We start from the raw sequence: 72,089 nt of genomic DNA, 5'->3' as shown, positions 1-72,089 counted from the left end.
AGTTTGAAAGCCCAAGTATTGCTTTGTGTCTCAAAGAACTGTAAAAAATTTTACTACAAATTTGTGTTTTCTTTCTCTTCTATTCCAGCTTGTTCTGTGTGTAAACACATACACACACACCTATTAGTTTTTTGTGTAACATAATATTCTTTACTCACTTTTACATGACATTTTTGACAAAGCTACTCAGCCCTCCTCCTACTACATCTTTTTCACTTTTTATTTTGAAATAATTAAAATTTACATAAAAATTGAAAAATAGTACAGAGAGTTCCCATATACCTTTCATCCAACTCCCGCCAATATTAACATCTTATATAACAATAGTATAATTATCAAAACCAGGAAATTAACAATATTAACTAGATTACAGACTAATTCAAATTTTATCAGTGTTCCCACTAATGTTTTTCTTCTCTTCCAGGATCTAAGCCAAGACCCCGTATTGTATTACTTGTCATGTCTGCTCAGTCTCCTCTAATTTGTGACAATTTTTAACTTTTTATTTTTCTTTCATGACCTTGACACTTTTGAAGAGTACTGTCAGGTGTTTTGTACATGTTTCTTAACTTGGGTTTGTCTGATGTTTTCTCATGATTAGATTGAAGGTATTCATTTTTGGCAAGAATATCACAGAAGTATTATTCATAGTTATTTTTTGAGATCTCTCTCTCTCCCTTTCTTAACTGTGGCACATTGTTGGAACAGTTTGTTTCCATGTCTGTCACCTAGTCCTAAAGCTAATGCCTCATATTTGAGGCTTTTGTTATAGCAGTACCCCGTTTCTGGGAATCAACTTTGTGTCAGTCATAACAGACAGGTTATGTTAAAGAAAGTACAACTTGCATATCTCAATGCTTAAAGAAACACACGCTTATTTCTCACTCACACTACATGGCAATCACCGGTTGCTAGAGAGGCTTTCTTTGCTCATGGTCGTGTCTCAGGTATTCAGGCTCATGAAGCAGCCACTATTTTCACTGTTTCTGGTCATAGCAGGCAGTATGTTACCTCAACAATTAAATGCCCCAGCCTGAAAGTGACACATCATGCTTCTGCTCTCAATTCAATGTTTTGATCTAGTCAGAGGTCACCAGGAAGTATATTCCTACCATGTGCTTAGAAGGGGGAGGCCAGAAATATTTGACAAACAGCATCAATGATGATCACATTCCTACTATAATACTTTATGAAATTTTAAATGATTTTATAAAATTATTTTCTGATTTTGCATATTATGTGTAATGGAAAAATCTGAAAAGAGCAAAAAAGCATGAAGGATAAACATCACATTATTCCTAATTCAGCCCTCAAGAAATTATGCATAAGTGTTTATGCTTGTTTCCTTGCATTTGCTTTTCTCTGTGTGTGTGTGTGTGTGTGTGTGTGGTATGTGTGTAACCAGGATCACACTTCAGAAACAGATTTATATACTGCTAAATTTGACTTACTGTAAAAATTTTACTATTTCAGCACAAATTTTTTGAAATGATGGTTTTATTAAATAACTATACTATTTCATCACATATATACAATGACATTTTCATTTATATTTTTCTTTGTTAGATATATTGCTGTTTTTAATATTTTACTATTCTAAAACTGCTATGATATAATCTATTGAAAATACATTCTCTCTGTTTTTCTACTTATTAGCATGGCAGATGAAAGCTGGACAGATTGTCATGAGATTTTGGAGGCTTATATATGGTGCTTGGTTTATTATTATTATTCCTGGATATTAGCTATCATGAATAAATAAAGCTCTTGCTGCACCATACCTTAAAGCACAGCACATGGAGTGTTCTCACTTACCTGCAAAGCAATTTTATCCTAATTCCAGAACATCACCAGCCCCGCATATGAATTTTAAACTGTCTTTTAAATAAGAAATGTTTTGCTGTTAATCTTCTTGGGGTTTCCAAGCATATCTACAAATTCTCGTGGTTTTCTCTTATTTAAAAACTACACTGTGGCAGCCATGAGAATGAGCCTCTTAGATCTATGATTGCAGGGAGCATAATTGACAGAGGTCCCCAGTTATTGCCCTCTGAAATCCGTCATGGTATTGGCAAGGAGGTCACACTTCCCATGAGCTGCTCTCAGCCAGTGACTGAGCATGGCAGGGATACTAAGACAGACAGACAGACCCGTCCTGGGAAACAGAACTCCTCTGACTCTTGATCTTGGCTCAAGGACTCCCCGTCAGCTTTGCTGAAACTTTTTTAGAACGGCACTGCATTTTTTTCTTTTCTCTCTCTCCCACCTTTCCACTAAGAAGCATGCCAGGGACGCTGGCTTGCTTTTGCTTTTCCTTGTTAGGGGGCAACTATGAGAAGAAACTCATCAGTGTTTGAACAGTGTGGAAACCAGAGCATCAAGGTTGTCTGAGAAAGCTAGCTGCCCTGCCTCTGGAGACACTGAGGTTCATAACAGGTGTGTTGCCCCTCCTTTCAGTAAAAGGAGCTCATCCAGCCTTGGAGAACTCATCCATCCATCTCCTCCTGCTGAGAGAAGATTGTACTCAGGTCTCAGGCAGCTCATTGTCTAACAAGCTGAAGTAAGTTCCTAGGGTCACATTTGGACACTTTTGCTCATTGCCCCTACCACACATTAAAATGTTTGCTGGTAGTTCAAGATACTATTTTTCATAATACAAAAGTTTCCTTCTTTTATATTCATAGAATTATTAATATTAAGCTATCTTTTCAATCCTGAGATAGCCCTATTTTTTTTCTCAGCAGTTAAATCACTTAATGAACAATTGAATTTGTTTTCATGAAATCAGGTATTCTCATTTGAATTTACTGGAGATTGGACTATTGTGGAACCATGGTTTAATGTAGATGTGTGCGTGTGTGTGTGTCCACAATGAGCTTATGTGTGTCCATTACATTTGCCAATTATTGCCAGCCTAGGTGTGTTCCATTCAAATACAAATTGCTTGGCTTTCCATTATTTTCTGTAAGACCAAATGGTTTACTTAGCATGGAAATTATCGTAACAGAAAACAACACATCATCTTTACTTAGAACCTATTTGAAAACTTTGGTATATTTTTCCATTTCTTCCATGTTAATTTGTTGGTTCAGGTTTTGTCTACTTATATCAATTTAGATAATTTATGTTTCCATAAATATTTATTTTCTCAGATTGACAGAATGTATGTATTCTGTCTCTATATTTTTAAACAGCTCTGTAGGTTTTTCTTTCCTTTTGCTTCAAATTTTATTTATCAGTGTTTTCTATATTTAACTTGCCAATATTTATTTATGAAACACTTTAAGAAAACAAGTATTCTATTTGTTGTATTGTAATTGATTGTCTATATTCTTATTTATTAATTTATGTTTTAAGTGTTCTGATTTTTTTCTTGCTTTTCTTTGGTTAATTTTTTCTTTCTAAAATTGAATTAATTATTTACTTAATTAATTAAAATTATTTTTTCTCTAAGGAACATATTTAAACCTATGAATCTTTTTTCAATGAGTAGGGCTTCCAGCAAACTTCCTATGTTTTGGTAAGTAATATTCTCACTATTTTATGGATTATTTGCAATGACATTTTCTTATGCTTTTGTAATTTACATATTTTAAATGTAAAGAATAATGCATGCTTGCCGTAACAAACTGAGCAATACAAAGATTTATAAAGAAATTTGATATCTTCTCTACTCCGGATGACCAATGTTATAATTTTCTCTAATATCTCTTTGCACCTTTCTTCGTGCTTCCTTCTATAGATACTTTCAAATATCCATAAATGCATAGTTCCTCCCCCTCATCTATATGTTTACAAAGATGGGATCATTCTCTATATATTACTTAGCTATTTAAAATTTTTGTTTGTTTTTTCTTAGTCATATACCATACTTAGCCTTCCATGATAACACATGTAGAGCTAGCTCATTATTTTTCAATAATCGCTTAATATTCTGTGTTGAAGGATTTAGGCTCAGGCTACGGATTATTTCTCTATTGAGCTTCATTACCCTTTGTAACTAGTGAGATTCAGTACAGGTTCTACCAGTTAGTTTTAGTTCATTTAATTTGGAGTATGTTGGAGTTTTTTGTGTTTTTTTTTCCTTTTTCCTTTGTCTTTGGCTCAGAAGACATTATTTGGAAAAATATGAGAGAAGATATGTTAGCAATTTCAAGTCAGATCCAGCTTTAAGTTAGTAGTCTTTCTAACTTTTGTGTTATTCTTTTCAACAAGCCTTGCCCCTCCATCCTCTTCATTTATGACTGTTCGTTCTTTCTCAAATGGAAGTTAAAGCTAGAAATTAAATTTCTCATCAAGATATACAAAGACTTCCATGACATCTCCTCTCCTCTTTCCAGCCTCATCATCAGCCATTCCCCATCTCCAAACAGACACTACACAATCATTTTCAATCCTAGGTTATTCTTTGCTTTTCTGGACCTCCTTATCTAAATTCATGTTTTTCCTTCTGCCTTGAATATCCTTTCTCCTTTTCCATTTCTGACTAATTCTTATACATCCTCAACAGTCAGTTTAGAAAGCACCACTTCTGTAAACCTCACCCCATCTCCACCCCATCCAATTTTAGGCCCATTTCTTTCTTTTGCACTGTCTATAATAGCACCTATCATCCTGTTGCTGCTGTATCTGACAGCCCTAAAAGTGTTTCCTGAGCTTCCCTGACTCCTCAAGTTCTCATCATGCATCTCCTCTTTGTTACCTGGAAGAGCAAAACAGTAGCACCTACCACAAAATTTAACATCTAAACATAAATAATAAAGTACATGAAACACATATACATATGTATTTACTTATAAATTAGATAGAATACATAGAGATAACATATCAATATGGACTTAAATCCCCAGATGTCTAAACACAGAATACACTGCTAATCAATGAATATACATTAAATGACAGATGTACCTTTTTTACTTCATAGGGAAGAAATAACCTTACATGGTTTTATTCTCTTTTTAGATGATGTTCAATGAAGTTTTTGATGGTTAAATTTTAAGAAAGGGCCATGGATGCTTTATACGAGCATGAATAGGATAGACTTTTCTGCCTCTCAATGAAGACTATCCATTAATAAAAACAATTACAATTTATAGTCAGTTCTTTTTTCAATCTCTCTTCACCATCTCAACCCCCCCAAAAGATTTATATTTATAAGAAATATGTTTGTTACAAGCATCACACTATTTTTTATAATCTGGGCACTCAGTAATGTTGGGAATATAGTCCCAAACCACCTGTGTTTTGCCCTGTGAATTACAGGAGCAGCAGCACCAACAATGTTCTGTTGTCACCTTCTGCCCCAGTGGCCTGCTGGCCTCTCTGCTCAGCCCCCTGATTGCTCCTCATACAGAATGATCAATGCTAGAATTAGGATGGACCTTAGCACCAGCAATGTGAGCTCCCTTATGTTACTGATGAGGAAATTGAGGCCCAGAGGTTCAGTAGCTTGCTCATTGGTTTGCAGTGAGTCAGTGATAATGCAGACTCTTATCTCCTTGGTCAGTGTTTCTTTCTTACTTTTTTCCCCCAATTTTATTGGGATATAATTGAATACAGCACTGTACAAGTTTAAGGTGTACAGCATAATGAGTTGACTTACATACATCATGAAATGATTACCACAATAGGTTTAGTGAACATCCATCCTCTCATATAGATACATTAAAGAAATAGAAAAAATATTTTTCCTTGTGATGAGAACTCTTAGGATTTACTCTCTTAACTTTCATATATAATCTACAGCAGTGTTAATTATCTTTATCATATTGTATATTACATCCCTAGTATTTATGTATCTTCTAACTGGAAGTTTGTACCTTTTGACTACTTTCATCTAATTCCCTCTCCACCCACCCCCTGACTCTGGCAGTCACAAATTTGATCTCTTTTTCTGTGAGTTTGTTTGTCTGTTTGTTTTTGAAGTATAACAGACCTACAACTCTATGTTAGTTCCTGGTACACAACATGGTGATTCACTATTTCTATACATTTCAAAATGATTACCATGATTAGTCTAGCTGTCTTCTGTCACCAAAGATTTTACATAATTATTGGCTGTATTCCCCACATTGTACATTTCATACCCATGACGTATTTACTTTGTAACTGAAAGTTTGTAGCTCAATGTCCCTCACCTATTCATTTCCTCTCCCAACTCTCTCCCCTCCGGCAACCACCTGTTTGTTCTTTGTATCTATAACTCTGTTTCTGTTTAGTTATGTTTGTTCACTTCCTTTGTTTTTTAGATTTCAGGTAAGTGAAATCATACAGCATTTGTCTTTCTCTGTCTGACTGATTTCACTTAGCATAATAACCTCTAGGTCCATCCATCTTGTTGGAAATGGCAAGATTTCCTTCTTTTTATGGCTGAGCAATATCCCATTGTGTGTATATGTATACATATATACACCACATCTTCTTTGTTCATTCAGCTATTAATAGACACTTAGGTCACTTCCATATCTTGGCTATTGTAAATAATGCTGCAGTGAACATTGGGGTGCATATATCTTTTTGAATTAGTAATTTCATTTTCTTTAGATAAATACCCAGAAGTGGAATTACTGGATCGTATGGTAGTTCTATTTTTAATTTTTTGAGGACTCTCCTTACTGTAAGGAGAGTCCTCAAAAACTGGCTGCACCAATTTACATTTCCACCAACAGTGCACGTGGGTTCCCTTTTCTCTACATCCTCACCAACACTTTTTATTTCTTATCTTGTTCATAATAGCCATTCTGACAGGTGTGAGGAGATCTCACTGTGGTTTTGATTTGCATTTCCCTGATGATTAGCGATGTTGAAGATCTTTTCATGTGCCTGTTGGCCATTTGTATATCTTCTTTGGAAAAATGTCTATTCTGGTCCTCTGCCCATTTTTAATTGGGTTGTTTGTTTTTTGATGTTGAGTTATATGAGTTCTTTATATATTTTGGATATTAACCCCTTGTTGGATATTTCATTTGCAATTATCTTCTCCCATTCAGTAGGTGGCATTTTTGTTTTATTGATAGTTTCCTTTGCTGTGCAAAAGTGTCTTAGTTTGATGTACTCCCATTTGTTTATTTTTGCTTTTGTTTCCCTTGCCTGAGGAGACATATCAAAAAAAAATATTGCTAAGACCAATGTCGAAGAGTGTATTACCTATGTTTTCTTGTATAAGTTTTATGGTTTCAGGTCTTACATTTAAGTTTTTAATACATTTTGAGTTTATTTTTGCATATGGTGTGAGAAAGTAGCCTAGTTTGATTCTTTTGCACGTAGCTGTCTCTTTTTCCCAACACCATTTACTGTAGAGGCTGTGTTTTACCCATTGTACATTCTTGCCTTCTTTGTTGTAGATTAATTGCCCATATAAGCGTGGGTTCATTCCTGGGCTCTCTATTTGGTTCCTTTGACTTATGTGTCTGTTTTTGTGCCAGTACCATACAGTTTGATTACTTTAGCTTTGTAGTATAGTCTGAAGGTAGGGAACGTGCAGTCAGTTTTATCTTAAGAAGAAGGTAATGTTCAGGATGATTTTAAAAATTGAAGTTTCATTTTGGAAAAATATATATGTATGAAAAGAAGAAAAAATTTTATATGGATATATATTTCTTTTTTAATTGTTTCTGTAGGCATAAAAAGAATGAGCATCAAGGAAAGAGAAGAATTAGAAAAGTAGATAACTTTATGTATTATGTATGTATGTATTCATTTATTGCCTTATAAATTATAATATAGAATTGAGGAAGATAATACAGGGTTTATAACAGTCAGCAAAGCTGATAAAATGATGTGAAGACTCAGGCGAAGCTAAAAAGCTCCTTAAAAAGTCAGAAAAAAATTAAATTAGTAAGTTTTGAGCTTGGGGAAATATTGGTGGAGACTAATTTGAATGAAAATGTTGCTTACCTCTAGAAGTATAATATGGAATCAGAGAACTATCACTTCCCAAATTAGGCAAATTATCTGATTTCTCTGAGACTAGTTTCCTTCACTATAAAATGGCACCAAATGGCATGCCTATCTCCCAGGTTTGTTTGAGGAAGTGAGATAAATACACTAAAAGCCTTACAATAACACAGATTAGTATATAATCTGATTCTAAAGGGAGAAGGGGAGGGATTAAAGTCCACAGCACCAAAATCACCCATTGCCATCCATGTTTAAGCTGTACTTGCAAGTGATTTTTCTTGTATTTGCAAGTAATTGATGACTTGTAAATCCCTATAGAAATGATAATTATAATCCCATAAGATTTCTAATAGTGTCATTATTAGTTCTTTTAGGGATAAATTTTTGGTTAATAAAATCAGTCTACTGAGAAAATCAAAGCAGAGGCTTAAAAGGTTTACTTTGTCTACAATGGTCAAATTAATTAAATTTCATTTTTTCTTAAATAAACATAGTATTGATGTACCTGTTAATGACAATGATCCCTTATGTTTTTTAGTGAGAAGCTGAGTCTAACAAAGGAAATTTAAAATTTTCAGGAGGTGAAATTGGAAAAGATCATGAATAATTTTCCAAAAACTGGAAATTGATAATTCAAACGATATCCATTTACATACCTAAGTGTAATGAACATCATGAATCTTGTTCATCTCTGTTGTCTAGAACATAGCCTGGTACATAGTAGGTGCATAATAAATATTGGATGAATGAACTTTGTATTGCATTCTAAAGGAGAAGGAGATCACAAGGAGTGAAATTACTTAAGTTAAGCTCTGAGCAAGTACGTTGCTGTGTGTTTACCTTGAAAGGTTTGGATAGGATTAATACATTATGAAATGTGCATATTCTTTTATAGAAGACACACCATAGCTTCACTTGGGTAAGCATGTTTCTGATTTGCATGTAAATGTAAAATATCATTGGATTCTGGGACAATTCATTTAATCAGTCTAAGCCTCAGTTTCCTCATTAATAAGGTCAGGAATTTGGGTTGGATATTCATTCCAACTCTGGCATTCTAAATTTCTGTAATTCTGGGTTTTACTTAAATAAAACAGGTTCATTAGATACTGGGTTTTATGGCTATAAATGGGAAAACCTATACTTAGTTCACAGTATCAATAGTATATAATAAAAGTAATTTATTTGGTTATGTCTTTTGTAGTTTGTGTTTTTCCTCCATCTTACTTTCCAGAACACATGCATATTTTCTTGGTATTAATTTTATTTTTTCTTGCAACTATACAGACAAAAAAAGTGTCAATTACTTTTTTAAAGGGTGTAAAAATGACTCAGTGCAGGAGACTTGGAAGTTATAACAATAAGGGGAATTTCTGTTTCTAAATTCAGTGTCTGTTATGGTTCCCGAAGGATTGAGAAGTGTTTTTAAAACACTGTGCAAGTTCATGCTCATGACTAATTGCTATGAAGAATATTGTGCTCATATAGTATCAGTATGTATAACACAGAAAATCTAAATTGAAGTTTGACAGTACTTATCTCTCTTTTTTTTTTTAATTGCCACAAAAAGCTATTAAATTTGCTGAAGCGCTGTTTCAATGGAACCACTTCTCTGAGTTTTATCTCAGTTGTTGCACAGCACCAGGGAAGAGTATTATCTACTCCTCACACAGTCAACAAATCTAGTTTTGTGCTAGTTTCAAAAAGTTACACACACTATGTAAGGAGAAATTCATAGAAACTTAAAAAGAAACTTTTCATTTTAATGAAAATAGTGTCTAATAACTTGAGATTTTCTCTTTGCTCACCTATGCATCACAAAAGAAATTGGGGGGAAATTGTTCTTTTTATTTAAAATGACCTTTGGCAGGCATGTAAACCTTATCTGGATGTATTTTAGTTAAATTCCTTGAAATAATTCACTTCTGGGCTAAGAGCAAGTAAGAAATTTCAGCCCCCAAAAGTAATTTTTCACGACAAATAACTGAAGCAAAGATTTGGAAGGAAGGTGCCATCTGAACTCAAGTTATATAATTTGAAGCCTGAGGAAAACTGATTATTGTGTTTGCTCATCTTAGAAGACAGGGAAATCCTAGGTAACGGGGGAGAAAAAAATGTAGCCTGAAAATCTAATTGACTGTCCATGCTTAAAATAAATAATGCAAATAACAAAAACACAAAATAGGCTTCTTTTATTATCATAAAGTTATATAGTTTAAAATCTGAATTTGGACCCCTTGAAGCAACAGAATTTACTTGAGGAAATTCTAAGTACCTCTCTTACTACAGAAAGTCATAGCAGAGTCAAAAGTCCTAGCATGAAACTGCTGAAAGTGGCTAATTAAAGTGTTGCATGACTTGACAGAGATGATAAAATATGGAGCTGCCTACCTTTAAGGAGAGAGTGGTTCATTTTCATGTCTATTTTTAACCAAGTATGAGAAAATAATGTATTTTTTAACAGAAATTCTGAAAGCTTTCAAAAATATAGAAAATAGAACTTTAATGCTTCAATTTTAAGAAAACTGAATGACATGTTGACTACCTCCCACCTTTTCCTTCTCCATTTTAAAGATCTGGAAACTGAGGATAAATGACCAGACCAAAGATTTCTGTTAGCTCATCTCAGGACTGGAATTTAATTTTATGACACTCTGCCATTGGTTTTCTCTCCTCACTGCATTGATTCCAATATTCAACGTTCCCTTTTTTTCTTATATAATTTATATGATTTTTCTCTTCACTACTTACTAGGAAGCCAGATTAATTAACCAAGCATTTATGTTTGGTTTCCCAGATAATTCCCAGACGCTATGACTCTGTCCAGGATGTCAAGGTTTTACACAGTTCTGTGGGTCCTGAGAGAGGAACGGCCAAAGCCTAGATGGCAGGACCTTCTCTTTTGTCCTCCTCCAGCCTGATATTGTCACTTGTTCTGGGATTCCCATGGCTTGGGACTCATACCTGCCTAGTAAGCAAGATGCTGAGAAAACTCAGGTTGGGTTTTTCTGCCTGGGGATTACCTTCTGATGTTTTAATTGTTGATGCCTTGGGCTGACTTTTCATATCTGTTAACTTCCTGCAAATTTCTGCCAATGAACATAATAAATAAAATATTCCCAAACGAAGTGGCAGTGTGGCCCAACAGTGTAGTCTGGGGGTCAAGAGATGGGATTTTGGTCTTTCACTTGATTTCTGTTCCACCATTGTACATAGTTCTGGGATAACACATGGTTTGGAAGATAGTTTTTTATGAGTTCAAACACTGGGCTCAAAGCTAGCAATATGTTCTTGAGGGAATAACTTGGGAGAGCTGTGCCTGTTTCCCCATCAACCAAAGGAGATAATAATAAAATATAAATAATAGAATTGTTGGGAAAAATGGCAATTTATTTGAAGAGTTTAGAATTATGCCTGACAAAGAGTGTCACTTGATAAAATGTAGCTATGATTATTAATATTACTGTGGTGACTTTCCACTATCCATTTAGTAAGTAGGACCGCCATCTACTTCCGTCTTAAAAAGAGTTTATTGAAATCTGCTGTGTGGAGAAAGGATGGGTTTTTGAGTTAGATCTTACTTGCATTTGAAATAGCAATTATACAAGCTGAAATATCAATTATACAAGCTACTAGGTATATAAACTCTGGATAAGTTATTCACTCTTTCACAGCCCTTGTAGTCCTCATCTGTGAAATGGGGATTGTATCAGAGAATTGTTTTAAAAAAATAAAATGAAAACTGATAGCGAGAGTAAGAGAGAGATTGATTGTGTTTTTGTCAAGTGGTGATGTGGAGGTAAGCCTTATGGAAAATGTGCGTGTGGGACGCGTTTGGGTTGGGGGGGGACTAACGCAATTGAGAATCCTGTAAGGTTTTTAAGGAAATAATTTATTTCTGAGCATATTTGTGTATTTAGTAGTACTTCAGGAACTTTTGTAGGTGTGACACAGAACATAAATTGCCCAAATAAAAATTAAATAAGACATTATCTCTGTTACCCCGTTTAATGTAAAACAGTATCCTTGGCAGTTTGCAGCTGCTTGTGAGTATAGTATGTGTGTTAAAAAGCCCAGAGGTCTTTGGAAATTTGAATCCTCATAGCTAATAAAGAACACAAATGGAAATGATAATGTTGCAGTTTCAGTAGACTGGGTTTTGGATTATTTTATAATTATGATGTTATGGTTTTCTCTTACTAAAATACTAACAATTCACTAGGCCAGAAAAGCCTAATAAGTTGGTGGCATGCCAACTATGGTGAGCACATCGTTTGATTTGCTCCTATGGTTGCAGAGAATTTGAGTATTTCTGAAGCAGAAACAGAGAAAAGAAGGCTTATTTAAATAATAAGATCCGGAAGTGAAATAGCAAGGAAAAAAAAGAAAACTCTCCTGATGTTCGGGGCCCGTGTGTCTCTGGTCCAAAATGCTCTCACCTATGAAGGCCCTCTCCAGAAGTATAGCTCCCATGAGATGTTCAGAATGACACCATTAGTGATTACACTTGTCCAATGTTTCTTTTTTCAAAATAAAAATATTTCTCCAAAAGATAGTACATCAAGTCTCTTATATTGTAATTTAGTTTCTTACTAATTGATTTCCCCCCCGGAGCTAAAGAAAGGGGATGAGAGAAGGGGAGCGGAGAAGAACCAGGGGGTATTGTAGATTATATAACTGCTCAGAAATATTTACTTATTCTTGCCTCTCCTTATTCAGGGGTGGAATATATTTCCCTATCATTTGATTTTTGGGTTTATGTGACTTGTGTTGACCAGTAGAATGCAGTAAAATTGACAACATAACCAGCCTGAGCCTTGGTCTTAGAGGGCTTCATGGTTTTTTGCTTTCAGTCTTGTGGTTCTGCCATTGCCATGGGGATATTTCTGAGCTTGCCTGTCAGTTCAACAAGGAAAAAAAAAGATACATGAACAGAGCTGCTCCAGCCAAGTCCAGTCTAAATCAGGTGATCCCTGGCTTAGCCATTTATGCATAAGAAATAAATGCATAGTATTGTATGTAACTAGGATTGAGTGTTATCCAGTGTGTCATAGCAATTGATAACTGATGCAGTAGGGCGTGCTAAAAACCAGTTTTGCCTTCGCCACAATTTCTCAAGTTCCTTTCCCCTCACATGAGGCCTGAAGAAAGTCGTTGAAGGGAATATAGTATAGACATAACTCTACTAGAGTCTTTATTCATTTTCCAAGCCTAAGTAAAGCATCCATGATTAAGTTTTCTCTTGAAGTAGATCAAATTGCCTCCTTAAAGCTTGCTGTTTTTAGTTGCATCTGTTGTTTTTAATCCACATCTTTCATGAAGAATCTTTTAAAAAAACAAATGATCAGTGAAGGGTGTTCTACTTGTCTCTTTTGCTCTGGTTTTCTTGAATCTTCTCATGGTGATTTATACAAACTGATTCTTTGTCTAGGATTGTCTATTCAAATCCCAGGTCCTTAGTCTTAATATTTAGTCTTCTTTAGCCCATTGTTATTTACTATTTTGTACTGTGTGCAGGAAAAATCATCATTATTGGAGATTTTAAATAGTGGATGAGATGGAAAGAGAGTAAAGTATATTCATCTTTATTTTGATCCTTTCAGACATGCTCTTTCACTATTTGTAAAACTTAGAAGATTGAGCACATCTTATGAGGGCATCTCCAAACTCTCTTTAATCTCTATAAATGTACGTCAGTTACAAAATAAACCAATTCAGTCAGAACTGTAGGTAAAAACATTAGCTTACTCTTCCTCTCTTTAGTCAGGTGAATCTTGCCCTAGTTTTACAAAGGGAGACACTAGAATTTAGTCACTTGACAAGTTATGAAAAAGTTTCAGTATGTTAAGTGGGGTATCTTAATGGAAAAAGCAGAACTTATGTAACATTTTTCCCTACATATCTCTGGTATTTACATGGTTTATTCTAAAATTGACCCACACGGTTATTTTTCAAAACATAGTTTTCTCTTATTCAGGGCTCTTCCCTTTATGGTGTTATTATAACTTGACAATTATGAGTATTACAATAGTGATCCTTTTTTACTACCCAATATCAATTCTATTGGAGAACTTTTACATGCTCCAAAAAACTCTTTCCTACTTCCACTTTTAAATTTGATCCAACTTTCATCAATCCATTCTCCACTTAATAATCAAAGTGATATTTTAAATTTTAAATCAGATTATCTCTTTTTTTTTTTTGCTTAAATTCTTCAGTCACTTCCAATTTCACATGGAATAAAATTTAATGTCTTAAATGAGGTCCTAAATTCTCTATTTCTCCTGCTTTTCTTTTATGTCAGCCTCACTATATTCTTTTATATCCTCTGAAAACCCCTTTTCTGGAAAACTCTTTTCTCATCTCAAGCCTTAGCAAGTAGCATTTGCAAAAACATGGAAGTACATGTTTGGAATGTACTTCCAAAGAATGTATGGAAAATTCAGGAAAGGAAAAATTGTTCATTATGAATGTGGCATAGGGACATATCAGGAGTGGTTGCAAAGATTAGCTTGTGTTTGCTCACATGCTACAGAAAATACTTGTGTTTATGTCAGCACATGTGATAATATATGCATTACACAAGTGCATATATATCATGTTTTTCTTGGTAAATCAAGATAAAGTGTAATAAATTCAAGTTGGCAGGTGTGATCAAATGTCTTTATCATACAGGTGATATAAATTATTTAACCTCTTTGAGCCTCAGGTTTCTCATGCAAAACAGAAGAAGAAGAATACCTACTCACAGGGTTGTTGTATTTCATAGATTTCTTTTTTGTAAGGCGCACTAAACACTTGGCACATTGGAGCTATTCTATGCCCATCAGGGAGTTAACTGTAGAGAGGAATGTTAAACAAAAAACACAGATTTTACTCCCAGTGAGATTTAAAACTCTCAGAACAGAAACCTTTACAGGGCAAAAGGGGTAAGTACCCATTAACCTACTCATCTTTTAATATAATGACTAAAAATAGTAAAACTTTCTGGACTGAGAATTCCATATTCCAAATGCAGAGTCCTGCCATGAGGTCACTGAGGAAAGCTTTGATGGTGAGCATTGACCTCAAATATTTAAAGAACTAAATTCACCATGTTTGTGTGGCCAGGACCGGTGCCCCTTTAGGTTCAGACACTGTATATTTCTCTGTGATTAAGCACATGTTACAATATCAACTAACATTTTTAACTTGTCTTTTGGTAACAAAGCTTCCAGGAGCACCTGAGTCAGCTACGCCATTCAGGAAAACAGCTTAAAATTACGACACTAGTTTAGTTTTAAAAATATTATGAGCCGGTCAGGTAATGGAGACTATTGTAATGTCTAAAGGAAATGAATATAGAAAGCATCTAAGAAAACAAGTTAAGAAATTTGTAGTCTATGTATCACTTTGCAAAGAGCTCAAAAGTTTAGACTTTAAAAAATAAACCGAATCCTATCTTTTACGAATTTGTCACAAAACTTATGAGTACAGATTTTTTACCCGATCGTTAATACCTTGTGTAACTACTGTAAATGCAACTTACAGTAGTGTAATATTCTAACATTCAAGGATTTTATTTTGGCCAGAAACCATAACTGGAGAAAAAGGTTATTAAAAACAAATTCAACCTCAAAAAGTTGAAGATTTACTTTGATACTAACTGGGAAAGGCCTAATATAGTAGAATGCAAATATTAATCATGAGTTTATAAACTACGTAACACATTCAATAATAATTTCATCTTACAGAAACATTGTGTTTTGATTTAGTTTATGCCAAACCACAGACTCAATCCAAGGAATTTTCTATGGTGCAACTACTCACTTGGAAATACAAGGTTTCTCTAGAATAGAAGCTTAACTATTATATTCTCACTGATATTTGATTGCTCTAAATGAGAGAGAAGTAGAGATAGAATGAATATAGCACTGGCTTAGTTCACTACATTTGGTGTGAAATGTAGGTTTAAATCCAGGGTAGTAGTTTCATGACACTGGACAAATTACTTAACTTCTCCATGTCTCAGTTTACTTCTGGGGATGATATTAATGGTCCTCACAATATGATGAGATAATAGCTAGAAGTTGTGTGTGTTATAGTAGCAGATTGAATTCCCCAGAAAGCTAACTCTGACTTGAAGATTAAGTTCATTATGGAGTATTCTTGGGATAAACACTGTGGAAGGGAATATGCAGAAATGGGATTAGGCAGAGGTAGAAGCTAAGCGGCAATGCGGTATCAGTGGAAGCCTCAGCCAGCCCATGGAGAGTTCTGTAGATAGGACGAATCTTCAGAGGAGTCCTGAGTTTGGATGAGAGGAATGAGTCGTTTTACCCCCTCATAGATCAGTCATAAGATGTGGGCCATCTGGAATGGAGGAATGACCTTGGCTGAGGCTGTTCACTTCAGCTGAGGCAATCATTGAAGAGGGCTTGGCAGCTTGAGGGCTGTCGATCATTAGCAGTACTTCCAGCACCTGGGGTAATTGACCCTTCCTTTCTGAAGGGGAGCTGGGCAGCACTTCAGTGTCCACTACAGTTAGTCACAAAGTCAACTGTACGTGTTTAACAGTATATGTTATTATGAGAAGTGTCATCTTTCATATTTCAAAGAGACTTTAGAAGTTCCATCCTGCCTCTTTTTATTCAGCTGCACTATTTTTGTATTTGAATTTGCTCTTCTATATTGGGTCAGGCACCCTATGAGGTATCTTGCATGTCTTATATCATTTAATTTTCATAATAACCTGGTAAATTGGTATCATTTTCAACAAGTTACTAGAGGAAACTGTTGTCAAAATGGAGGGTATAAGCGTTTTAATTTACGAATCTAATATACAGTGAAATATGAATTCAACCCCAATATTTTTTTAAATCTAAAGCCTATATTTTATTGAGGACTTTGGTGTGGTTGAACTTCGCTATAATTTATAACTTAAGCTATTTTGACAAAATCTTTTAATGCCTATAAGGATTTTAATTTAGCATATGCTGTCAGCAGCAATTATCTTAAGATTAAATGTAAGATCTTTTAATTTTTTATATAATTTTATAAGTAAGTTAACTACATGAATTTAGTTTAATTATTAAAACTTGTGTTTAATTTGGATAGACAGGTAAACCTAGAATTTTCATGAATGTCTGACAAATATTCTCATATCTTATATAAAATATTTTGGCGCCATAATTTCTTACTATGCTATTCACTCATTTTGACCTAGAAACACAGGTGAACTGATTAAAATAAAGATTTACCTAACTGTTAAATACCAGTGTCCAAAATAGAATGAACCAGAAATATCACAAGATATAATGTGACACACACATTAGGTGGTCTTCAAACAAATACACTTTGTTCTTTGAGATACACTAGAAAGAGGAGCAGAAGCAGTACACCATGAGAAGATAGAAGAGAACAGCTGGGTTTTTCAAGTAGCTCACTCATGAAAGGCAGGTGAGTGGGTGGTGTATGCAGTTAAGGGATTGAGGAGTTAAGGACCTTTCTCCATAACCGAGGGCTCAGAGAAAAGCCTTGGAGGTACAGAGAAAGTGAAAAAGAGATCCAAGTGAGAAAAAGCACAATGTATCGTGGGCATACAAGTCTAGAAGCAGACAGATAACAGGGATCGCTTTTGTTTTGGCCTGTGACCAAGGATTGCAATCATATGAAACATGTTGGGGTTGGCTATTTTATTTTATTTAAAAAAATTATTTATTTGTTTGGCTGCACCACGCACCATGTGGGATCTTAGTTCCCTGACCAGGGATTGAGCCCATGCCCCCTGCAGTGGAAGCACAGAGTCTTAACCACTGGACCACCAGGGATGTCCCTGGGGTTGGCTATTTTAGAAGGCTTCCAAAAGCGTTATTCTCAGCAGTTTAGTGATAGAAAGAAACAGCATCAGCCTCCAGGTTATGGGATCAGAGATCAGCTTCATCACATGTGAGTTACTAGAAATTTCCCCCAGGTTGTGGCACCAGGTTTTTAGACAGTTTTAGCCTCTGAGAGTGATATGACCTTTTCTTAAAAATCTTTTGTGAGTGTGTCTTCAACGTATTTTAGAAGTAGGTTGGAATTTATTGCATTGGGGCTTGGATGTAATAGTTAAGATGAATTTTAAACAAGAAATTCTTGGAGCGACATAGGTCATTCCCAACTTGGCTCCCCTTCCCAACAAGAACAACTAAGAACTATTCATGGACAAGACGCCACTGAGAAAATCCTAGAACACAGTGGTGAAACTAAAGCACCCCCTGTATCACAGAGGCCAAGACAGAACCAATCAGAGGATAAGACGAGCAGTTACATGCTGACCTCAATGTCCCTCCTGCAGGCTGGCCCAGTGACCAAGCCCCGCAGATTCCCCCACAATCCCCATGAGGTGAGAGCAGAGTGGGGACTGCCAAGAAGCAACCCATGGTGCTAAGGAAACTGGATGCCGGCAAGAACTGTAGGCTCAGAGGTCTCCCCTACAGTTCTCAGCACTGTGGGTCACTTCTTGTCAGTCCCCACTCTGCTCTCGCTTCATGGGGATTGTGGGGGAATCTGCGGGGCCTGGTCACTGGGAATCTGATTGTGACTGAGAAGGGGGGAGGAGCTCACAACAACCAGCACTTAGATCTGGGCAGACCAAGTTCCTACCTACAGTACCCGAGTTGTAGTCCCAACCAGCAGCTATGCTCATCTGCAGAGCCAAGTGGGACAGTTTGACCAAGGAACGGGGAGGGGTGCGGATATGCCTGATTTGGGTCCTCAAAGGAAGAACCTTGCTGGCCCTGGAGCCTGGTCTGCCTCGCCCCCTGCCCACCCAGGCAGAGGAGGTGTCATAGCCCCACCCCTGCTGAGTGTAGCTCCCAGCCCTGCCCGACCAGAAATCCTGTCCGGAACATGTGGAAGCTGTGTAGCCCAGCAACACTCAAGTGGAGAGTCTGGAAGACAGAACTGATCTTCTGCAGAGCAAAGCCAGTGGCCCCATTCAGCTAAGGAACTTGGGGTACTGGTCGGGTTGAGTCAAGACCGCAAAGAACCTCGCTAACTTTGGAGTCAGTTCTGCCAGGACAGGGAAACTAATTTGTAGCCCCACCTATGACTGAATACAGCCTTCAGCCCATCTGACTAGGGAACCTAACCAGAGCACACTAGAAGCTGCAGAGCCCATTCAACAGCCCTGCTTACAGTGTCACTTGAACAGAGAGCACTACCAGTGGCTTTCCCCATCTGCAGAACAAAACTGGTGTCCCCCTCTGGCTGGGGAATTCAGTGCATATTCTTGCTTGATTCAGGTCAGCGAACAGAGAGCACTGCAGGTCTTAGGGCTGTTCTGCTACCCCCCGAGTGCAGGGAAACTAATTCATAGTCCCACCTACAAGAGTATAGTACCCAGCCCTATTATCTAGGAAGCCCAACCAAAGAACCCAGACAACCATGGAGCCCATCCTACAGCCTCGCTTGGGCAGGGAACAAAGCCAGCAGTTCTATCCAACTGTTCTCAGCGAGCGGCACCACCCCAACCCCACCTCAGAGCTTGGGCAATGGCCTTGCCCCCAAATAGAGCCCATTAGTAAGCTCCACCTGCCCAAGGACATTACCAGCTGACACGTCCAGAAACCCAAAGTGAGCTGCATGGTAGAGAACTGTCTCTGCCAAACACATTAGGGTGGTTCAACGTATGCAAGTAAATAAATGTGATACATCACATTAATAGAATGAAATATAAAAATCATATGATCACCTCAATAGATGCAGATAAAGTATTGGACAAAATTCAACATCCTTTCATAATAAAAACTCTCAACAAATCAGGTATAGAAGGAACAGAACATAATAAAGGCCATATATGACAAGCCCACAGCTAACATCATACTCAGTGGTGAAAGGCTGAAAGCTTTCTTGCTATGATCAGGAAAAAGACATGGGTGTCCACTGTTACCATTTACTGGAAGTCCTGGCAGGAGTATTATGCAAGAAAAAGAAATAAAAGGCATCCAGATCAGAAAAGAAGAAGTAAAATTGTCTCTGCTTGCATATGATATGATCTTATGTATAGAAAATCATAAAGATTCTACAAAAAGTGTTATGTCAACAAATTCAGTAATGTACAACCTGGTAACTATAGTTAATAATACTATATTAGTTAAGTACTTGGAAATTGCTAAGAGAGTAGATCTTTAATGTTATCACCAAAAAATGAAATGGTAATTATGTGAAGTGATGGAGGTGTTAACTAACTCTACTGTGGTAATAATCATTTCTCAATATACAAGTATCAAATCATCACATTGTACATCTTAAACTTATACCAAATTATATGTCAATTATATCTCAATAAAGCTGGAAAATAAATAAAATTCAGTTTCTCCCAAGAGGCCAATCCTCAATTAGATAAGGAGCCTAGCCAGAATGAAACTCAATGCACTGCTTCCTTCTTTGAGAAAGTCATACCATGAAAAATAGAAAGCTGACTGAATGAAACAGTGTGCTTAATGATATAGCTGAATTACATTTTGGCATAAGCTCCTTATCTTATTGTAGTCTAGTCATGGACAGGCAGCCATTAACTTGGTGTAGCAAAGTTTTACCTGTATCATTTAATTTAATCCTCAAATCCATGCTATGAGAAATAATTATTAATCTCATTTTACAGGGAATTCAGATCCAGAGGGTTAGTGTAATTCACTCTCGTGTCTGCAATTAGCAAGTGCTGGTCAAGGATTTTCAATGCAGACTGACTCCATTGTCCTCCTGTTTAATTATTGTGCTTTACTGACATTTCAAATATAAATGGGCTTTAGAAGCTTTTACACAATAATTTTTAAAATGAAATCTCATGTGTGTTCCAACACATAAAATAGATAAAAGTGGATGTATCTGGTTTGATTTGGGAAAGCAGGGAATTTGATATCTTACTTACTCAGACTCTATCAGCCCTATCTGTCTTGTTTTGTGTCTCTAGACACAGCTTGGACCCCTCTAGACTAGATTATACTGGAGATTGGCATAGTTATTAGAGCACAGACAAGTTTTATTTTGTTTACTTGATAACATAACCAAGGTATGTATGTAGTGCACAAAATACAATTTCATTTTGTGGATCAGACCTATAGAGAACAAAAGGAAGTCATTATTCAAAAGTCTAGGGGAACACTGATAGAATCAACCCAAGATCATCAATCTGGGAATATCTTATTCTTGTTTCAATGGCTCCTTTAAGTCTCTCTTTACCATGCTTTTATTGACGCAAACAATCATTTGGGAAACCCAAATGTGATCAAAGAAACACAATTCCTCAGTCTATGCAGGTACATGTTAATTCCATTTAAAAATTTTTTTCAGAGGATGTTGAAAGCATATCAATACTTCTACCATTTTAGGATGAACTCCTTGTTAGGGTCAGTTGCCTCAGGCTAAAAAAAGTGTAAATATGTTGTTTCTTTCAGTGAAATTAGCTCCTTTTAAGGCCTGGGGGGATAAAGTTTGAATTGCATCTATGGTTCCTGATGTTTACATACTGAAGTCTGCATACTGCATCTATGGTTCCTGATGTTTATGTACTGAAGTTTGCATACAGCTGAGGTTCTACATTGTATTAAGGGAATGATCAACAAATCTGTTAAGATTACATTTCTTCCAGGCAAATCTTAGGATAAAAATGTAGAGTTAACAAAGAGACTTTGCAATGTGAAAATGTAGTATACGAAAATAACCATATTAACATAAAATATTTATATGTCCCAACCTTATTTTCAGTAAAATAATTTTATACCATATAACTATTCTTAATAAGTGACCAAGTAAAATAGCAGCCTATTGATACTAATTATTTGACTTATCTCCCTCAAAATATTTCTTAAAGTATGCTTCCATTACTAAAACCATACTGAAAAAGCCACAAGCATCATTGAAATAAAAATTTCTGATTATGCAGTTCACCACCAAGAGGAAATGCATTATTAATTATCAGAGCATTTGCTAGTTCCACTCACATTCTGCTTGGTAGTAGTTACTGCCATTTGCCATTCCATAATTTACACTCCACTCAGACCTAATTGCTTGCAGCTTCTAAAACAAACAAAACTGTTTTTAATCTTGGGTGCCTGCTGACACAGTTCTTTTTATCTGGGAACCCACTCTACTTTTAATAGAGTAATTAATGCTCCCTGCTATAATAAAATTCCCACAATCTCATTGCCTTAACCTACAAAGATTTAGTGCATTTTATCAAATCTAAGCTGCCATCTATTGTAAGGTGCATTGTTTTGTGTAGTGCCAAGGAAGAAAATGAATTCTCCCAGTTAAATTATGGTACCTTGCTTCCTTATCACTTTAATTTTAAGAAGCATCCTTATTATAGAGAAATTAAAATGTAAGGAGGAAAAGTACCTGAGAATCAATGATACTGCATTCTCCTTGTGCACAGTCTACTGAAGATCATCTAACTGGAAAGGGTCTCCATCAGGCTGTGACTAAGGTATCCTGGCTCTTTCCATCTTGAGGCTCCACTGTCTCCTGGCGACTTCTGAGTTCTCCATAGGATCCTGTCCATTGAGATTAGCAAGAAGTCACGAGAGAGAGAGAGAGAGGATGGCAATCATTGTTTCAAATGTCAGGTCTAGGAGTGTCTTACATCACTATCACTCACATTCCTTTGGCAGCACTGATCACATGACACATCTAGATTTAAGAGGAGGAGAAACGTATTTTTCCTGTGGTCCAGGAGGAAAATGAAATGGTGTGAATACCACATGGTATCACTACTCCAGTTCAGCCCCTATCACTTCCACTCATCTTTCATAACTTAGCACAAGAATCACCTTCTCTGTTCAAGTTTTTCTTACTCATTACTCTCCCAAGTTAAAATGACTACTCTTCCTTTTGTGCTGTACTGATTTTCTTTTTTTTTAAATTTTATTTTATTTATTTATTTTATACAGCAGGTTCTTATTAGTTACCTATTTTATACATATTAGTGCATATATGTCAATCCCAATCTCCCAATTCATCCCACTACCACCACCCCACCCCCACTTTTCCCCCTTGGTGTCCACACGTTTTGTACTGATTTTCTGATATAAAATTAATAACCCTGTATGTTTGCATTAGACAGTGTCATAGTCTGCTAGGGCTGCCATAACAAAATACTACAGACTGAGTGGCTTAAACAACAGAAGTTCATTTTCCCAAAGATCTGGAAGCTAGAAGTCCAAGATCAAGGAGCCGGTAGGGTTCCTTTCTGGTGAGACCTCTCTTCCTTGCTTGCAGACAGCTGCCTTCTCACAGTTTACTCATGAGTCCTCTTCTCTGTGCGTGTGCACCCACCAAGAGAGAAATCTCTCTGGTGTCTGTTCCTCTTCTATAAGGACACCAGTCCTATTGGATTAGGGCCCCATCTTTATGACCTCATTTAACCTTAATTACCTCCTTAAAGGCCCTATCTCCAAATACAATGACATTGGGAGGTTAGGGCTTCAACACAGGAATTTTGGAGAGACACAATTCAGCCCATAGCAGATACCAAGTCCTTTTAAATGAGTGGATCCCTTCTGCCTGGAAGAATTTAGAAAATTAATACATTTGTTTTAGTTTAATTGGAATTAAATTGGAAGATGATGAAGAAGGGAAACTGTTGGGTTCTAGTTCTAGAATTTACGTCATTTATCTGTGTGATTTTTAACCCTTCAGACACAAGTTTCTTCATCAAAAATTTTAGGGATTACAACAGATGGGTCTTTAAGTTTTCTTGAATGCTAAAATTTTTAATCTATTTGACACCCACAATAAAAATCAATGAAAGATCTTAAGTCTCAATCAGAGCTCACAATTTTGATGTACATACATCTTTTAAAGCAACAGATCATATTCCTGTATTGGGTCACAATTTACATTTATGCAAATTCATGATTGAATTCATGATTCCTGGCTTTGTAACTATATCCTACCACATGCTGAAGACACATAATGCTATTCCAATTTCCCTTGCTATTGACCAGGTTGAAGTGTAATATATTCTAATAATTATTTACCATCAGGGAATTCTTTAGCAAGTCTTTCCTCAGTTATTCCATTTCTGCAATACAGATGGGGAGATTTTTCACTTTTCAAAACACTAGTGAATAAAATTCACATAAAGCTACCTTTCAAAATATAAGGAATTCATCTCATTTGAATCCTACCAAGGTCACCAGTGACTCTAAATGTTACTTGAAAAAACGCATTTAAGTTAGAATGTGTTGTTAAAAAAGCAAAAATCAGCTAGAGCATTGTGAATGAGGGATAATGATAAACAATATTTCACCGTATAGTTAGAAGTCATCAGCAGTAGTAAGTTAATACTATTAGTTTTGAGACTAGTTATAGTTAGTATTTTTATAAAAATACATTAAGAAAACAAAAGAATGCTAATTTATTTTTCTAAGTAGGAAGAAGTTAGAACAAAATACAAATATTCAAAAGAAAAATGTATCACTTCAGATTTGAAAATGTTTCCAAATATATTAATTTCTCTGTGATTTAATTACATATTTTGGGACTTTCAAATGATACTTCTCTGTTGAAAGCAGGAAATAAAGAATATTTTAAAAAAGCAACATATATACATGGTAAGATTTCGGTATATATAGATATATATGTTATTAATGGCACCAATGATCAGAAGTTTTTATTGAGCCTCACTATATACCAGTCACCATATTCAGTGATTTAAATATAAATCCTCACACTAAATGAATGAGGTAGGTGCTATTAACATCCTGTTTTGTAAATGTGGAACCCAACCAAGGTACAGAGATTTAATGTCAAGACTATACAATTAGAAAGTTGTGGAGCCCAGACAATTTGACTCCAGAATTTGTGTTCTTTCCACCATATTAAACTATTTCTGATAACACTGGGGCATCAGTTATGTGATTCGTACCTAGAGTAAATAAAGTCTTAATAAATTTTGTACCTTTTTGTGTATGGTTGTAAAGTAACTTTTTATAGTACATAATTAAGAATGAATTAGAAGTATTTTTTTATTCTTGCCAAAAATGTACAAACAGAATCTAACCATGAAGAAACAACAGATAAGCACTGTACAAAATACTTGTATTCTTCAAAACTGTCAAGGTCAAGAAGTACAAAGAAAAGCTGAGGAACTTCTCCAGAATAAAAAAAGACTAAGGAAACATGACAAGTAAACGCAGAGGATGATTTTGGATTGGATCCTGGACTGGTGATAAAAGGGAATATATATAAAGGGGATTATTGGAAAAATTGACTAGATCTGAATATGAGCTGAAGTTTAAGTAATAATGTATCAATGTTAAATTTCCTGTGTTGTGGTTATATAAGAGAATATACTTGTTCTTAGGAAATACACACTGAAGTACTGAAATGTGTGTGTGTTTGTGTGTGTGTGCATTGGTGGGGGGTGCACATGAAAGGAGAGAATGATAAACAAATGGGATAAAATGCAAATATAAATGAATTAATGAATCTGGTGAAGGCCATAAGGGGATTTTCTTGCAACTTTTCTTTAGGTTTGAAATCATGGAGAACATTATGCTAAGTGAAATAAACCAGACACAGAAAAACAAATGTTGTATGATGTCATTTATATGTGCAATCTAACATATTAAGACTCAGAATCAGAGAGTAGAATAGTGGTTGCCAGGAGCAGGAGGGAGGGGGAAATAGAGAGATGTTGGTTAAAGGGTACAAAGTTTCAGTTATGCAAGATAAATATGTTCTGGAGATCAAATGTACAGTATACAACACAGTGACTATAGTTATCAATACTGTATTGAACACTCAAAATTTGCCAAGAGGGTAGATCTTAAGTGTTCTCACCACAAACAAAAAGAAAAAAAAGAAAGAACATGGTGACTATGTGAGATTATGGATATATTAATTAATTTGATTGTGGTGATCATTTCACAATGTATTCAAAACATCAAGTTATACACCATAAATATATACAGTTTCTATTTATCAATTATACCTCAATAAAACTGAAAAAATAGGAAAAAACACACTAAAAGGATAGGATAGAAAGAAGTATGTTATCAATTGTTTAATTCATAAGCTTATAAAAATATAGATTAATAAGCCATCAAGCACTAAAGCAGGCACTAAGGATCAAATGAAATTGAAACTAAGTATCTTCATCAGGAATGTAATTATCTGCGAAGAAACGTTTGAAAGTAATAAAAACCTTCAGTTAAATAGAGAATTGGGATATGTTAGTTTAATTGTTTTTTATTAAGAAAACTATCAAGAGACTAAAAAAATATATTCCAGATAATAATATTAAAATATGTTGGCTTCTTTCACAGGAAATATCCATTTTAATCATAAGAATGTTTCCTTCCTTGTGGATCTGCTTTGGTAACTTTTTTAAACTAATATAAGTTAGGCACTTTCATATTTATTATTATTTTAATTCACAAAATCATTCTCTAAGTTGTGTTATTATTTCCATTTTTGTAGATGAGGAAACTGAGGCTGAGAGCAATTAAATAACTTGTTCAAGGGCACACAGGAGTTATGCTTCTTGGATTTCACATCCCCATCAGCCTGATTTTAATCCCATATTTTTTCTACCTTAACCCTCTGGCATTTAGTGAAAGGTGATTCATTAAAATATAAAGTAAACTGAAATAGCCAAGACCACTTTCAATGAAAAATGAGATGGGAGCCTTCTTAGTGGCAAAATGGATTTTGAAACTTTGCTTTGTAATGAAATGCTAGCCCTTTACAAATTAGAAGTTGTTGATCTTTAAACCATGGCTCATTTCAGTTTACTGAAGGGGAAAAAAAAAAAGACTAAAATGGAAAGAAAGAATAAAAGAAATACTGCTTTTATCAATGTGTTAGACATAAAAATGACTAATTAATTGAAAAATTTTCACATAGCTTCTCTGATATTGAATAATTTCAGACACATTTGGCTTAAAACTAAATGATTCCTTAGAGACCTTTTTTCTACCCCCATAGCTGCAATGAACCTTAAAAAACCCTCATTGGCAGGAGTCTCAAAGCTGCTGCAGCATTTTGTATGACAAAATATGACAGGAACTCTTCTCACTGGGACAGCCATTAGAAGCCCAGGAAATAATGCCAATAGAATAAGTCATCCATCAGCTTAAGAAGATGTGTCTTCTTGGCTTTTTCATTTTATTTTAAGGAGAATCATAAAATAAATATGTGCCATTGTCATTGATATCCAAAAGAATTTTTTGAAGTGTTACATAATTATTTACTGAACTATTAAATAATAAAGAAAATAACTTATTGTGTTAATTAATTCATCATTAATTTAGTATACTGTTGTTGCTCCACAACAGAGATTTTCAAAAGTGCATTAGAATCACCTGGAGGTCTTATTAAATGCAGATTGCTAGACCCCAAGCTTTGAGTATCTGATTTAAGATTGGGGCAGGGCTTGATAATTTATATTTCTAACAAGTTCCTAGGTGATGCTGATGCTGCTGATCTGGGGACCATACTTCAGGAACATTTGGTCTGGAATATATGTAAGATTTTTAGATTTCCAAACTAAGATTCTTCATTGATCATCTGGAATCACTTAGAATCCTTTGTATTCAAGAAAAGATTATAAATATGCAAACATAACTATCTTTAAAAGGCTCTGTCTCCACCTGGTTTGTTAATTGACCTTTGGACCTAGATCTTCACTGTCCAATATGGTAAACACTAGGTACATGTGGCTATTTAATTAATTAAAGTTAAATAAATTTAGAAGTTCAGTTCTTCAGTCACACTAGCCACATTCAAGTGTTCAATAGCCACATGTGGCTAGTGGCTACTAGACTAGACAGAGAAGAACATTTCCTTCGTCTTTGGAAGTTGTATTGGATAGTTAATAGAGTCTTCCTTAACTTTTAAAAAATTTTTTATTAAAAAAATTTTTTTGACTGCGTTGGGTCTTCGTTGCTGCTCGTGAGCTTTCTCTAGTTGCGGCAGGTGGGGGCTACTCTTCGTTGCAGTGCATGGACTTCTCATTGCGGTGGCTTCTCTTGTTGCACAGCGCGGGCTCTAGGCACACGGGCTTCAGTAGTTGCAGCACACGGACTCAGTAGTTGTGGTATGCGGGCCCTAGAGTGTGTAGGCTTCAGTACTTCCAGCACATGGGCTCCGTAGTTGTGGCGTGCGGGCTCTAGGGCACGCTGGCTTCAGTAGTTGTGGTGCACAGGCTTAGTTGCTCTGCGGCACGTGGGATCTTTCTGGACCAGGGATCGAACCCGTTTCCCCTGCATTGGCACGCGGATTCTTAACCACTGCACCACCAGGGAAGTCCCTTCCTTAACTTTTTTAAGTTAACATAACATAACATAAACAGAGCAGGCAGATCTGTGATGTAATTTCAGGCATTTGGTCTTCCTCAACATCCCCCTCCTGCTAAGATCATCTGTGCGTGCATACATGCACACTCATGAACACAGTTTTCTCATTCAATATCTAATATCTACAAGCTAAACTTCAAGTCTGGGATCCAGTTTAAAGACATACACACTGGGAAAGATTGTCCCTTACATGTTTTAATCATTTAAAATTCTGTAGGTTTCAAGAGCTTCCTGAAGTTCTAATTTGAGGGCACAGATAATAGAGAAAATTAAAAGTAAAATTAAAATAGTAAAACATATTTTGATCCTGGGATGTTGGAACAGAGGAATGTACCATTCAGGAAGCATGTAAAATATTCAATTTTACTTCATTTTCTTCTAAATTGTCCTGGGTATTATATTGAATCCTCTCTATAGTGCCAATTCGGCTATGAAGAATAGAGAACAGGGGGCTGTGGCTTTCTATACAGAATGCTGTATGTCTATGTCCCATTCTACTTACTTTTCTGTGACATTGTGTGACATCATTGGATCTCAGTGCCTTGTTTATAAATGGAACCAACATGATTGTTGTAAAGAGGACATGAAGAAAATATGTTTGAATGTACTTAGTATACTGTCAAAGCTTATGCAAATTCTGTCTATGGCATTTCTCTCATGCTAAAAGTTGATATTCTGGTTGTGAAAGAAAGCTGATAAACAGCCTCACGAGACAGTATGGCACTACAATCCCAGAAATTCTCATCTTCATCTCTGTGAAACAGGGCTGCCAACTCAATGCACTTTGCAGCACTGTGCAAAGATAAACAACAAAATATTTCAGCCTTTTAAAGCTTCACACATTCAACTTAGAAGTAGAAGATGGATGTGATAAGTAGGATGCTAAGGTGTCTCTCAATGTTCTTTGCCCACTCCTATGAGATCCTCTGCCCTTGAGTGTTTGTGGGACCTGTGAATATAATGAGATATTACTACCATGATTATGTTAAATTTCATGGCAAAAGGAATTTTGCAGATGTCATTAAGATCTTAAATTAGTTGATGTTAAAATAGGGAAATCATCCTGGGTGGTTCAGACCTAATCAGATGAGCCCTTAAAAGGTCCTGAACTCTTCCTAATGCAAGAGATTGGAAGTGTGAAGGATTCAATGAGAGAGAAGGTCTCTGTTACTGGCATTGAAGATGAAGGGGGCTACATGGTAAAGAATGTGGGAGGCCTCTAGGAGCTGAGAGTAGCCACAGATGATAGCCAATGAGGAAATGGGGACTTCAGTCCTACAACCACAAGGAAGTAAATTCTGCTAACAACCTGAATGAACTTGGAAGAGAATCCCAAGCTCCAGATGAGAGTGCTGACATCTTGATCACAGCCTTGTGAGATTATGAGCAGAGAATCCACTCATGCTAGCTCATCTTCTGACCTATAGAAACTGTGAGATAATAAATTGGTGTTTTAAGCTGCTAGATTTATGGTATTTTTGGTACAGAACAATAGAAAACTAACACAATGCACTGGCACTTAGGAGGTTGCTTTTTAGTATTTATTATTTGAGAGAAAGAGACACTTTGACTGCAGCATTTCTGTACATAAAGTATTTGAAATCATAGCATGTTATTCATATTTAGTGTGGTTCAATTCCTCAGGAATCAGAGGACTTAAAGGGAGGAGAGTATGCAGTGAGTAGATGATTACTAGGCTCTAATTCAGTAGGTCTGCATGTGTGGCCTGCAGTTAAGACTACTAGGGAACATCTGTCAATGGTTACTGAGAAAAAGTTAATTAAAATCAAGACCACTTGGTCTGTACAATGAATTTTATGGATGTGACGTGTGAGAATCAGATAAGGTCCTTTTAAAAACTGACTTAGAGAGAAAGGCACAATATATATATTTGTGATCACCAAAGTGTCAATAATATCCTAAGCCTTCTTACAGTTTTTCCATCTTCCATTCAAAATGGTAATAACATACAATATTCTAGAAGAAAGAGAGTAGAGAAAACCTTACCACAGAAGTGTCTGTGTTTTGAAACATCTGATATTCCTAAGTGATCATGATCCACCTTGTTCTCATCTTGGGCTGTGCGGCCAATATTATTTTTATTGAGGATGATCAACTGCCTTACAATGTATCTTTGGTATGCAACTCAGTGATCTGCAAAGTCGAGAAACAAAAAGAGGTCATATTGAAGACTCTGATTATTAAAAGCCACCCTGCCTTAATATCAGAGCCACAACAATGATTGGAAAATTGAACATTTTTTATTCCTTCTCAGTTAATTACAAATTTTCTTCTAGCATTAATATTGGACTATCATATGTTTAATTATATCTCAACATCGATGAACCTATATTTTAAATAATTCCTTAATTTGATTCTATTACTGCTGGTTCATTGATCTACTTTTGAGTATCAATTGGAGAGATCATTGATAAAGAGCACTTACAGTGGCTGAGAAGTAATTTGATCAGACCTACTACCGTAGTCAAGATGAGAAAGTTACCAGTTCTGCCTATGGAATGAATCAATATTGGTAGTGAAATCTAAGTATAGGGATTTATTCCTCTTGAAAATTATCTCCTAGGCATACAGTGCTGTTCCTGAAGATTGTTCCGTGGACCACCCACATCAGAGTCACCTAGAAAGCTTGTTAAAATGTACATGCCTTGGCCTCACCTCTGGCCTATTCAGTTAGAGCCTTTGGTTTTACTGCCCAAGAGTCTGCATTTTAAAGAAGCTCCCTACAAGATTCTTAGGAACACCTAAGTCAAGAAACAGTGATAAATGGAGGCTAAGAAGTGGAGTTGTTTTGTTTCCTAGGTCTGGTAGAGTCCAGACCTCTTCAATCTCGGCATACCCTCTCTTCTGAGGTTCATGAGGCCTACCTTAATGGTCTCTGATCTCAACTATGATGACAAATCCTACCTCAATATTGAATGTCTTTGTACCCTCTGCCAACAACATATCTCAAGTAAGAGACTGTTTCTAACTTGTCTTTAGCTTTGCAAATCTCTCCACTTTCCTCCATTTTTATTCAAAAGAGTAAATCACCTAGAATGCCTTTGAATATGATGCTACTATTTTATCCCAGATGAGTTAAGATGGTAGGCACATTTGGAAGGGTTTGTGCCTCAGGACTCCACAGTCATATTTTGAACCTGAAAACCTGAGACTTTTCATGCTTCAAGAGAAGTTATCTTAAAGCATGTCATAAGATCATGTGATGGGCCTGAAACTTCTGGGAATTTAAACAGGGATGATTAACTTTCGTGATCATGGATGAAAGAAACCCCTCAAAAAAGTCAGGAGGTGAGCTTTCACCTATACTTTGCATATATATTTTGGGTCTTGGAGGTGGATAGACCTCAAATTGTACTGCTACTGTGTAACATTTGAACCGCATGTGTCTGTTTTGTCTTCTATAAAGTACATGTGTATATGTCTCCATTTTATCATCTATAAAATTCACCTGCCTTTAGGATAGAGTTTTCAGATAAAATATAAGACGTGCAGTTGAATTTGAATTTCAGATAAACAACAAACAATTGTTTCAGTATAAGTGTATCCCATGGAATACTTGGGACACATTTACATGAAAAATTGGTTTGTTGTGTATCTTAAATTCAAATTTAACTGGGCATCCTACACTTTGCTAAATCACACAACCTTAGTTTAGGGATTTAAATTGCATAAGTCTAAGGATTTTTGGATCAATTAAATGAGCTAGCACATGCAAAATGCAAAAATGAATGCTTGGTAAATATTTGACATTGCTGTGTACATTTTCCTACTTCTTATCCGTAACTTCTGTTCCAGTTTGGGCACTCTGCATAGGTGGAAGCTCTGATAGGAAGAGATCTACTTGTCTTCAGATTTTTCCATCTGACTAAATACAACTTTTATAGTTAAATCCGCTATTAGTTTTCATAGCTTAGCTATATGTAAATTCCTATATTCTACTTTGCAAAAATTAGAAGCACAGAAAAAATGAGCTAAACATTATTTTATTTAAGCCCTGGAACAGGTTAATACGTATATCTAATAACAATCAATGAAAAGTCCTTTTTATTGATATGAAACATATAAGTTAGATATGAGGTATAGTATATAGGAAGTAATTTCCTTTGGGTATATCTTAAAAATTTCTGAAAAACATCGTGAACTTGCATCAGTAACTTTTTTGATAATGCAGAAATGTTTCAAGAAGCCAAATAGTAAGCCAGTTTCTGTACCACTTCACTTCTTTATAAATGAAAATGGTGTTTCAGTCTAATTCCAGTTGTGATTTTCTTGCCATGAATTTTCATAAAGAGAGAAAACCAATATGTATATATGTTAATTTTTAAACTTCATATTATATACTTATATAAGTAAATCCAGATATACTTAATAAAATAAAAATGGGAGGCTTGTTTATTATCATTTACATCAAGTTGGTGATTTGATTTTGAGTTGGGTGCTCTTCAGCAGATCAGATTAATTGGAACTTCTCAGTACAGTTCAGCAAATACTGCTAAGTGATTTTCAACTGTTCTCAGCTGATGACTAGGAGGACAATAATTTGGGGGGCCTTTTTAGATCAAATACCACAATATTTTAGATTGAACATATCTAATGTTAAATAGCTGAGTACACTTTGCTTTGGCAGACAGCACAAAGGAAAAAGACACAATCTGCCTTTGGTAATTTTAACTCATCAAGGAGATAAGTTTGTATCTATTTCACTTCCTGTAGTTTCAAGAGTGGTCTTTAATTCAAGGTCCAAATTGGCTCTCCAAATATCAAGAGATTTTTAATTAACAAGTGTGTAAAATTTTGGTAGAAATGCTGTATTGTTTATCACTAGACTGTGTGGTCCTCAATTTCTTCCCTTTTCCAAAGTTTAGGGACCTTTGTGTGAGGGACAGGAGAATTAATGTGAAACAGGAAGCCTAGCCTGCTAAAGGAGAAACGGTTTGCTCAACGATTAACCACTTCAAATTGCAGTGTGGGTAGTTGCAATTAATTCGGGATCTCCCTTCTTTCCAGCAGAAAAGAATGTGTCTTCTAGTAGCAGCATTGTTCCTATCGTGTCATCCCTTGGCAATTCTATACCTGAGGAGTAAGAATGACTTAGGTATATCAGAGGAATCACCTTGAAAGAGAACACAAAATAATAAAAACAAACATTTATCGAGTGCTTCAATTTGCCATGCACTTTTCTAAGTTCGTACTCTACATATGTTACTGTTTATATTCTCAACAAATCTGAGGTGGATAGTATTATCCCCATTTAAAAGATGAGGTGATTGGGACACAGAAAACTTAAGTATCCTAACTAGCGTCACACAAGAATGAACTGGTGGAGTTAAGATTTGAACCCAGGCAGTCTGATTCCAGAGCCACTGCTCTTATGATTTATATCATAATTGTGGGGAGATGGTTAGTCCTTCTTCATAATTCAGCTTTTTCTTATCAAGAAACTATTACTATTGAGTGGAGTTCAAGTTAAATCTGGGAACAAAACATTTAGCCTAAATTATTGTCTTCCTTATTGTCTGTCACATGCCTGTAATTTCTCAGCACATTCAATCATTCAACATATGTTTATTGAACATCCACTACATTTGGGGATTATTTGAGACTTCAAGGTTAAGAATGCAAATAAATTACAGTTTGGCATTAGAAGAGGTTAACTATTTAAAGTGCAAGGTCCGGGAGGTATTAGAAGCACCATGTATAATATGTGCTGGGGAACAGAAATAAATAAGGTCTTGGATTCTGCCTGGCCCTTAGGAGAGGCTTCCTTCAGATTTTCTCTCTAAAATTATATGGTTTTAAGATCAGCATTAACTTAAGATCTTGATTGCTAACATCAAGGATCTATAGCAATCATACTCTGCCTTTATACCAAGACATCAATAATGAGCTAAATAAAACATTCTGTATTATAAAATATTATCTATTTATATAATTTTGGAACTTGCCCTACCAGTTCTCATTCGTAGATCCTACTAAGCAAACACATAACTATATATCCATGCTATTTAGTAGTGGCCATAATCTTCATCCAGGGTATGACCTCATCTTGATATCCCTCAGTGTTCTGCCTATATTATATCAACTTGACTCTGTATCTTAAAAAATGTAGCTGGGATCATTTGCTAATTTTCAGGGAAAGTGGGCCTTTTAACACTGACTAAGGGAAAGAGAAAATCAAATTCCCCTTTCTGTTCTTTTTATCCCTATACACTTTTTGGTGGTTAAGTTATGGATGGAGTATTATAGCATAGAATAAACACATTAAATGTACAGACTAGTGAACATACCTCCCCTCCCATCCGTAACATGTGCCTGTATGCACACAAATACACACACACACAGGAAAATACAGACTCAGTAAATGGCCATTTATCTCACATTTCATATAGAGCAGAGAAATACTCATATTTGTTTTTTTCCTTTCTAGTTTGCTTTTCTAAACAATTCAGGATATATAACAATGATATGACACAGATATATTACTCTGTGGAGATATGCGCATTCACGACATTGGCAAGTGGTTTGAGATTGATGACATAGAACTGCTCTAGCAGTTGATCTGGCATTGTATGCTCTTCTCCTCTAATGAAAGAAGGAGCTACACATGGATCATAATTATCAAGAACTATCTGTTACTGTCAGTGACAAAAGGAAATCACATTGTTTCACTGTGTGTGTATTAGATATTACTGCTGAAGATTAAATAAAGGTAATGTATTATAGATACAGAAGGGATACATTAAAAATTAGCTGAGATATTTATAAGATGCCACAATAGGAAGCAAGGGCTCATGGCATTATCCAAGGTAATGATGATTTTGGCATTGAACACGACTTACATATTTATGCAATGGCAAATGTTTTCCTGTTTCAGAAGTTACTTTTTATAGAAAAAGGCAACAAGCATGTAATCACTGGTATTAAGTGCATTAGGGGAAGTAACTAAGCAGATGAAATCTTTCTGAACATTCTCCAGCATTGTAAAAATACACTTAATCATATGGCCATATCGCTGGTTACATGACCTCTTTAAAAAAAATCTGAATAGGAAGCACAAATATTTAAAAATATTTTTAGGGTTAAGAAAAGCAAAAACAAATACTGTGTTTTTGGCAGGGAATATTATCTAAGTTGTATAAATTAGGATGACTTTGCTCTGTTTTAAAGTCTAAGTTCAAAATTATTTAACTGTGAAATGGAAATGATATACAGAAATACTATTTACTTTACCAGATATAAATTTTCAAATATTCGTAGTAATGGATGGGAACCTGGAAAATACTGGTTGCAATTAAATTTGGATTTGGAATTGTAATCACCTATTCACACCCTCAGCATTCAGCTAACTAGTTTTTCTATTACATTTTAAAATTATCTTAGCTATACCTACACAAATGTTAGAGGGCTTGAGTTTATAACTTAACAATTACTAACTGAGGAGAAAGTAAGTGATCTTCTTTCACATTAATCAGTTGCTACAACTGATGACACTGAGCAGAAAGAATAACCAGAAATCAAGAGCTCTGGAATTCTCAATGCCTACTGCTTGGTTTCATTGCAGCACCTGTTCCACTTTGGCTGTGTGAATTCAGCAGCAGGGTTTGGTCTTCCTAACCACTCCTGTGGTTGTGTATTCATGCTATACTCTGAAGTCCACTTTCAGAGAACCTCCACTTGCTGGTTTTTGGTTTGTTTGTTTATTTACTTACTTACTAGTGTGGCAATTAAAAATATGTTTCTTGTAGGTCTAGACAATAAATTCATGCATACTTGGTAGTTAACTATAAAAAAGAGATGAGCCATCAATACATGTTCTGTAGAGGCATTCCAAAACAGGAGTGTCTGGTATATTTAACAAAGGGCTTAAGGTATTATAATAATTGAAAGACATGCTATGTTTGGTATTTTACTATTATTATTTTACTTTATGGTATTTTTGTTTATTTCCCCTTTTTGTTATTTTTCTGGACTAAGTTGCTCTACATGCTTTTTTTTTCTCTGTCACTTAGAAGGCAAGACTGTTTAAAAATTTTCTGTTGGTGATAGGATGACTGAAATGTTTGACCTTATCAAGTATTATCAAGGACGTGGAATTTTAGAACACTTACATTCCTAGTGATGATGTAAATTTGCACAGCTGTTTTGGGGGAAATACCTAAAATTATTTACTTAAGCTATGCAGCAACTTAAGCAGCTTATTTTATTCCTGGATATATACCCAACAGAAATAATTGTTCATGCATGTACAAGGCATGCATGACAGTGATCACAGAAGTTTTGTTCATAATAGTTGAAAGCTGAAAACAACCTAAATGTACATCAAAAGTTGAATCGGTAAACAAATTGTGATATATTTATGCAGTGGAACACTTTACAGCAATGAAAAAGAGCAAACTACCAATAGGTGCAACAAGATGGATTAATTTCAAAGACATAATATTGAGAGAAAGAAGTCAGGCACAAAAGAGCACGCACTGTATGATTCCATTCATGTGAAGTTAAAAAGACAATCTGTTGTGACAGAGATTAGAACAGTATTTATCATTGTAGGGGGACGCTACTGACTAGTCAGGTGGACAGGAGAAATTTCTTGGGATGCTGAAGATGTTCTCTAACTTGATGTGGGTGGTGGTTACATACGTGAGTATATGTGAAAATCCACAGAAATTAAGATTTATTTTTTCAATTTAAGTAATTCTTCAGTTAAGAAAAATATACTGTACCAGTATATTATATACCAGTTGTATATAAATGTCAACTACTTTTGAGTTAATATTTCTTTCTTTTAACATCTTTATTGTACTATATTTGCCTTACAACGTTGTGTTAGTTTCTGCTGTATAACAAAGTGCATCAGCTATACGTATACATATATCCCCATATCATCTCCCTCTTGCATCTCTCTCCCACTCTCCCTATCCGCCCCCCCCCACCCAGGTGGTCAAAAAGAACCAAGCTGATCTCCCTGTGCTTTGCAGCTGCTTCTCACTAGCTATCTATTTTACATTTGGTAGTGTATATATATCAATGCCACTCTCTCACTTCGTCCCAGCTTACCCTTCCCCCTCCCCAAGTCCTCAAATCCATTCCTTATGTCTGCGTCTTTATTCATGTCCTGCCCCTAGGTTCTTCAGAACGATTTTTTTTTTTTTGTTAGATTCCATATGTATGTGTTAGCATACGGTATTTGTTTTTCTCTTTCTGACTTACTTCACTCTGTATGACAGACTCTAGGTCATCCACCCCACTACAAATGACTCAATTTCGTTTCTTTTTATGGCTGAGTAATATTACATTGTGTATATGTGCCACATCTTCTTTATCCATTCATCTGTCGATGGGCATTTAGGTAGTTTCCATGTCCTGGCTATGGTAAATATAGCTGCAATGAACATTGTGGTACATGACTCTTTTTGAATTATGGTTTTCTCAGGGTACATGCCAAGTAGTGGGATTGCTGGGTCATATGGTAGTTCTATTTTTAGTTTTTAAAGAAACCTCCATACTGTTCTCCATAGTGGCTGTATCAATTTACATTCCCACCAACAGTGCAAGAGGGTTCCCTTTTCTCCACACCCTCTCCAGCATTTATTGTTTGTAGATTTTTTGAGGATGGCCATTCTGACTGGTGTAAGGTGATACCTCATTGTAGTTCTGATTTGCATTTCTCTAATGATTAGTGACGTTGAGCATTCTTTCATATGTTTGTTGGCAATCTGTATATCTTCTTTGGAGAAATGTCTATTTAGGTCTTCCACCCATTTTTGGATTGGGTTCTTTGTTTTTTTGATATTGAGCTGCATGAGCTGCTTGTAAATCTTGGAGATTAATCCTTTGTCAGTTGCTTCATTTGCAAATATTTTCTCCCATTCGGAGGGTTGTCTTTTTGTCTTGTTTATGGTTTCCTTTGCTGTGCAAAAGCTTTTAAGTTTCATTAGGTCCCATTTGTTTATTTTTGTTTTTATTTCCATTTCTCTAGGAGGAGGGTCAAAAAGGATCTTGCTGTGATTTGTGTCATAGGGTGTTCTGCCTATGTTTTCCTCTAGAGTTTTATACTGTCTGGCCTTACATTTAGGTCTTTAATCCGTTTTGAGTTTATTTTTGTGTATGGTGTTAGGGAGTGTTCTAATTTCATTCTTTTACATGTAGCTGTCCAGTTTTCCCAGCACCACTTATTGAAGAGGCTGTCTTTTCTCCATTGTATATTCTTGCCTCCTTTATCAAAGATAAGGCGACCATATGTGCGTGGGTTTATCTCTGGGCTTTGTATCCAGTTCCATTGATATATATTTCTGTTTTTGTGCCAGTACCATGCTGTCTTGATTACTGTAGCATAGTAATATAGCCTGAAGTCAGGGAGCTTGATTCCTTCAGCTCCGTTTTTCTTTCTCAAGATTGCTTTGGCTATTCGGGGTCTTTTGTGTTTCCAAACAAATAGTGAAATTTTTTGTTCTAGTTCTGTGAAAAGTGGCATTGGTAGTTTGATAGGGATTGCATTGAATCTGTAGATTGCTTTGGGTAGTATACTCATTTTCACAATGTTGGTTCTTCCAATCCAAGAACATGGTATATCTCTCCATCTGTTTGTATCATCTTTAATTTCTTTCATCAGTGTCTTATAGTTTTCTGCATACTGGTCTTTTGTCTCCTTGGGTAGATTTATTCCTAGGTATTTTATTCATTTTGTTGCAATGGTAAATGGGAGTGTTTCCTTAATTTCTCTTTCAGATTTTTCATCATTAGTGTATAGGAATGCAAGAGATTTCTGTGCATTAATTTTGTATCCTGCTACTTTACCAGATTCATTGATTAGCTCTAGTAGTTTTCTGGTAGCATCTTTGGGATTCTCTATGTATAGTATCATGTCATCTGCAAACAGTGACAGTTTTACTTCTTCTTTTCTGATTTGGATTCCTCTTATTTCTTTTCCTTCTCTGATTGCTGTGGCTAAAACTTTGAAAACTATGTTGAATAATAGTGGTGAGAGTGGGCAACCTTGTCTTGTTCCTGATCTTAGTGGAAATGGTTTCAGTTTTTCACCATTGAGAACAATGTTGGCTGTGGGTTTGTCATATATGGCCTTTATTATGTTGAGGTAAGTTCCCTCTATGCCTACTTTCTGGAGGGTTTTTATCATAAATGGGTGTTGAATTTTGTAGAAAGCTTTTTCTGCCTCTATTGAGATTATCCTATGGTTTTCCTCCTTCAATTTGTTAATATGGTGTATCACATTGACTGATTTGCATATATTGCAGAATCCTTGCATTCCTGGGATAAACGTCACTTGATCATGGTGTATGATCCTTTTAACGTGCTGTTGGATTCTTTTTGCTAGTATTTTGTTGAGGATTTTTGCATCTATGTTCGTCAGTGATATTGGCCTGTAGTTTTCTTTTTTTGTGAGATCTTTGTCTGGTTTTGCTATCAGGGTGATGGTGGCCTTGTAGAATGAGTTTGGGAGTGTTCCTCCCTCTGATATATTTTGGAAAAGTTTGAGAAGGATAGGTGTTAGCTCTTCCTTAAATGTTTGATAGAATTCACCTGTGAAGCCATCTGGTCCTGGGCTTTTGTTTGTTGGTAGATTTTTAATCACAGTTTCAATTTCAGTGCTTGTGATTGGTCTGTTTATATTTTCTATTTCTTCCTGGTTCAGTCTTGGAAGGTTGTGCTCTTCTAAGAGTTTGTCCATTTCTTCCAAGTTGTCCATTTTATTGGCCTATAGCTGCTTGTAGTAATCTCTCATGATCCTTTGTATTTCTGCAGTGTCAGTTGTTACTTCTCTTTTTTCTTTTCTAATTCTGTTGATTTGAGTCTTCTCCTTCTTCTTACTGATGAGCCTGGCTAATGGTTTATCAATTATGTTTATCTTCTCAAAGAACCAGCTTTTAGTTTTATTGATCTTTGCTATTGTTTTCTTCATTTCTTTTTCATTTATTTCTGATCTGATCTTTATGATTTCTTTCCTTCTGCTAACTTTGGGGTTTTTTTGTTCTTCTGTCTCTAATTGCTTTAGGTGTAAGGTTAGGTTGTTTATTTGAGATGCTTCGTTTTTCTTCAGGTAGGATTGTATTGCTATAAACTTCCCTCTTAGAACTGCTTTTGCTGCATCCCATAGTTTTTGGGTGATCGTGTTTTCATTGTCATTTGTTTCTAGATTTTTTTTAATTTCCTCTTTGATTTCTTCAGTGATCTCTTGGTTATTTACTAGTGTATTGTTTAGCCTCCATGTGTTTGTATTTTTTACAGATTTTTTCCTGTAATGATATTAGTCTCATAGATATCTAGTCTCATAGTGTTGTGGTCGGAAAAGATACTTGATACGATTTCAATTTTCTTAAATTTGCCAAGGTTTGATTTGTGTCCCAAGATATGATCTATCTTGGAGAATGTTCCATGAGCACTTGAGAAGAAAGTGTATTCTGTTGTTTTTGGATGGAATGTCCTATAAATATCAATTAAATCCATCTTGTTTAATGTGTCCTTTAAAGCTTCTGTTTCCTTATTTATTTTCATTTTGGATGATCTGTCCATTGGTGAAAGTGGGATGTTAAAGCCCCCTACTATGATTGTGTCACTGTCGATTTCCCCTTTTATGGCTGTTAGCATTTGCCTTATGTATTGAGGTGCTCCTATGTTGGGTGCATAAATATTTACAATTGTTTTATCTTCTTCTTGGATTGATCCCTTGATCATTATGTAGTGTCCTTGTTTGTCTTTTGTAATAGTCCTTATTTTAAAATCTATTTTGTCAGATATGAGAATTGCTACTCCAGCTTTTTTGATATCTGTTTCCATGGAGTATCTTTTTGTATCTCCTCACTTTCAGTCTGTATGTGTCCCTAGGTCTGAAGTGGGTCTCTTGTAGACAGCATATGTACAGGTCTTGTTTTTGTATCGATTCAGCCACTTGATGTCTTTTGGTTGGAGCATTTAATCCATTTACATTTAAGGTTATTATCTATATGTATGTTCCTCTTACCATTTTCTTAATTGTTTTGGGTTTGTTATTGTAGGTCTTTTCCTTCTCTTGTGTTTCCTGCCTAGAGAAGTTCCTTTAGCACTTGTTGTAAAGCTGGTTTGGTGGTGCTGAATTCTCTTAGCTTTTGCTTGTTTGTAAACGTTTTAATTTCTCCATGGAATCTGAGTGAGATCCTTGCTGGGTAGAGTGATCTTGGTTGTAGTTTTTTCCCTTTCATCCCTTTAAATATGTCCTGCCACTCCCTTCTGGCTTGCAGAGTTTCTGCTGAAAGATCAGCTGTTAACCTTATGGGGATTCCCTTGCATATTATTTGTTGCTTTTCCCTTGCTGCTTTTAATATTTTTTTGTATTTAATTTTTGATAGTTTGATTAATATGTGTCTTGGCATGTTTCTCCTTGGATTTATCCTGTGTGGGACTCTCTGTGCTTCGTGGACTTGACTATTTCCTTTCTCATGTTAGGGAAGTTTTCAACTATAATCTCTTCAAATATTTTCTCAGACTCTTTCTTTTTCCCTTCTTCTTCTGGGACCCTTATAATTTGAATGTTGGTGCCTTGAATGTTGTCCCAGAGGTCTCTGACACTGTCCTCAATTCTTTTTTCTTTATTCTGCTCTGCTGCAGTTATTTCCACTATTTTATCTTCCAGGTCACTTATCTGTTCTTCTGCCTCAGTTATTCTGCTATTGATTCTTTCTAGGGAATTTTAAATTTCATTTATTGTGTTGTTCATCATTGTTTGTTTGCTCTCTAGTTCTTCTAGGTCCTTGTTAAACATTTTTTGTATTTTCTCCACTCTATTTCCAAGATTTTGGATCATCTTTATTATCATCACTCTGAATTCTTTTTCAGGTAGACTGCCTATTTCCTCTTCATTTGTTTGGTCTGGTGGCTTTTTTTCTCTGCTCCTTCATCTGCTGCGTATTTCTCTGTCTTCTCATTTTGCTTAACTTACTGTGTTTGGGGTCTCCTTTTCACAGGCTGCAGGTTCGTAGTTTCCGTTGTTTTTGCATCTGACCCCAGTGGGTAAGGTTTGTTCAGTGGGTTGTGTAGGTTTCCTGGTGGAGGCGACTAGTGCCTGTGTTCTGGTGGATGAGGCTGGATCTTGTGTTTCTGGTGGGCAGGACCATGTCCGGTGGTGTGTTTTGGGGTGTCTGTGAACTTAGTATGATTTTATGCAGACTCTCTGCTAATGGGTGGGGTTGTGTTCCTGTGTTGCTAGTTGTTTGGCATAGGGTGTCCAGCACTGGAGCTTGCTGGCCGTTGAGTGGAGCTGGGTCTTAGCATTGAGATGGAGATCTCTGGGAGAGCTTTCGCCGTTTGATATTACGTGGAACCAGGAGGTCTCTGGTGGACCAATATCCTGAACTCAGCTCTCCCACCTCAGAGTCTCAGGCCTGACACCCAGCCGGAGCACCAAGACCCTGTCAACCACATGGCTCAGAAGAAAAGGAGAAAAAAAAGAAAGACAGAAAAAATAAAATAAAATAAAGTTATTAAAAATATTATTAAAATAAAAAAATTTAAAAAGTAATAAAAAAAAGAAGAGAGCAACCAAACCAATAAACAAATCCACCAGTGATAACAAGCGATAAAAACTATACTAAGATAAACATAAAAACGTGAAACTAGTCAGTTGCAGAAAGCAAACCCCAAGTCTACAGTTGCTCCTAAAGTCCACCTCCGCAGTTTTGGGATGATTCATTGTCTAGTCAGGTATTCCACAGATGCAGGGTACATCAAGTAGACTGTCGAGATTTAATCCGCTGCTCCTGAGGCTGCTGGGAGAGATTTCCCTTTCTCTTCTTTGTTCGCACAGCTCCTGGGGTTCAGCTTTGGATTTGGCCCCACCTCTGCATATAGGTCTCCCTCTGGCATCTGTTCTTCACGCAGACAGGAGAGGGTTAAAGTAGCGGCTGATTAGGGGCTCTGGCTCACTCAGGCTGGGGGGAGGGCAGGGTATGGAATGTGGGGCGAGCCTGCAGCGGCAGAGGCCAGCATGACGTTGCAACAGCCTGAGGCATGCTGTGTGTTCTCCCAGGGAAGTTGTCCCTGGATCAGGGGACACTGGCAGTGGCAGGCTACACAGGCTCCCAGGAGGGGAGGTGTGGATAGTGACCTGTGCTTGCACACAGGCTTCTTGGTGGCTGCAGTAGCAGCCTTACCATTTCATGCCTGTCTCTCGTGTCTGCGCTGATAGCTACAGCTCATGCTTGTCTCTGAAGTTCATTTAGGCGGTGCTCTGAATCCCCTCTCCTGACACACCCTGAAAAATGGTCTCTTGACTCTTAGGCAGTTCCAGACTTTTTCCCGGACTCCTTCCTGGCTAACTGTGGCACACTAGCCCCCTTCAGGCTGTGTTCATGCAGCCAACCCCAGTCCTCTCCCTGGGATCTGACCTCCGAAGCCCGAGCCTCAGCTCCCAGCTCCCATCCACCCTGGTGGGTGAGCAGAAAATCCTCTCGGGCTGGTGAGTGCTGGTCGGCACTGATCCTCTGTGTGGGAATCTCTCCGCTTTGCCCTCTGCACCCCTGTTACTGCGCTCTCCTCCGTGGTTCCGAAGCTTCCCCCTTGCCCACCCCCTATTTCCACCAGTGAAGGGGCTTCCTAGTGTGTGGAAACTTTTCCTCCTTCACAGCTCCCTCCCAGACTTGCAGGTCCCATCCCTATTTTTTGTCTCTGTTTTTCCTTTTTTCTTTTGCCCTACCCAGGAACATAGGGAGTTTCTTGCCTTTTGGGAAGTCTGAGGTCTTCTGCCAGCATTCAGCAGGTGTTCTGTAGGAGTTGTTCCACATGTAGATGTATTTTTGACGTATTTGTGGGGAGGTAGGTGATCTCCACGTCTTACTCCTCCGCCATCTTGAAGGTCCTGCAAGTTAATATTTCTTTATTTGACAATGCTAAGTGTTAAACTGGACCTTCTGATATTTTCCATGTCCGTATATGAGAAGAAATCTAGATGTTGTCTGTACAATCTGGAATTTCAGACTCAGCATTTTATCTTAATTTTTAAACATTATTTTGGTTTCTGTTTTTCTTACTAATTTAAGACTTAAAATGCTTCTGATTTTTCTTTGTGATAACATTTATAACAATTATTTAAAATTAAATTTTTACTAAATGGTTTTAATCATTCCTGCCAGTCCATGTCTCCCTTGTTCTCGAGTTTCTTTGATTCGTCTCCAGACACTCCTTTAGGTTTGGGTGATCTCTTTTCTAAATCCCTGCACATGTGACACTTCATATATAAACAAAATCTCTTGCAGGGGTAGGATTCTTTTTCATCCCAAACTGTACATACTGTTTCTTTGATTTCTTCCCTTTAATTTAAAACAGGAGAAGACAGATCAGTAAGGTTTTTCCTTCCTAAGGTTATTTAAAAATTTGTTCAGTTTTATTGAGGAATAATTGACAAGTAGAAATTGTATACTTAAGGTGTAAAACATGATGGTTTATTTTGCATTTCATAATGTTTTATTTATTTATTTAATTTATTTATGTATTTTATCTCTTGTTTGAACTTAAAGAGATCTTTTATGCAACAATATTTCTCATGACAAAGATACATTTATTTGAAGTGCAGTAATTCCTCTAGTTTTGTTTTAGTTTTTTTCTTCTATGAAATTCAAGTAACATTAAAATGAACAACTTTGGTTAAAATAGCATTTGTATGATCCCATTTTGATAAAACCACATTATTTTTCTACACATCTATTCTTATAGTTGTAAAGAAAGATGCCTGAAATAATGTTTATCTATTTTTTTACATTCATTTTAAAAATATTCTTTTCCATGATGGCTTATCCCAGGAGATTGGATATAGTTCCCTGTGCTATACAGCAGGACCTTGTTGTTTATCCATTGTAAGTGTAATAGTTTGCATCTACCAACCCCAATTCCCAGTCCAATTCTCTCCCTCCTCCCCCTTTTGCAACCACAAGGCTGATTTCTATGTCTGTGAGTCTGTGAAACATGAGGTTTTGAAACATATATACATTCTTAAATCAGCTAATTAACATATTCATCACCTCATATAGTTAACATTTTCTTTCTCTATTTTTGTGTGAGTGGGTGGTTAGAACACTTAAGATCTACCCTCTTAGCAAATTTGAACTATACAATACAGTACTTTTAACTACAGTCACCAGGTGGTATATTAGATCTCCAGAACTTATTCATCTTGCATAACTGACACTTTGTATCCTTTGACCAATATTTCCCATTTCCTCCTCCACCCTGCTCCTGGCAACCACCATTCTACTCTTGGCTTCAATGAGTCTACTTTAGATTCCACACATAAAAGTTTATGCAGTATTTGTCCTTTTGTGTCTGGCTTATTTCACTTAGCATATTGTCATCCAGGTTCATCCATGTTGTTGCAAATGACAAGATTTCCTTCTTTTTTACAGTTGAATAATATTCCACTGTGTGTATATACCATATTTTCTTTATCCATTCATACGTTGACAGGCATTTAGGTTGTTTCCATGTTTTGGCTATTGTAAATAATGCTGCAGTGAACATTGGAGATATCTCTTTGAGATCCAGATTTCATTTCTTTGGGACATATACCCAGAAGTGGTATTGCCAGATCAAATGGTAGCTCTATTTTTAATTTTTTGAGGAACCTCCATACTATTTTCTATAGTGGCTATACCAATTTACATTCCCACCAACAGTGCACAAGGGTTTATTGCTGTTCTCCAAAAATCCTTGCCAGTATTTGTTATCTCTTGTCTTTTTGATGACAGCCATCCTATTAGGTGTGAAATGATTGTTTTTTCTCTATTTCTGCCTGGATGGTTATAGATATTTTCATCATGTTGGTAAAAAACTATACATTACAAGCCTATATCTAGAGATATTTCCCTTTCAATAACATTGTCTGGGACCCCGATCCCTGGCTTTAGACCTGTAGTTTTGTATCATTATTCACATTCAGAATTGGATTTACTATCATATATTTGTAGTATTTGTCTTCATTGTTCTGACTGCTTTACTTGATCAAACATTTTATGCATACTGGATTTTCATTTTTTTTCATGTACATTTATCATTTTTTCTTTATTTATATCTTCTCATTCTTTCCATGTTAATTTTTGGAGACAATCTCAGATTTGTCCTCCACATTGTTATTTCCATTATTTTGGAATTATGATTTTGCCCTTTCCTGATTCTTATACATGATTTACCTTTTATCATTAGAGTTATATTTTCATCACTTTCCTTATGAACTAGCTACCTAATCCTTGCATCTGCATCTTATTCAGTCTCCTTTCTGGGTAACTCTATTGTCTCACCATTTCATTGTCCAATCTTATTAAAAAATCCATATTTTTATGAAATTAGTTGAGATAACATAACATATATGGATTACTTTTTATTTTTGTATTTTTCAAATGTTGGTTTCCTTTGATTTTCTTATATTTTTGTCATATAGAACTTATTTCACAAGCTCCACATGTCTTTAGATTTGTGTTTATTTGAACAATGCGTATCATAAACAGCTGTGGTATTTGTTTGCCCAATGCAGTAAATGGGGTCCTTTTGCTTTCTACTTTATTACTGTTACTAGGTTCTTATCATTTACTAAGCTCTGAAGTGGCTTGGTAACTCATTTATCCAGCAGCTATGGGTAAGAGAATGGCAGTGAGGTCTGTCTATAGGATATCTAATCAGGGAACATTTGTTTTTGTTTTTGTTTTTTTTTACTAAGAAGAAAACTTTATTAGGAATGTTCACAGGAATTAAAACATAGCAAACCTCTTCAACTCAAACACCGGTGCACAAACAATAAAAAAGCTTAAAGAATATCATCAAACATCATTTTGGCAAAACAAGATGGTCCAAGTTCTTCTCACAAAATATTGCATGATGACATGCTTCCTGTCAAATTACTAACTGGATGAAAATACCACATTGCTTTTGTGTCCTTAGGAATATATAGGTCACTTATTAACTCTTGAGTTTGAGAAAAATTCATCTACGATACCTTCATCTGAAAACTCATAACTTGAGATTTCATTTATATGACCAATTCCACCATCATTAATAGAGTCTAGAGTGCTGATATTTGTCTCCTTGCATTTAAAAAATTTTTTTTTATTTTTTGAATTTTACTTTTTTATACAGCAGTTCTTATTAGTCATGAATTTTATACACATCAGTCTATACATGTCAATCCCAATCGCTCAATTCAGCACACCATCATCCCCACCCCCCCGTTGGCTTTCCCTCCTTAGTGTCCATACATTTGTTCTCTACATCTGTGTCTCAACTTCTGCCCTGCAAACCGGTTCATCTGTACCATTTTGCTAGGTTCCACATACATGCGTTAATATACGATATTTGTTTTTCTCTTTCTGACTTACTTCACTCTGTATGACAGTCTCTAGATCCATCCAAGTCTCAACAAATGACTCAAGTTCGTTCCTTTTTATGGCTGAGTAATATTCCATTGAATATATGTACCACATCTTCTTTATCCATTCTTCTGTCGATGGGCATTTAGGTTACTTCCATGACCTGGCTATTGTAAATAGTGCTGCAATGAACATTGGGGTGCATGTGTCTTTTTGAATTATGGTTTTCTCTGGGTCTATGCCCAGTAGTGGGATTGCTGGGTCATATGGTAGTTCTATTTTTAGTGTTTTAAGGAACCTCCATACTGTTCTCCATAGTGGCTGTATCCATTTACATTCCCACCAACAGTGCAAGAGGGTTCCCTTTTCTCCACACCCTCTCCAGCATTTGTTGTTTGTAGATTTTCTGATGATGCTCATTCTAACTGGTGTGAGGTGATACCTCGTTGTAGGTTTGATTTGCATTTCTCTAATAATTAGTGACGTTGAGCAGCTTTTCATGTGCCTCTTGGCCATCTGTATATCTTCTTTGGAGAAATGTCTATTTAGGTCTTCTACCCATTTTGGGATTGGGTTGTTTGTTTCTTTAATATTGAGCTGCATGAGCTGTTTATATATTTTGCAGATTAATTCTTTGTCCGTTGATTCGTTTGCAAATATTTTCTCCCATTCTGAGGGTTCTCTTTTCATCTTGTTTATGGTTTCCTTTGCTGTGCAAAAGCTTTTAAGTTTCATTAGGTCCCATTTGTTTATTTTTGTTTTTATTTCCATTACTCTAGGAGGTGGATCAAAAAAGATCTTGCTGTGATTTATGTCAAAGAGTGTCCTTCCTATGTTTTCCTCTAAGAGTTTTATAGTGTCCAGTCTTACATTTAGGTCTCTAATCCATTTTGAGTTTATTTTTGTGTATGGTGTTAGGGAGTGTTGTAATTTCATTCTTTTACATGTAGCTGTCCAGTTTTCCCAGCACCACTTATTGAAGAGAATGTCTTTTCTCCATTGTATATCCTTGCCTCCTTTGTCATAGATTAGTTGACCATAGGTGCATGGGTTTATCTCTGGGCTTTCTATCATGTTCCACTGATCTATATTTCTGTTTTTGTAACAGTACCATAGTGTCTTGATTGCTGTAGCTTTGTAGTATAGTCTGAAGTCAGGGAGTCTGATTCCTCTAGCTCCGTTTTTTCCCTCAAGACTGCTTTGGCTATTCGGGGTCTTTTGTGTCTCCATACAAATTTTAAGACTTTTTGTTCTAGTTCCGTAAAAAATGCCCTTGGAAATTTGATAGGGATTGCATTGAATCTGTAGATGGCTTTGGGTAGTATAGTCATTTTCACAGTATTGATTCTTCCAATCCAACAACGTGGTATATCTCTCCATCTGTTGGTATCATCTTTAATCTCTTTCATCAGTGTCTTATAGTTCTCTGCATACAGGTCTTTTGTTTCCCTAGGTAGGTTTATTCCTAGGTATTTTATTCTTTTTGTTGCAATGGTAAATGGGAGTGTTTCTTTAATTTCTCTTTCAGATTTTTCATCATTAGTGTATAGGAATGTAAGAGATTTCTGTGCATTAATTTTGTATCCTGCAACTTTACCAAATCCATTGATTAACTCTAGTAGCTTTCTGGTGGCATCTTTAGGATTCTCTATGTATAGTATCATGTTGTCTGCAAACAGTGACAGTTTTACTTCTTCTTTTCCAATTTGTATTCCTTTTATTTCTTTTTCTTCTCTGATTGCCATGGCTAGGACTTCCAAAACTATGTTGAGTAATAGTGGTGAGAGTGGACATCCTTGTCTTGTTCCTGATCTTCGGGGAAATGCTTCCAGTATTTCACCATTGAGAATGATGTTTGCTGTGGGTTTGTCATATATGGCCTTTATTATGTTGAGGTAGGTTCCCTCTATGCCCACTTTCTGGAGAGTTTTTATCATGAATGGGTGTTGAATTTTGTCAAAAGCTTTTTCTGCATCTATTGAGATGATCATATGGTTTTTATTCTTCAATTTGTTAATATGGTGTATCACATTGATTGATTTGCGTATATTGACGAATCCTTGCATCCCTGGGATAAATCCCACTTGATCACGATGTATGATCCTTTTAATGTTTTGTTGGATCCTGTTTGCTAGTATTTTGTTGAGGATTTTTGCATCTATATTCATCAGTGATATTGGTCTGTAATTTTCTTTTTTTGTAGTATCCTTGTCTGGTTTTGGTATCAGGGTGATGGTGGCCTCGTAGAATGAGTTTGGGAGTGTTCCTTCCTCTGCAATTTTTTGGAAGAGTTTGAGAAGGCTGGGTGTTAGCTGTTTTCTAAATGTTTGATAGAATTCACCTGTGAAGCCATCTGGTCCTGGACTTTTGTTTGTTGGAAGATTTTTAATCACAGTTTCAATTTCATTACTTGTGATTGGTCTGTTCATATTTTCTGTTTCTTCCTGGTTCAGTCTTGGGAGGCTATACCTTTCTAAGAATTTGTCCATTTCTTCCAGATTGTCCATTTTGTTGGCATAGAGTTGCTTGTAGTAGTCTCTTAGGATGCTTTGTATTTCTGCGGTGTCTGCTGTAACTTCTCCTTTTTCCTTTCTGATTTTATTGATTTGAGTCCTCGCTCTCTTTTTCTTGATGAGTCTGGCTAATGGTTTATCAATCTTGTTTATCTTCTCAAAGAACCAGTTTTTAGTTTTATTGATCTTTGCTATTGTGTTCTTTGTTTCTATTTCATTTGTTTCTGCTCTGATCTTTATGATTTCTTTCCTTCTGCTAACTTTGGGTTTTGTTTGTTCTTCTTTCTCTAGTTCCTTTAGGTGTAAGGTTAGATTGTTTATTTGAGATTTTTCTTGTTTCTTGAGGGAGGCTTGTATAGCTCTAAACTTCCCTCTTAGAACTGCTTTTGCTGCATCCCATAGGTTTTGGATCGTCGTGTTTTCATTGTCATTTGTCTCTAGGTGTTTTTTGATTTCCTCTTTGATTTCTTCAGTGACCTCTTGGTTATTTAGTAACGTATTGTTTAGCCTCCATGTGTTTGGTTTTTTTACATTTTTTTCCCTGTAATTCATTTCTAATCCCATAGCGTTGTGGTCAGAAAAGATGCTTGATATGATTTCAATTTGCTTAAATTTACTGAGTCTTGATTTGTGACCCAAGATGTGATCTATTCTGGAGAATGTTCCGTGCGCACTTGAGAGGAAAGTGTAATCTGCCGTTTTTGGATGGAATGTCCTATAAATATCAATTAAATCTATCTGGTCTATTGTGTCATTTAAAGCTTGTGTTTCCTTGTTAATTATCATTTTGGATGATCTGTCCAGTGGTGTAAGTGAGGTGTTAAAAGTCCCCCACTATTATTGTGTTACTGTCGATTTCCTCTTTTACAGCTCTTAGCAGTTGCCTTATGTATTGAGGTGCGCCTATGTTGGGTGCATATCTATTTATAATTGTTATATCTTCTTCTTGGATTGATCCCTTGATCAGTATGTAGTGTCCTTCCTTGTCTCTTGTAACATTCTTTATTTTAAAGTCTATTTTATCTGATACGAGTATCGCTACTCCAGCTTTATTTTGATTTCCATTGGCATGGAATATCTTTTTCCATCCCCTCACTTTCAGTCTGTATGTGTCCCTAGGTCTGAAATGAGTCTCTTGTAGACAGCATATATATGGGTCTTCTTTTTGTATCCATTCAGCAAGCCTGTGTCTTTTGGTTGGAGCATTTAATCCATTCACGTTTAAGGTAATTATCGATATGTATGTTCCTATGACCATTTTCTTAATTGTTTTGGGTTTGTTTTTGTAGGTCCTTTTCTTCTCTTGTGTTTCCCACTTAGAGAAGTTCCTTTAGCGTTTGTTGTAGAGCTGGTTTGGTGGTGCTGAATTCTCTTAGCTTTTGCTTGTCTGTAAAGCTTTTGATTTCTCCATCAAAGCTGAATGAGATCCTTGCCGGGTAGAGTAATCTTGGTTGTAGGTTCTTCCTTTTCATCACTTTAAGTATATCATGCCACTCCCTTCTGGCTTGTAGAGTTTCTGCTGACAAATCAGCAGTTAACCTTATGGGAGTTACCTTGTATGTTATTTGCCATTTTTCCCTTGCTGCTTTCAATAATTTGTCTTTGTCTTTAATTTTTGTCAATTTGATTACTGTGTGTCTCGGCGTGTTTCTCCTTGGGTTTATCCTGTATGGGACTCACTGTGCTTCCTGGACTTGGGTGGCTATTTCCTTTCCCATGTTAGGGAAGTTTTCGACTATAATCTCTTCACATATTTTCTCGGGTCCTTTCTCTCTCTCTTCTCCTTCTGGGACCCCTATAATGCGAATGTTCTTGCATTTAATGTTGTCCCAGAGGTCTCTTAGGCTGGCTTCATTTCTTTTCATTCTTTTTTCTTTAGTCTGTTCCACAGCACTTAATTCCACCATTCTGTCTTCCAGGTCACTTACCCGTTCTTCTGCCTCAGTTATTCTGCTATTGATTCCTTCTAGTGTAGTTTTCATTTCAGTTATTGTATTGTTCATCTCTGTTTGTTTGTTCTTTAATTCTTCTAGGTCTTTGTTAAACATTTCTTGCATCTTCTCGATCTTTGCCTCCATTCTTTTTCTGAGGTCCTGGATCATCTTCACTATCATTATTCTGATTTCTTTTTCTGGAAGGTTGCCTATCTCCACTTCATTTAGTTGTTTTTCTGGGGTTTTATCTTGTTCCTTCATCTGGTACATAGCCCTCTGCCTTTTCATCTTGTCTATCTTTCTGTGAATGTGGTTTTTGTTCCACAGGCTGCAGGATTGTAGTTCTTCTTGCTTCTGCTGTCTGCTCCCTGGTGGATGAGGCTATCTAAGAGGCTTGTGTAAGTTTCCTGATGGGAGGGACTGGTGGTGGTAGAGCTGACTGTTGCTCTGGTGGGCAGAGCTCAGTAAAACTTTAATCCACTTGACTGTTGATGGGTGGGGCTGGGTTCCCTCTCTGTTGGTTGTTTGGCCTGAGGCAACCCAACACTGGAGCCTACCTGGGCTCTTTGGTGGGGCTAATGACAGACTCTGGGAGGGCTCACGCCAAGGAGTACTTCCCAGAACTTCTGCTGCCAGTGTCCTTGTCCCCACAGTGAGCCACAGCCACCCCCTGCCTCTGCAGGAGGCCCTCCAACACTACCAGGTTGGTCTGATTCAGTCTCCCCTGGGGTCACTGCTCCTTCCCCTGGGTCCCGATGCACACACTACTTTGTGTGTGCCCTCCAAGAGTGGAGTCTCTGTTTTCCCCTGTCCTGTCAAAGTCCTGCAATCATATCCCACTAGGCTTCAAAGTCTTATTCTCTAGGAATTCCTCTTCCCATTGCCGGACCCCCAGGTTGGGAAGCCTGACATGGGGCTCAGAGCCTTCACTCCAGTGGGTGGACTTCTGTGGTATAAGTGTTCTCCAGTCTGTGAGTCACCCACCCAACAGTTACGGGATTTGATTTTACTGTGATTGTGCCCCTCCTACCATCTCATTGTGGCTTCTCCTTTGCCTTTGGATGTGGGGTATCTTTTTTGGTGAGTTCCCGTGCCTTCCTTTTGATGATTGTCCAGCAGCTAATTGTGATTCTGGTGTTCTCACAAGAGGGAGTGAGAGCACGTCCTTCTACTCCTCGGGGAACATTTGTATCTGTCCCTTCTCTGTGCTTGATGAGGACACTGCACTGTGATATGACTTGCTTGGGTTCTTGTCAAGTGCTTCCATCTTAATCAGGTAAGAGACATTATTTGAGGTGAATTTTCCTCACTATACCTTTGGATGATTTTCTGTTTTCTATTGCACCCTATATCCTGGGCCTAACATTTATCTACTCCAAGTGTTGCCTGATGGTCTAATATAGTAAAAAAGGATACCAAATGGCACCTTCTCTATCTGCCTAATAGCCTGCTTTTTCCTTCTGTTTTCCCTTTTTAGTTTCCACAGATCCATACTTTATAAGATGAGATGCAAGTTGTTTCTTGGTCTCTTTCTAAGAGTTATTATCATCTGCACCACATTTAGAAGAAATAACTTTCATGTTTCTGCCATGTGTATAACCCTCTCCAGTAACTCACACAATTCTTGCTGTCAATAAAACAAAAACAAATGAGCTATTCAGATATAACAAAGTTTTTCTGATCGTGAGAATGTTAGTGACTTCCCCCAAGGGCTCTCATAAGGAAAACATTGTATTTTGTTCTTTAGTGTGTAAGACATTTGATAACTTAATCATCAATAAACAAGTGAACTAATTTTTAAATTTTGATTTGGATCATTCTATCTTCTGAGCATCATTTTTTATCCATCTAGATCACTTACACCAGTACTTTTAATTCAGCAATTATTTGTCTTTATGGAAGCCTCTCATCTGGAGATTATCCATTGTCCATTGCCTGTGGATGTCTATATTCTCCTCTTACCCAGGTAACATTCCTTGATCCATCATTAAAGTCACTCCTTTGCAATTTCTTGCAATATCCTTGCTCCACTCTTTCTCCCTTATACATGGCTGGCTAAAAGCACCTATCCAAATACTTTGTGCCTTCAGCCAGGAAGCTGAAATCAGCATAAAAAATGCACACAAATATATTGGATATATTTTACATTCATGATCACGCATTTAAAACATACACAATATTGCAAGACAAACTTTTTTCACTTTCTTAATTTGACTGATTTCCCATCCTTCAAATTATTTTTCATAAGTTTTCCTCTCTCGTCAAACAACCAATATTTTTCCATCTACTCCCTCTCTTTCAGCTGATATTCTAATCTCACTCATCTGTTATGAAATAGAAACAATAAATGAGAAAACTCCCTCAGTTTCCTTTGACCAAGTTTATCATTGTGACTTCTTTTGTACTCACATTGCCTGCCTTTCTTCCTTTGCAGTGCCCCTACTTCTAAGGCCAACCTCAACAATTGCTACTCTTGATCTCAACCTCCCTTATCTTATCAAGCATAATATTCTTGCAATCATATACTCTCTCTCTCTTGCTCTGTCTACTAGTCTATCTCTCTACTAGTGCATTTTCCAAAATACACAAAATGATACTTTACCAATCACCTTAAAAACATTGCTGGGATATTAGTCAGGACAGGCTTAGCTCTGCTGAGGTAACAACTGAAACTATTTATTTCTGGTCAAACACAAGAAAGGTTTATCTTTTCCTGATGTCAGAGTCCAAGATGGGTAGCTTGGTTCTTCTTGGAAGCTCTCCTTAATACTGGCCCAGCAACCCAGGTTGCTTGCATATTGTGGTTACTCTTTCTGGGACACATAACTTTCAAGTTTGCCACTGAGGGCAAAAAAGAAGTGGAAGACTGCATGAGATGTTTTCAAAGCTCAGTGCCGAGAAATGGCAGGCATCATTTCTATCAACACCCCATTTTCCAGATGCAGTTCCACAGTAGGAACCTAACTACGAGGAAGACTGAGAAATGTACTCTTCCTATGCTTAGGAAGAGGAAACGTTGTGAACACTAACACTTTCTCTGGCATAGTCACACTAATCCCACATGTCCCATCCAGTTATTGCTCTTATGTCTCTGTTCTTCTTAAGAACAAAATTTTTAAAAAGATCTCTCTCTATTACCTATTTAAACATCCTTAAATTCTTTTTTCTCTTCAACATACAGCAATCCATTTTCCATGCCCACTAAATCATGCTGCTCTTATCAGTGATCTGAAAGGTGACATAGCAAATGGTTGAATTTCTATTCTCTTAATACTACTCTAAACAACATTCCACACAGTTGGCCACTTCCCCCTTCCTGGTATTTCTTCATGTGTATCATGTTTGGTGTCCATGAAACCATAGTGCTTGTCTTCTGCCTACTCTACTAACTTCCCCATCTCATTCTGCTTTGAGGTTGCTTCAACTCTTCCTCAAGTTTTTTTCGTAGGCTTTCTACTTTCTTCTCCAGAGGAGCACATCTGGTTTTGTGTTTTTAAATTGTTAGATGCCACTCTGTCCTAAATTTATATCTCCTGTCCCATCCTCATTTCTTTTTTTTTTAAATTGAAATACAGTTGATTTACAGTGTTGTGTTAGTTTCTGGTGTACAGCAAAGTAATTCAATTATATATATATTCTTTTTCATATTCTTCTCCATTATGGTTTATTACAGGATATTGAATATAGTTCTGTGAGCTATACAATAGGACCTTGTTGTTTATCCGTTCTACATATAATAGTTTGCATCTGACCATCCTCATTTCAATGTGGCTTTTCATATTTAATGGCATTTCGTTTCTTTCTTTTCTTTTTACTGCCTTTCCATGTAATCTATCAGTGAGTCTTACTGGTTTCTCCTCAAAGATGTATCTTAGGTGTGAACCTTCTTTCCATCTCCACTTTTCCTCATTAAGAGAAGCTTATATTTTTCTCTCATCTAGCCTAGTACAGTACTTTTATAACTGGTTTTCTTGACTCCTTTCTGTTAGTTTGTAACTCTTGTCTTCATAAAATCTGTTCTCCAAAAAATAGCCAGAGATTTATTTTAAAAAAAATTATATCACTCCCTTGCTTAAAACCTTACAAGGGCTGATTATAATTATAATATAGGGCTGAACTCCTTATTATCACCTACACAGTCCTATAAAATATGTCTCTTACTTGCCACTTTGACATCATTGCCTACCACTTATTCAGTCTGGTCTTCTAGGCACTCATTGAACATTGCTCACCTCAGGGACTTTGCAGTTGTTCTTGTTTTCACCAGGAACTCTCTTCCCCAGATCTTCCCATGGGTAGTAACCTCTTGTCATTTAGCTCTCATTTCTAACACTACCTTAGTGAGATCTTTCTTAATTACCCAATTTAAACTTTCGATTTCCCTCTCCTAGTATGTTAGTTTTAGTTTTCCCCGAAAGCAAATCTTGAGACAAGGCCTTGAATGCAGGTAGTTTATTTAGAAGTTGATTCCAGGAATCACAAATGAAGGAATGGGGAAAGTGAGGCAGGGGAGTAAAGAAAAATGAGTAGGTTGCTGTAGCGAGAAAATGGAGCTAAATCCTTCTAGGATACTCTAAGAAACTGTGGAACACACTTTAGAATTGTCCCATCAGAGGAGGACACTGTGGTATTTATATACTAACTCTCATCCCCCATTGGTTGAGATTGAGGCGAACCCTGCCCCTTGCACTGCTGAGTTGTGCCTAGTCAGGCATACTATTGTGGTGCCAGAGAAAGTCCTCAGGCAGAGAAGCAGAAATATGCATGTGCTTGAGGTTCCAGATGGTGTTCTACCATAGTTGCAGGTGAATTCAATGTAGGCCATGGAAATACATGGCAGGGCATTAATAGCATCTGTCACACACCTCTGTCCCCCAAACACATGTACACACTACCTATGCCTATGCTGCTTGTCAACTATTAGTACATTTCTATATCTTCTCATTTATCATTGTCAAATTTATCTTACATATTTGCCTTCTTATTTACGTTTGCTTTCCCCACAAAGAATGTGAATTTCATAAAAACAAGGTTCTTGTGTTTCTTATTCACTGTGACTTTCTGAGTGCCTTGGACAGTGACTGGAATGCACACAGCAAATATCTTATAAATGAAGGAGAAAACAATATTCTCTGCAAATTTTTCCTATAAGTACTGGGATCATTTTCTAGAACACTTTAAGTTAAGGTCTACCTTATCATTTTCTTTTAAGTCTATGATTTTCCTTTTTTTGTAAAAGCGGGAACTGTGCTTTCTAAACCGTGACTGTCTTGCATTATTTACTACTGGAGATATCAGCATATTTTGTGCAGTTGATGACATTTCTGCTAAAAAAATGCCATCTGCCAGCCATATCAATCAGTAAGTGACAAGGCATATATAGAAAAATGTCTCTAAGCTCAAGTGACAAGAACATATAAGCATACACATCACCAACTGCATGCAGCTCTCCCAAGAAAGAACTAAGTGCTCTACATAAGAGGAAGTGGAAAGGAAACCGAAAGAAGAGAGAGAGAGAATGAATCATTAAAGTGATAGGAGTGAAACATCCTAAGTAGGTTCTAAAGATGCCACCAGAAAACTACCAGAGCTAATCAATGAATTTGGTAAAGTTGCAGGATACAAAATAAATGCACAGAAATCTCTTGCATTCCTATACACTAACAACAAAAGATCAGAAAGTGAAATTAAGGAAACAATCCCATTCACCATTGCAACAAAAAGAATAAAATACCTAGGAAAAAACTTACCTAAGGAGGTAAAAGACCTGTACTCAGAAAACTATAAGACACTGATGAAAGAAATCAAAGATGACACAAACAGATGGAGAGATATACCATGTTCTTGGATTGGAAGAATCAATATTGTGAAAATGACTATACTACCCAAAGCAATCTACAGATTCAATGCAATCCCTATCAAATTACCAATGGCATTTTTACAGAACTAGAACAAAAAATCTTAAAATTTGTATGGAGACACAAAAGACCCCAAATAGCCAAAGCAATCTTGAGGGGAAAAACCAGAGCTGGAGGAATCAGACTCCCTGACTTCAGGCTATACTACAAAGCTACAGCAATCAAGACACTATGGTACTGTTACAAAAACAGAAATATAGATCAATGGAACATGATAGAAAGCCCAGAGATAAACCCATGCACCTATGGTCAACTAATCTATGACAAAGGAGGCAAGGATATACAATGGAGAAAAGACATTCTCTTCAATAAGTGGTGCTGGGAAAACTGGACAGCTACATGTAAAAGAATGAAATTACAACACTCCCTAACACCATACACAAAAATAAACTCAAAATGGATTAAAGACCTAAATATAAGACCGGACACTATAAAACTCTTAGAGGAAACATAGGAAGAACACTCTTTGACATAAATCACAGCAAGATCTTTTTTGATCCACCTCCTAGAGTAATGGAAATAAAAACAAAAATAAACAAATGGGACCTAATGAAACTTAAAAGCTTTTGCACAGCAAAGGAAAACATTATAAAGACAAAAAGACAACCCTCAGAATGGGAGAAAATATTTGCAAATGAATCAACGGAAAAAGGATTAATCTCCAAAATATATAAACAGCTCATGCAGCTCAATATTAAAAAAACAAACAACCCAATCCCAAAATGGGTAGAAGACCTAAATAGACATTTCTCCAAAGAAGACATACAGATGGCCAAGAGGCACATGAAAAGCTGCTCAACATCACTAATTATTAGAGAAATGCAAATCAAACCTACAATGAGGTATCACCTCACACCAGTTAGAATGAGCATCATCAGAAAATCTACAAACAACAAATGCTGGAGAGGGTGTGGAGAAAAGGGAACCCTCTTGCACTGTTGGTGGGAATGTAAATTGATACAGCCACTATGGAGAAGAGTATGGAGGTTCCTTAAAACACTAAAAATAGAACTACCATATGACCCAGCAATCCCACTACTGGGCATAGACCCAGAGAAAACCATAATTCAAAAAGACACATGCACCCCAATGTTCATTGCAGCACTATTTATAATAGCCAGGTCATGGAAGCAACCTAAGTGCCCATCGACAGAAGAATGGATAAAGAAGATGTGGTACATATATACAATGGAATATTACTCAGCCATAAAAAGGAACGAAATTGGGTCACTTGTAGAGACGTGGATGGACCTAGAGACTGTCATAGAGAGTGAAGTAAGTCAGAAAGAGAAAAACAAATATCACATATTAACGCATATATGTGGAATCTAGAAAAATGGTACAGATGAACCAGTTTGCGAGGCAGAAATAGAGACACAGATGTAGAGAACAAACGTATGGACACCAAGGGGGGAAAGCAAAGGGGTGCGTGGTGCTGGGATGAATTGGGAGATTGGGATTGACATATATACACCAATATCTATAAAATAGATAACTAATAAGAACCTGCTGTATAAAAAATAAAATTAAATTAAAAAAAAAAGAGAGAAGCCATAAAAAGGAAACACATTTTTCAATGAAATTTAGAAGGAACATTAAGGACATGGGTTTATAGAAAAAATACATCAGGAAAAGGTGAGTGAGGGTGCATTGAAGGTGAAGCAGAGATTTTAATATTAATTGTGGAAAGAAGAAAGTGGGCTTTGGAGTGGAGATCAATGCTGTGAATCACAATCAGCTAAGCTCTTTAGACACTAATATGGATGTTTATAAATGTTTACACCTGTGAAATGGCTCAGCTTTTTAGAGAACCTCAGTGGTGTTGGGGAATAATAGCTGTGAGTTCAGCACCTATAGCTTTTTCACCTCTAAAATTACTACCATGGTATTTTTAAATTTAGGATGAGTTGCTTTGGTGATTCATATCTTGAGCAGTCCTAGAGAGGACTAGGATAATGCATGATTATCTGGATTGGTACAGTGGACTAAACAGAGGCTATTTCTGACACAAACTAGTATCTTATTGATGAAGTGCAGGTTCCTGTTTCTGTAGATCACTCCTTGGCTTTGTGCCTCACCTTTGTTTCCAGATCAATCTTTAAATCTTCTGCCTTTAATGCATGAAACTATTTGATGTGGGGCTTCCCTGGTGGCGCAGTGGTTGGGAGTCCGCCTGCCAGTGCGGGGGAGGCGGGTTTCATCCCTGGTCCAGGAATATCCCACATGCTGCGGAGCAACTGGGCCCACGTGCCAAAATTACTGAGCCTGCGCTCTAGAGCCCACAAGCCACAACTACTGAAGCCCACGTGCCTAGAGCCCATGCTCCGCAACAAGAGAAGCCACCACAATGAGAAGCCCATGCACTGCAACGAAGAGTAGCCCCCGCTCGCAGCAACTAGAGAAAGCCCGCGTGCAGCAACGAAGACCCAATGCAGCCATAAATAAATAAATAAATAAATAAATAAATAAATAAATAAATTTATTTTTAAAAAAAGAAACTATTTGATGTAACACTTCTTTAGAAAGAAGAAAAATGGGGATAAATTCCTTGAAATATTTTCTTGTAATATTTTATAAATCATTCAAGGTGGAGATTATTGGTAAAACACCGAAAATGAAAATTCGAACTATCTTAAAAGAAACTAACAAGACAATAGTTTTACACATTTCTATCCACATACATGAAGGTTCATGTAGAGCATGAAAAGATAAGCACTTCAAGGAAGATTAATAACTTTATATATCCTTTTTAATTTCACTGAAGTCAGTATCTGAGTGTATATATACAATCTCCTCTTTAAATACATGTGAAGAATCGATGTGCAGGGTGTGTAAACCATGACATAATGAAGCAGAAATGGCACTCAAATCGATTTTAGTATCTACCATATTACAGCCTCGCATGGTGTGTCATGATTGCAGATGGACGGGGAAACCACTGTAACCCGCCCTCTTGCTTGATGGACTCTTTTAATCCAAGGGATTCTCTATTTGAGAAAAGATTAGAATACAACTGGGATGTTAAGAGAAGAGTTAAATCGTTTGCCACTTGTCCAGAGAATAGCTACAGATATGAATAGAGAGAGAAATTCCAGGGCACTCAGGGTGGAACGTCATTGGTCCTGAATTGCTCATGTCAGAATTGCTCAGGCCACAAATAGATTCTAATCGCTGAGAATAGCAACACCTTTAATAATGCAGGCTAATAATAAATGTATGAAATGGGATGGGCTGTTGATGTTCAAACCCACAGTGAAAAGGCTCTTCCAAGTGTTGGTACTGCTGCATTGGGATTGGTTTTTTGCAGTCATCCTCAAAAGTAAAAAATCACAACAGAAGAATCTAATTTTTTAGAGGGGAGGGGATAGGCATAGTGGAAATTATACACAGCAAGAGAATTAAACAAGTGACAATTAAGAAAGAAAAGAAAGGGCAACAGTGGATTATAGGAAGGAAGAAAGGGAGGGAAGGAAGGAGGGGGGAAGGAAAGAATGAACTAATATTCTTGGGATGATTATTGAATTTTGGACTCTTGGCTCTACACAAAACAATTTAAAATTCTACTTAAAACTTTACACATAGCTCTCTAAAATATCTAATTTTATTTATGCATTTTTTGTCTATAATTGGACTCTTCCACTAGTTAAGAAAGCTCTGTGAGGAAAAGATTTTGTCTTATTCATCCCTGTATCGCCTGTGTCTAAAACAGAGTCTGACTCATTGAAGACCTCGAGGGAACATTTGCTAAATAAACAGTCTAACAAAATAGGAATTCTTTTCCAGAAAAGGTAATAACTGAAGGCTGAGCTGCTGGTGGCAGGATGGACAAGGGAAGAATTTTTCCACCAAAAAACTAAAAATCTGGGGCTTCCCTGGTGGCGCAATGGTTGAGAATCTGCCTGCTAATGCAGGGGACGCGGGTTCGAGCCCTGGTCTGGGAAGATCCCACATGCCGCGGAGCAACTAGGCCCGTGAGCCACAACTACTGAGCCTGCGCGTCTGGAGCCTGTGCTCCGCAACAAGAGAGGCCACGACAGTGAGAGGCCCGCCCACCGCGATGAAGAGTGGCCCCCGCTTGCCACAACTGGAGAAAGCCCTCGCACAGAAACGAAGACCCAACACAGCCAAAAATAAATATAAATAAATTAATTAATTTTTAAAAAAAACTAAAAATCTGTGTAATTTTCTTCTATTTCTCCTTATTAAAGACTGTTTTCATACACCTGATGTCCACTGTCAAGTTCAAGGTTCTATTATCCCTGAAAGAACAAGGTACATTCTTGTCTAGGCTCTAGATATATTTAATTCTGTTACAAACTTCTAAGGTATCATTTCATATTTTTAAAATATATCTGACTCCCCCATAATTGAGAAGGTATTTGAGGGCAGAATATATTTCTTTCTTTCTTTCTTTTTTTTTGAAAAACACATGGTAGCCTCTTGGCTGTTGTACCAATTAAAATTTCATCAATAATGTGAGAGAGTTCCTTTTTAATAAGTAACTTATACATGCTGTCAGAAAAGAGGGCAAATGGAGTTATATTGAGAGAGCTGCAACAGTTAGATTAAGGAGACAAATAAAATTTGTGGAAACATTTGATAAATGGGAAAATCATAATGGCCTTTTCAGAATAACCATTTGATTTTTTTGTGGGTATTATTTGAGTGAAATTAATGAATTTTCATTTGAGCATGTTGGCTTTTTACGCATAAAGAAAAAGCAATTCAACAGAATAGTCAAAAGCAAAAACCTTTTAAAAATTTTACGTTCCAAGGGATAATTCAGCCCTCTTTACTTCGTCACTTTGAACTAGGCTGCTTACATTTATCAAATTAACTAGATGCTTTACAAACCTTTGTATGTGCTGGATAAAACTGGCTGATGTCTGACGAACTATAGTCTACAATCTCCACATCAGTGACCATTTGTGTTTGGTAATGGTCTTTATCTAAAAGAGAAAAAAATTTCCTGGATCTTTATGACAGGAGCTAGGTTTGCAACTTAGAGCCAGATACCAGCTAAACTTAGGCTCCTGTCCTCCGTGGAAACTGGGAGATAGGGGCACTATTTTCCTTGATGATTGCATTTCAAATCATGGCTCCCTGGTCCTTGAGGAAACATTACTGGGTTGTAGAACTAAAAAGAGGCTTACTTAGCTTTTGAAAAGATTTACATACATTTCAAAGAGGCAGAGAAAGATTTTATAATTACTGAAATTCTAAAGTAAATGCTTTAAGAAAAGGAAGGGGAAGGAGCCTGTTTCCCTGTTTGCACCAGGGAGAATTGATTTTTTTTTCTTATTTTTAATTTGTATTTTTTCTTACACCTGTAAACATTAGGAATGCAGCCCACAGAAAGGTTTACACAATATATTTAAATGCTTTGGTTTACTTGAGATTTACAACAATCCTGTGAGGTAAGCCAGAAAGTAATTATTTCTATTGGTCCAGTTTAGTAGATGAGGAAATTAAGATGCAGAGAAGCCAGTTGAATTGTCGAATTACACACTTCTAAGAAGAAATAAAACCAAGGCCTCTCAAATCCAGCTTCTCTGGAGCTGTCTCCAGCCCTGCCACTCTATACTACCTTCTCAAAAGCTTATATATTAATAATCCCGAGTTTATGTTTAGGATCAAAGAGTAAACACATGCACACTTCGCAGGTCTCGACAAACGTTTAGGATATATAATTTAGCCATATTAAATGTACCCTTGATTGGTTCAGTTGACAAATAATTTGGCTGAGAGCAAAAGAGCCAACAGAGTTAATATTTATTGATACATTTATTATCAATACACACATCTCACCTCATTTATGCCTTCAAAAAATATTTATTGAATGTCTATTATGTACCACATATCATTTTAGGGGCTGGGGAAGCAGTAATGAATCAAACTGATCAAGTCCCTGCCCACATGAAGCTTATATTCTAGTGGGTGGAAAAGAGAATAATACTTCAAAATACATAAAATATGTATATATATACACAAAGTGATTGCAATATATACAGTGTAGAAAACCAAAGACCAAAACAAGAAACAGGGGACAATATGTGTTAGGAGGATATAAGAGCATTTTTTTTTTTTTTTTTTTGGCAAAGGCCTGAAGAAAGCTAAGAGTAAGCCATGATGATACCTAGGGAAAAAGCAAATAAATAGGGAAAAAATAAGTAAAATGTTCTTGAAGCAAGACTATGTTTGTGTATTCAAGTAACAGCAAAGACGATATGTGACTGGAGCTGAGTCCAGGAGGAAAGAGAGGTGGAAGGGGCCAGGTTATTAAGAGCCTTGTAAGTGAGATCAGAAGCCTTTGTGTTTTGAGAAAATGACATTGATCAAACATTTAAAAAGTTCACTCTGGCTGAGAAGACACTACAGTGGGTCTAGGGCACCAGCATTGAGACCAGATAGGAAACTATTGCAATTCAGCTGAATTCATGGTACCAAATAGGGGGAAATGTCCCTGCTTTACCTTATTGTTATAGTTTTAAAATTCACTTTTTTTCAAAATGTTTTTTTAAATTTATTACAGTGGTAATAGTTAGATTTATGATACCATGTAAATAGAAAATATGGACTTTAATACATCAGAAGGGCATTTGCTTAGGAAACATTTCATTGACATTTCATGTAGAAAAATAACTTCATATTTGCCTAGGATAGGCTGAGACCATGACAGAATGAGTAGTAAGAGCGCTCTGAGCTGTGTTTTTCAAATAAGAATTTACTTGATAGTTTATCAAGTAGACAACATGTGGAGAGAAAGATAGAGTTCGCACATCCAAATTCATCTTGTAGTAACATTTGCGATTGTGATTAAGGAGAGACATACTGAAGTAAATTCCTATCTGCTTAAGAACTGACAAAACTTGATTTACATTTGTCAGTTTCTCAGTATTACTGAAATATGTATTGGTCCACTAATAAATAATTGCAGTTAATATCTTCCACAAATTCAGTAACATTTTTTCTGCATGGTGTCCCTATTTTTATCTTAAATGTGACGAATTATAGAATATATGATTCCTCAACTTTAGGATAGTCTTCAAATTCCTTTGCACGTTAAGTAAATTTATTCAAAGGGCTTTTAAATTGCTTTATAATTTTACTAAGATCTGAAATACAATTTCTAGGCTCTTTCTACTTTATTAGTTTGAAATAACTAACTGAAGGCTTTGGAAGAAAAATCAGTATCTAAAAATGTTTTCCCTTTTTCTATTGTTAGAGTAAAACAAAGTAAGTGTTGAGATCTCTTTGTCACCTATAGATTTCTCATTACCCTCATAGCATTCCATTGTTTGCTACATCCTTAAATGAAGGACTATTATAAACACTCATGATCATCGATCTTAGTAAGCTCACGTAATTTAATAGACTTCTTGTGGGGTAGTTGTTCCTCAAGAAAAAGTTGCTCTTTATTGTTCAGTTTATTTTCACATTAATGGTTGTTTGAGAAGCTGCATCTATTTTTTTCTTTTCTTTTCTGACAGCTTTTAACTTCTCCTCCTTTTTGTATTTATTTTATTATTATTATTTAAAGAATCTAGATCCTACCCTCATCTTTTACATAGATTTAACAATAAGAATGACTAAGGTAAAGATGTCACTGACATCCCCATGGCCACAACATAAATTCAGTCCAAATTAAAAGCCATCATCTTCCAGGCTTCCATTTCTTTGACCTACACCTAGGTATTTTTCTTTCTCATTTGAGTATACAAAGCCAACCTTCTTCACTTTCATACCCTTTTCCTAAGATCATAAAAACTTAAGTCCCTATTCCATAAATACACTCATTCAACACAATTTATATGTAGAATATATGAATCAGTGGTATCATCAGAAAAGGCAAAGGAATATGCATTGAATCTTGGGATCAGATATCACTGAGAGCTATAATGAACCTTCCAGATTATTTATACCAGCAATTTTATTTTATTGGTAAGGAAATTCAAAGGTCTGAGAAGTTAAGTAGCATACTTCAGGATACACAACAAAGTGCAAGTACTGAATTGGAACACTGGTATCTTGACTGCCATTTAGTGTTTCTGCTACTACACCACAATGATTTCACCTACATAAGTAGTCATAGTAACAGTATAATGAAACAATACTTCAAAAAGGAGAATTAAGATTATGTTGATGATAATTATATTACTAAGCACCTGCTTGGATATGCCCTTCTTTCTTTCATCCAAATTACTAAAATAGAATACAAAGCACTTAAAAAGATACAACTTCTATATTATAGTAACTTATAAAGAAGAAATGACCATGGTTATAATATAAATAATTTCCAGAAATGCACCTAATTATGGAACATTTTCAGAAAGTAAGCATTTGCTTTATAAAAAATTAGGTGGCAAGGTTTTCTTTGATTTGAAAGAGAAGAAATCAAAGGAGGTCAGGAAAAGTTGAATATGCACTTTTATTTTTGTTTTAAGGAGAGCAAAAATTTTAAGTGGATACTTCTATGTGAATTTTTCAATGTAGAAAGTTATAGAGGCATAAGGAGTTCTAAGAGAGAATCAAATAAAAAGGTAATTCAACAATGAACCCCGTTTATTACATTCTTACTATGTAACAGATGTTTCCTGGCTCTGGGTGGTAAAAGAAAATAAGACCTAGTTTTGGATCTTAGGAATCTCAAGACTAATATTGAAACGAATTTATACTATTTAGTAAACTACAATATAGGTAGAAATATAGGTAGAAAACATGATACAGGGGCTTCCCTGGTGGCGCAGTGGTTGAGAATCTGCCTGCTAATGCAGGGGACACGGGTTCGAGCCCTGGTCTGGGAAGATCCCACATGCCACGGAGCAGCTGGGCCCGTGAGCCACAATTGCTGAGCCTGCGCGTCTGGAGCCTGTGCCCCGCGACGGGAGGGGCCGCGATAGAGAAAGGCCCGCGCACCGCGATGAAGAGCGGTCCCCGCACCGCGATGAAGAGTGGCCCCCGCTTGCCGCAACTGGAGAAAGCCCTCGCACGAACCGAAGACCCAACACAGCCAAAAATAAATAAATAAATAAATAAATAAATAAATAAATAAATAAGAAAATCCTTTAAAAAAAAAAAAAAAAAAAAAAAAACATGATACAGAGGGAGTACAAAAAAGGAATTTGTTTGCTCGACCTGTCAATGTCAAGAAAGGCCCTGCCAAGAAATGATGACTAATATTGGTGTCAAAAGTTAAGAGTTCACCATAGAGACATGAGGAATATTATATCTCAGCAGGGGAAGCAGTCTGTTTAATGGTTTGGGGACATCAAACAACATGACATGTTTGAGCAAGGGCCAAAATTTTTCCTTTTGGATTATGCTTAGAATGTTTCAGGAGATGAGGGTATAGAATTAGATAGAGAGCAGGACCTGGGAAGCCTTGCTCTACATAACACATCAAACAGCTTTTTCATGAGAAGTGAAACAGACACATGGACGGAGAAAAAGAAAAACAAAAGAAATGAACAAATCTGGGTTTATTTTGGTGAAATCTGTTGAAGCAAACCTCAGGATCATGATCTTATAAATATTGTAGTGAAAAGTAATGCTTTAGGAAAGACAGAAAGTCATCCACAATTGCATCATCATTTACCTTGACTTCTTGAAAGGCGGTAGCATCCCACTCCCCTCTACATGCCCCTTCTCACTTTCGTTTCCATGAAGAACCCCTCACTCCAACTTTTCTTCCTAGATATCTAAGCTCTTTGTTGTCATCATGCCCATAACTTTGTGACTTGAGGATGTAGTGGGATTGTAAAAAATTCCTCAGCAAATAGTAGTGCAGCCAGGGAAAGAGGAATGGTCAAATCAGTTAAGTCAGGGGAGAAAATAGTATGGTTAAAGGCAATGGAAATTGAATAGGAGACTCATGTTTAAGTTGAGGAAAAATGAGGAGAAAGAAGACATAGTGATTTGTGTGAAAGAGACTAGAGGACTAGGGCCGAAATTAAAACCCTTAGAGCTGTATTTTAAACTAAATGTACAAAGTAATTTGAAGCAAAGCTAGTGGAGCAAAATATAATAAAGAGTCCAAATTGTGCCTTTTCATAAGCAAAGGTCATGAACCAGTGGCATTTTCTTTGTAATAGGAACCCTATAGGAAATCTAAGATCAATGCTGGATGTAGATTTACTTGCATTAAACATGCTGATTCTACACTATTTTTGAAAGGTTAAGAAAACATGTGAGGAGCCCAATACAATGAAAAGTGTTTGCATGATTTCTTTTTTGAACCTGAATAGGTTGAAGCAAACCCTAGACTGAATCTGTAAGATGATAGTTGTAGCAGACACAGATGGCATCCCACCCATATCCTTTCACCTTTACCATCTTGATTCATACTTGTGAACTTCAAACTGCCAGCTCTTAAATTTATGTGTGGTTTTTTTTTTTTTTGGCCCCTGGGGCTTGTTTACCAGCTAGGCAGCAGACCAGAAATTATAGGCAATTAATAGCTCCCAGGACAGCTACATGTAAAAGAATGAAATTAGAACACTCCTTAACACCATACACAAAAATAAACTCAAAATGGATTAAAGACCTAAATGTAAGGCCAGACACTATCAAACTCTTAGAGGAAAACATAGGCAGAACGCTCTATGACATAAATCACAGCAAGATCCTTTTTGACCCAGGTCCTAGAGAAATGGAAATAAAAACAGAAACAAATGGGACCTAATGAAACTTAAAAGCTTTTGCACAGCAAAGGAAACCATAAACAAGACCAAAAGACAACCCTCAGAATGGGAGAAAATATTTGCAAATGAAGCAACTGACAATGGGTTAATCTCCAAAATTTACAAGCAGCTCATGCAGCTCAATATCAAAAAAACAAACAACCCAATCCAAAAATGGGTAGAAGACCTAAATAGACATTCCTCCAAAGAAGATATCCAGATTGCCAACAAACACATGAAAGAATGCTCAACATCATTAATCATTAGAGAGATGCAAATCAAAACTACAATGAGATATCTCACACCGGTCAGAATGGCCATCATCAAAAAATCTACAAACAATAAATGCTGGAGAGGGTGTGGAGAAAAGGGAACCCTCTTGCACAGTTGGTGGGAATGTAAATTGATACAGCCACTATGGAGAACAGTATGGAGGTTCCTTAAAAAACTAAAAATAGAACTACCATACGACCCAGCAATCCCACTACTGGGCATACACCCTGAGAAAACCATAATTCAAAAAGAGTCATGTACCACAATGTTCATTGCAGCTCTATTTACAATAGCCAGGACATGGAAGCAACCTAAGTGTCCATCATCAGATGAATGGATAAAGAAGATGTGGCACATATATACAATGGAATATTACTCAGCCATAAAAAGAAATGAAATTGAGTTATTTGTAGTGAGGTGGATGGACCTAGAGTCTGTCATACAGAGTGAAGTAAGTCAGAAAGTGAAAAACAAATACCGTGTGCTAACACATATATATGGAATCTAAAAAAAAAAAAAAATCCTTCTGAAGAACCTAGAGGCAGGACAGGAATAAAGAAGCAGATGTAGAGAATGGACTTGAGGACACGGGGAGTGGGAAGGGTAAGCTGGGAAGAAGTGAGAGAGTGGCATGGACATGTATACACTACCAAATGTAAAATAGAGAGCTAGTGGGAAGCAGCCACATAGCACAGGGAGATCAGCTCGGTGCTTTGTGACCACCTAGAGGGGTGGGATAGGGAGGGTGGGAGGGAGACGCATGGGGGAGGAGATATGGGGATATTTGTATATGTATAGCTGATTCACTTTGTTATAAAGCAGAAACTAACACACCATTGTAAAGCAATTATACTCCAATAAAGATGTTAAAAAAAAAGAATGCTAAGTGGTAAATTTTGAAATCTAATTTTATATTTAATATTTCAAAAATCTCCCTGTAACCAAAGGCTACCCCCATTAGAACAGTGGTAAGGATTCAGGTGTTATTATATCTCACTGATTCCGTATTTACAGGATATTAGAGAATATAAAATATGCTTCATCAGAAAAGGAAATGAATGCTTATTATTGTGCCATTGACAAGCTGAGAACCTTTGGGTCAGAGCAGTCAAAAATATCTACCTGTCACATACTAACGGTAAGTGTGTGTAAAATGTAAGAGGAAGGAAGATTTTTCCTAACCCTACAGCTTTCATTATATTCACCTATCTGTCCTTTATATCTTTGATTAATTCCATTTAGGGGCACATAGATGTTTTCACAGACAGTTATTTTGATACACAAAATGGAAAAACAAAGGACCTTTTTTCATTTTGCTTAAGCTTTAACTTCCAATTGAAGAAACCCACCTGGAATAAGCTTTACAATAGTGAGTACATTTTGTGAGTCAGTTGTCACTTAAAACATATAATTCCTGAAACAAATGGTTTACATGGATTTTAATTTTTGTCCTACTGTTTACTTTCTCCCAATAAAATATGCACCAGATGGATGTTAAGAAAATGGATTGAGTGAAACAATACATTTTTGCAAAGGTGATTTCTCCTCAAGTAAATCCATTCATATTACTTCACCAAAAGTTTATGTCTAAGGAGGAGAAAATCAACTATACAAATGACTAACTATTAAACAGAACATATAATGTTTAGGGACAATTCTCTATGGGTCACTTGCATTTCTGCGTATCTTGTGAGGCACTGGCTGCCCTTTGTTTGATCTTTTCAACAAAGTCTGTGTATCAAACAGCCTTGGAAGTTATAAATAATGTCTCCAGAGCAGGGGGGAGGCATGCTTTCTGCCCATTATACAAAATTCAGGTTTCCTAAGCACAGGGCTCCTTTCCTGCAATGCAACTCACTGTATGCTCTGGTGTCACCTGGACCTCTCCATGTCACTCTCTGGTTACTGGGACTTGGGTAACCAGCGTAAGAAAATGCATATACTCTGGCTATTACTATTGCTTTGAGTAATAACGTTCTTTATCTCTTACCCAAGAGTCTTGTGTTTTCTGCCAGCATCCATGAAACTGTGACAGGCTAACTTGTTAGCTTGCAAGAAGAATAAAAATCTTAGCTTCTTCACAGCTCTTGACGGCAACCAAATACCTTTCTTTTCCTATTTGCAAACAAAAAACAAACAAAATTAGCCTTTAAAATAGCATTTAAAATTTTCCTTTTGCTCCTATTTTTGTTTTAATATGTATCATAAGTCTGAATTTTTTCAAATCATTTAACTAGCTTCAAATATATCATTAAAATGTGAGATATGTAACATGATGAAGAGTGAAACTGTAAATCAAGGAATATAGTTTTGATATCAGTTATTTATCAAAGTGACTCTACAACCATTTTAACTTGTCTCCTTGTAGCACTGTGTTCTTTTTTTAACAGAACATCAAATTCACTGAGGTTAAGTAATGATGATAAAATTGAACTCTCTATTGTTACATATACATTATTTTTACTTGTTTATATCTATATTTTTTACTTTAAATGTTGTCAGAACTGTAAGAATAACATATATGTGTATATATTACACATAATAATAATGTATACATTATTTAGATCTAAATTTATATATATTTCAGTATTATTTATATACTTACGTTATATATAAATTTATATATTTTTATTAACATACATTTGAGGAATATGTGTGAATATTTAAGCCACATCACTATAAGCTCCTTTGCTAATTACTTATCTAAATCTGAATTTCTTCTGTATTTAAGCAAAATAAACAATTTAAAATTGTAGGCAAGAAATTAATTCTACTCATAATTTGCATTGATTATCTTATATAATTATCTAAAATGGTTGTACACAATGTTTGTATGGTGTTATATGCAAGAACATGGGGGAAACAAAGGTATTTAACTACTGAAAAATTTTATGACTTTCTGTCATAGGCTTTTGTCCTATCCCCTTCCCCATGTATTTTCTCTTTTTAATTTTAAGTACTGCACAATTTCAAACATGTGCTCCTATGGAGCAGAAGGGACATGCAGTTTTATATCCAGGTGTGATGCGACAGATATCATCACTGAGTTCTGTATACACAGAACAGTATTACCAATTCCATGTCATAGTTATCTACACTACTATAGTGCTTGCTAGAGCAGGGAACATCTTCTCCCTGGATTTCATCAGCATCAGGATTAATTTGCTGGCCTCAGTGTTGACCAG

Source organism: Balaenoptera acutorostrata, chromosome X (assembly GCF_949987535.1).
Source record: "Balaenoptera acutorostrata chromosome X, mBalAcu1.1, whole genome shotgun sequence".
NCBI lineage: Eukaryota > Metazoa > Chordata > Mammalia > Artiodactyla > Balaenopteridae > Balaenoptera > Balaenoptera acutorostrata.
Note: the sequence above shows the minus strand (reverse complement) of the source record.